A 72089-nucleotide genomic window follows, 5' to 3' on the forward strand; every position below is an offset into this window, starting at 1 on the left:
CACGCGCGCGCGCGCGCACACACACACACACACACACACACACACACACACACACACACACACACACACACACACACAATTGATTATACTGTAGACAGCTAGTCTCCTGCAGAGCCACGCTGTAAAAAATGTTCAATGACCCAGCTGGTGCCCCTGTAGCAAAGTAAAAAATACATACATAAATAAAAAATCACACCATTGTGAAGTGAGTGGTGCTCTCTTCACCCTGGAAAATACTGTTCCTGAAGAAACAGTGTGGGTTTGTTAGCACACTAAGTACGGTATGATGATGATGATGATGTATAGACCCACATGATGTCACAGGGGGCATATATTGTCCAATCAGAGAAGGAACATACGGATAGGGACGTACATACACACAAAGTCACATATTGGAGTGGCTAACACCGCTCAAAAAGACAACTTCAGTCACATGTAGCTTCCTGTGTTGCTCCTGTGGCAGTGTTAAAAAATAAACTAAATAACATTTAATTCACTAATACATTGATATCAATTAAACTATATATAAGACACTACAGCTTTGCAAAATACTAGCATATGATTCCCGATGAACCCAGGCGATGTGAAGTGTGTGCCACGAAAACTGGGAGTAGCGTACCAAACCTCTGTGGATATAATAAATAAATTATTACTAGTTAGACAGGAGACCTGTATGGGGAGTTGCCTAATTGTCCAAGGAATCCAGGGAAAAATAAATTGTAATTCTAAAACCCACGATTCAAGAGTTATAAGCCAAAATGTAAAATGGGCTGTTATAGCACCACCATGAGGTCATTTGGTGTTGATCCTTCCTGCATAGGCCATTGGACTGTGAGATTCTCTGCCTGAGTGTGATAACTATAGCCCTTACGAGAGAACAATTCTTAAATCGGAACATGGATGTCTATGGGAAAACGTAATTCACTAATAAATTAATATCATACAAGTCTATGGGAAAATGTAATTCACTAATAAATGAATATACCATACAATATTATGTTAAAATACAAGCACACCATTCCTGATGAAGCTGGATGATTTTCCATAGGCCCTATGGTCTTGTGTGTGTGCCTATAAAGGAATAGCGTGTCAAGCCTTTAAGGTTACTATACTATACGCCAGTGGTTCTCAAAGTGGATTCCAGGGACTTTGTGGGTTCCTTTTGGGGGGGTGTCTAAATTGACCCTTACAAGTCTGTAACTTTGACAGTGTACAAATGGAACCAAATGAACCCTAAAGGGTCCATTTGGTTCCATTTGTACACTGCCAGAGTTAAGGGGAGACTTTGAAATGTGAAAGTTTGAGAAACACTGCTATAGGCATACATTTAAATAAGGCGACTTTGCTTCACCCAATAGTGTCCCTGTTGCAGCATTCACATCAATCTAATCTATCTTCCCACTTAAACTTGGCTTGACGCAGAGTCTGGAGTCCCTGTTGGTACACCAGTATCTGCTTCAGCTGGGCTTCACGCTGCACCTTTACTACACTCAGGCTTTCCACCTCCTTGGCGTGCTCCGTTTGTAATATGACTTGCCTCACTTTCTCGCATTCACCTAAAGCAATAGCTTCTTCACATTTCTCTTTCTGTGCTTTCAACCGCTCCACCAGGTCCTGCTTACGCTTTTCCAGCTCAGCGATCTTCTTCGCCTCTCCAGTCAGTTCAACCTCCTCTTCCTCCTCCTCCTCCTGAAAGTTCAGTTGGGAGGTCGGGTTCTTCGTGTCAGACTCTTGTTCATGCTGCTCTCCATCCTCCAGATCGGAGGTCCTGTTCTTCTCCTTGTCAGATTCATGTTGCTCATACTCCTCTTGATCCTCCGAATCAGAGATCATGTCCAAGTCATATGCATCCTCCTCAAGCTGCTTCTGGTCCTCACCTTCAGGAGGCTTAAGCCTTTCGCCAAAGCCCACGCTGCTCTCATACAGACACCGATAAATGTCTACGGTATAATGTAGATCATCTCTCACCGTCGAGAGTATCTCTCCCCTCTCAGCACATTCATAATGTACCTGATTGATGATGTCGTCAAAGGCTTCTGCAAAAATCTTGTTGCGGATAGTGCAGACGCCTAGATTCCTGCCATTTTGTTGCGTCATCCCTGTATCCAGCAGCTTCTGCACGCCCACCACATACTTCCGCCTTAGATTTGCACGTTGAGTTTTAACCGGTGCACGTTGTTTGAGCTCCGGTTGGAGGAGAAATAGGTGTGGCTTGTTTTCTGTTGTTTCCCCAATGCGATCGCTGGTCCTCTGGTCATCTGGTAGCAGTTGAAGGCCAGGACTAGGTCTCAGGCCAGGGGGTAGTCGATGTTTTAAGATCGGAAGAGATGGGTCGGGTTCCTGTTTAGGGAAATACTTGCGCTGCTGCTGCTTGGTTCGCGTTGGCGTCGGCGTCGTCCCCTCACTGTCAGGAACGGCACTCATTTTTGCCTTCTGCTCTTAGAGGGGTAGGTGGCTGTGAACTAAAGTCTCCACCGCAATTCAATACAATAACTACAATGGTGACCTTTAACGTTGTTCTCATTATATACCAAGCTGACAAGCTCGTTGCTGATGTCAGCCGTGCCCAAATATGGAATTGTGGTTGTAGCACCACTTGGTTGTTCTACCTTTCTCTAAGGCAGCAGTTCTTTAGTCCACATAACCCCATAACCCTGACCAAATTTGCAGGTCTGTAACTCTGACAGTGTACAAATGGAACCAATGGACCATTTGGTTCTATTTCTACACTGTCGGAGTTAAAGACATGAAGGGACCCTTTGGTTTGGACCCCCTGGAACCCCCTCAAGGACCACTGCTCTAGGGTCTGCACCTCTTACTGACTGTTAATCCCATACTAGGTCAATCTTCAATCTGATGGTGTTTTTTTCTACCAGAAGCAAATGAAGAGAAAATCCAAGAAGTAGAATTCTCTGCTAAAAGATGGGTGAGCATTCAAGTTAAAACACTTAATTCACGACACAGAATCACATGCACTACTGATAGGCGAATCTGCCAGGGTAAAATAATTTGCTCTTGCAGTTACACATTTGAGTTTTAGTCTGGCCATGCCAGTCACATGCACATCAATAATCTGTGTCTAATCTGTCTAGTCCCTATATTGTAAACATTCCACAATATCCACATACAGTGTTAACTCCCTCCTCCCCCAAACAAACCACCATTGACCCCATGGTTAACATCACAAATCCCTTGATACGGCCTGTAATCTAATCATTGTCTGCATGTGATGGGTCATGGGCGCACTTTACTGATGCTGTTGGATGGATGTATTTCCAATAATTAGACATCTAAATGGTATATAGCTGAATATATAGGCTCACATCTCAGACTGTTTCTGTCTGTCTGTCTCTCTCACTCTCTCTCTCTGTCACAAAGGTTTACACAATAAGGTTCCCACAAGGAGTGCCACTTGAATACAGCAAAGCTTTCGGAACTCTACACAAGTGCCTTGTTCCCGAGTGTGTAATATTGTTTAATTGTAGCCTTGATCTGTTTATAGTGTCTTTATCCGAAGGGCTTTACAATAATGTGAGTTACATTCGTTATATACACACGCACATTCACAAACTGACGGCAGAAGCAAACATGCAAGGCCCCAATCGGTTCATCAGGGGAAGTTGGGCGTTCAGTAACGTCCGTATCTTGCTCAAGGACACAATGCCTGGAGAAGTAGGGCCGGGGATTGAATCCGAAACTTTCAGTTTCCTAGAATATAGGAAACTTGAGGTGACCTACTGTAGATGACCGCTTTACCTCTCCTGCGCCACCTCCACCCCATATACGTACAGTAGGATACAGTTGCATGAAGCACATAAGAGACAATGTGAGGGTGTAGCCTAATGTCTGTGAACTGGAGGCATTATAACGGAAGATACCCAAACAGACAAAAAGACAACAGGAAAATAGAAAGAATAATCGGCAGAAGAAATTAATGAGAAAAAGCACACTGGGCTTGTTTCCATTGTGGTCCTGTGAATTCAATTAATCAAGACATACAATAGAGATCATCAATACTAGAGCAGTAAAAGTAGGCCTATATTTACAGAAAATCATTTGGCAAAATAGAAGACTTGACTAGGTCCAGTTGGAAATGGCAGACAAAAGGTGCTCTTTTACTGGTCCCGTGAGTATCTTGCAGACCAGGCCCATTGCACGTGACGTTGCTGTATCCTACTACTACTGAGCCATCCCACCCTAGCATAATGAACAGGGTTAGGTGTGTCTTACCTGTGAGCTTTAGTAATAATAATATGTTCAGTTTGTTTTGAAAGTTTTGAAGTTTTCCTTTTAGGTGCTATAGAGTACCATAGGTGCATGCAGTCAAAATGACATGGGTGCTCCAGTGTCCCCAGAGCATTCTACTGACCAATGAGGAGATCCTGACCAAAACTCTTGTTCTTTGGTTGACTTTATTGATTACTTTTGTTGTCGTTTTAAATGGTTCACTGTGTATGTGTAATTGTGTTTCTCCAAAACGTCTGGATGTAACGTTCAGGCCTGGAGACAGGGTTGGTACTGTATCCATTCCTGGTAAGGGTCGCTGTTGTAAAGTAGACCACCTCTCTATTACATTATAAGTAAAAGTAAAAATATGGTTGTAATACTGTTTACATCAAGACCTATTAGTATCAGTGGCATGACAAAGAGTGGGTTTGATTAAAAGAGCCAATTTGCCAGGATACTTGAACAAAAGTTGAACAGTGTTGTTTTTCTCCAGAATGGAATTTCTCCTGTGTGATTGTGCCCCCTAGTGGACTGCATTAATTCATGCATGGATACTCTTCACTGTTCCTTCTGCTCCCTGAAGTATTTATAGAAGTCAGGGATTTTGTCATATTGGTAGACATTTTCTTTTAGCATGAAGTAGGATATAGGCATATCTGTAATCTATACATAACTCATTTAGACAGACATTCTCTGCAGTAGGCTATATAGAATACAATATCAGTTCAGCAGGAACTCATTATGCAGAATGTCCCGTTTCACATGTTTACAATATACAATTCTTTTGAAAATACTGTAGCAGATCTACAAGCTTTCAATGCATCACATCGTGATAAGTAACTAGTAACTAAAGTTTTCAAATAATTGTAGTGGATTAAAAATATAATATTTTCCTCTGAGATGTAGTGGAGTAGAAGTAAAAATACAGAAAAGGGGAAATACTCCAGTAAAGTAATAACAAATACCTAAAAACTGTACTTAAGTACAGTATGAGTAAATGTACTTAGTTACTTTACACCTTTACACCACTGGTGTGCTACTATATTACTTTTCTTCCATGTCATTGGCCCAGACAGCCATGCTCCCATAAGAGTGAGTTTCTTTCCATATTTATTTTATAAAAAGATGTTACAGCAAATGTCTCACATAAGAATAATCCTAACAACTGTTATGAATGTGTGTTGATTTAAAATGAACGCTGAGCATTTGAGACTTGAATGGCCATAGGTAATTCTGAGTCATTCTGTAGATTATTTGCATAAAAATGCGGACATAACAAACCTTTTTCAACCCAACAACAAAAACCACAGCATCTGAAACTGTCTAGTGTGGGATTTTCTGCTTGCAGCATCACTTCCTGTTCTCTTTTGAGACACCTGGTTTTAGCTCCACTTAAAAAAATGGCAAAGTGCTGTATAAAGACCATGATTACGCCATGTTTTTGTGAGTGTAGCTGTAGGCCTACCTACAACAGGGGACACAGGGAGAACATGCAAACTCCACACAGAAAGGCAGTTGAAACATGCAGTGTCAAAATTATTTAAAAATGTTTTATTAAAATACTATTTACATCACGCAAGCACGCAGGCATGCACCACCAACCATCACATGCCATGTGCAGTGTGCACATGCCATGTTGAAGTCTGCAGATAAGGTACTGTACATTGTTCCAACCACACAAACGGATACGAATGAATGGTCAGAATAGCTTCCTTCTTTCTTTTCTCACACCTAAAGACTGATTATTAACAAAGTCAGCACGCCATATAGTCTCAATACATTTGCAGTCTTAGATGAAGCCCTGTCATTATTACATAACTTATAACATAAAACAATTACAGTAACTTGAACTCCCTATACGTCATCACCACCAACCTTGTAAGCAAACAACAACAAAGGCTTAATCTATTATGGTTATACAGTACAATCAGGCACTGGACAGGGATGTGTGTGATGGTCTGTCAAGGTGGTATATTTCCTGCAAGATGAGTTCCACGCACAAGGCAACCCATCATGTCACGCAGTGGACTGTGACAGGCAGTAGTGTGCTGATCCACACTTCTGTTCGGCTACATACTGTAGACCTCCATTATGGCTCTTCTCTGGCCATGTTTACTAGAGAGAGAGAGAGAGAGAGAGAGAGAGAGAACAGCTGTACTGATTGCTATACAGAGTCTGTTCATTAATTAAAGTAAAACGTTTTACTGCTCTGGAAACAAATGGGTTCTTAGCACAGTCCCTCAGCGCAATATTTCTATGTGGATACATGTTCTGTATATGTTCTGTATACTATTTAAAGGATTAGTTCACCTCCAAAATAACTTTTTTCCCCTATTGATTACTCACGCCATGGAGATGTGAGTTCAATAATATTTTTTTTGTAGCATTCCTAAGACAACAATGTGATTATAGTAAATTTCCCCCATTGATTCCGAATGGGTCCCCATCTGGAATTTATCGTTATCACATTTTTGTCTTAGGAATGCTACAAAAAACAAAACATATTATTGTCTCACATCAATGTGTGTGAGTGTGTGTGTGTGTGTGTGCGCGTGAGTGCGAGTGTGAGTGTGAGTGTGTGTGTGTGTGTGTGTGTGTGTGTGTTTCCTCACCTCCAGCACCGTCTCTGTGTATGAGTATTAGTCCGGGAAAAATGGGGGTGAACGTGGATTCGCCTGTAAAAGTTTTTTTCTCAACTGATTCTTGTAGCTTGGGGTCACCTCTTAAGGATTCAAGAGGATGACCAGTGATATCCATTGAGCATTTTTTATTATTAACCCCTTAATGCCTGAAACATGGGCTCCCATTGACTTTCTATACAGGAGGAAAATACCCAGAAAAAGATTATTTTTCTGGGTATTTAAGGAGGATCTGAGGGGTCTAACTAGGGGTTTGTCATGATGCTGAATCCATTGCAGGCATTTTTTTTGCACAAAAAATATTCCGTGGGCTAGAAATAGCCTCAGAAAACAATACACGTATGGGTGAGTATTCATGTTAGTCGGAGGCCTTAGGGTTTTTTTTCTCGTGCTAATCAGTCTAAAAGTGCAAAATTTTGCACAGATGTAGCTCAGGGCATGCTCTAATGATTTAGCTAGGTCGGCGGCCTTCGGGGTCACCACAACACCCACAAAACTCTGAAAAGTGATGACTCATCACTTTTCATCACTAAAGTCGATGGGAGCCCAACTTGATTTGGCCGCTGTGGCGACCCCGAATGTCGCAGACTCGGGCGCCCTAGCTAAATCATTAGAGCAAGCCCTGAGCTACATCTGTGCAAAATTTTGCACTTTTAGACTGATTAGCACGAGAAAAAAAACCCTAAGGCCTCCGACTAACATGAATACTCACCCATACGTGTATTGTTTTCTGAGGCTATTTCTAGCCCACGGAATGTTTTTTTGTGCAAAACAAATGCCTGCAATGGATTCAGCATCATGACAAACCCCTAGTTAGACCCCTCAGATCCTCCTTAAATACCCTGAAAAATAATCTTTTTCTGGGTATTTTCCCCCTGTATAGAAAGTCAATGGGAGCCCATGTTTCAGGCTTTAAGGGGTTAATAATAAAAAATGCTCAATGGATATCACTGGTCATCCTCTTGAATCCTTAAGAGGTGACCCCAAGCTACAAGAATCAGTTGAGAAAAAAACTTTTACCGACGAAACCACGTTCAGCCAAAAATCACCGTTTTTTTCCCGGACTATATCAGCAGGATGGTTGACACCACATAAGGAGTGACCACCACCAGCTGAACGATCAGTCTGGACAGAGACATGTGGGGGAGAGAATGGGAGGGGGAAGAGGCTGCAGGTGGCGAGGAAGATGAATCTGCAAAGAGAGGAATGCCAAAGCATACAAGCCAAACAGAAATGTAATTGTCAACGACAAAAACACAATTAAATAGTTAATCGCAATTATTTGAGTGACAATTAATTGTCATGTAAAATGTCAAAATCGTCAGCCCTAGATGTACCTCTCACATTCATCCAGCTCTCTGGTGACTCTCCGAGGTCAGAGATGCTGCACTTGTAGAATCCTTCATCAGACTGGTGAACACTGTGGATGGTCATCTGTCCTGTAGACTCCGTGCCGATGAGGGATCCGTCTTTGTAGAAATCAGCTGGGAGGTTGGAGGACGCCTTCCTCGCCTTTGTTTTCGACAAGCAGCGGAGTGTGACGTCACGTCCCTCCATCACAGGATGCACAGGGCTCTCCAGGATCACAGCGCCATCTAGAACGAACAGTGAACGAATGTTTGTAGATCCGCTGATCAAAGCTGGTAGATCTGCTTTTAAGGTTAAACTGAAAGTCTGTGGGTTTTTACAAATATTGAACCAATGACTACATTGGATCCATTGAAACACATACTCTTTAAGTTCCTGAAAAGTAACAGTTTTGGACATACAAGCCTCCCACCCGACAAGAGACAAAATACTAACTTTATTCTTTATCAATAGAACATGGACTGCACAACCCGATACTGTGCAGTGCTAGGCATAGCCAAAATGTTATAGCTCTTGTATTGGAATGCACCCGTGTGATTTATGTTTGTCTAACCCCTACAATTTATTGGTTATATTTACATGTATATAATTATATTGACTGTACCAGAGACAGTAATGTCGATGGACCGGCTGAGTTCTCCTGACTCGGACTGGCAGCAATAAGCTCCACTGTCCCAAAGAAACTGGACTTGCATGAAACAGGACACTCCTAGAATCACAATGAAAAGGAGGGAATTTAGTTCAAAGTCTGTCTGTCCGTCTGTCCGTCCGTCCATCTATCCATACATACCATTGATGACTCCCCATTCAGAGTTGCAGGTTCCATTTTCTTTCTCAGTGGTTCTTTTCACAGACCACCCCAGTGTAGAGTTCTCCTCTTCCTCACAGCTCAAGGAGATGAACTCATGTTTAAAGAACTGACACCTGTCAGGACTGACCCTCAGAGACACTGGAAAAGGGGGGCAGAGGGGGAAGAAGGAAGGAAGGAAAGAAGGAAAGAAGGAAAGAAAGAAAGAAAGAAAAGGTATATCAAAGCAGATTCTTGTTACAATGTTATTTATCCATATAGCTTATCTGCTCTATGCACAGCAGCCATATTGGAATGAAATTGAGCCTCTTCCTTATGTAACAAAGTGTAATAGACAACGCCACCCTTTAGTTGGCTGAGTTAAAGGGAACTAAATATAACCAGTAAACTCTTAGGTTTCCCCACAGGGTGTCAAATGAATGACCAAGAAACAGTGTATAAAATAATAGTACAATGGTACTGATCTTTATTTAATACAAAGGGTTTTTTTAAGAGAGCATTAGAAAAGGTAGCTGAGTAATCTTAAAATAGCACATAGTATGAACAATATCTTGACTGTGGGAACCTGGGCGGTCCAGAGGACCCATAAGCATTGGACAAACTCAGTAGCCTACAGCAAGTGGAACAGGCTAGTAGATGTACTTCAGTATAACGTTTGTCAACAGTCACTCAGTTGGAAAGCAGCCAATAAACAAAATACAATAAACAATTAAATCAAAAACAACAAATCATAATACTAAACAAAGGGACAGTTAACAATGAGGGCAGCGGCTGACACAACGCCTTGGCAATCTGTAAGTTAAATATAAAATGTCAGTTTCCATACTATATCATAATGTTCCTTAAATCTATATGATTACTACTTTGCCATGCGTTGCGCCTACCTGCTACTATGGTCCATTTAACATACCACCAGCAGCTCCCAGCTCACAGCCATTGCCAAGCCCTACAGTACAGAAAACGTCCCATTATTTGGATGCTATTTACAAACACGATATCAGGTTATTTAAAATGCCCAACTATAAAAGCTAAAGTTAAGAACTCAAATGTTTGCATACCCGATCTCCTTCCCCCAGCCGTGCGTGTACGTGACGGTAGGTGCAGCAAACAATCACCGTACCGTACAGCTGCTAGAACCCCCGTTTTAAACTAATCAATGTGATCGGCTGCAGCTGTGTACTGACGTTGGCTGTGAGGTGACGCTGGCTGGGAGGTCCCACAGGCTACACTTACTTCCTTCTCAGGTGCTACCAATGATGCTAATGTCCACGCTGATGCTGCTTAATATGCCCAGTCTACACAACCCATAATACTAGATGCAATGCCTTGAAGTTGACTCACCGTCAGTTTGAGCAGGTCCGCAGCAAAGGAGGAGCACTGTGTGGAGCGAGAGAGCGTGACACACGCACGCACGCACGCACGCACGCACGCACACACACACACACACACACACACACACACACACACACACACACACACACACACACACACACACACACACACACACACACACACACACACACACACACACACACACACACACACACACACAGAGAGAGAGAGAGAGAGAGAGAGAGACATCAGACAGACACACAGCAGAGACAACGGTCTTTGTTTATCTTGTGTAAGTTAGTAGGTCGGACTCGGAGTGGGTTGTTGTCAGTATCAGCAGAGAACGAGGATGTCTGCCCCTTCTTTGTATATACTGTTTATTTAGACTTACTGTTTTCTTTTTTGTTTTTCTTTACATATCTACTGCATAGTACTGTGTTCTATTTGTCTGTCATTCAATGTTATATGAGATACTTCAATGGTTTCCAGTGGAAATAAGCTTAGTCTTTTCATGGATCTCCTTTTAGTAGACCTTGTACCAGTGAACTGTACCGTCATGAAACTGTACCTTTTCCTATGCAAACTTCTAATAAAGTCTTCAATCAATCAATCAATATCTCCTTTTCAATGTGCTAGACCCCTGGGAGATGGATTGCTGAGGTGGAGCGCAACACAGCTTACAGTATTTCCTGTATGTCTTGTCATCCAAGCCGTGCTACTCATAGGCAAGAGTTAGCGGTGCCCGGTGCTTTGGACCTTGTGGTCCAAATATGACTCTACCGACTGATCTGCCTGAACTAAATATCTTATCTTATCTTACCTTAGCTTATCTTATCTTATCTTATCTTATCTTTTCTGAAAATTCAGGGCTAATCAATCTTTCACTTTGCAAAGTACTATGGGAATGGAATCATATAGTTCAATATCCACATGCATACACTTAACAACAGAGAACAAATTGAAATGTGAGTAGTCCTAATCAAAAGAGCAATGTACACTTTATGGATTATCCTCCACTGTGACAGAAAACCAAACTAAGGAGCGTATCGATCACACCATAAAATGCTTTAAAGGGACAATGGATATGTCATAAGTACCAGTTTCACAGGGGAACAGAAACAGTCACGTGCAGGCCTGCAGGGTCAGAAACAAATTAGGCTACAATGGCAGAATGTGTGTCCTATGAATTTAGTGGACCTTTATTCTATTACAGCTGGAATTATTTCAGCAGAATTTCTGCCTGTCCTGATGTCTCTGTCCCAGGCCTATTTAGTAGCCTGGACAGTAGGTTATTCTTAGCCTAGCTGGAGCTAGACATCATCCCCACACATGTTAAACCTATATGGTTAAAACATGGAGGGGATACTGCAGTTACTAGTTAGCTGCATTAGGCTGGGTTATTATAACTAGTCCTTACCCGTTCAAAGATATGAGCTCCGAAACGATGTGCAGTGTGTGGGTTATGGGATGTGCACTGTGCACACGGTATATGAGGGATGGAAAGTAACTTTAACTGGTACTTGCATGATAATATGTAGGAGCATCAATGTAAGAAATACCCGTTTCGTTTAATGGCTATGTGTGTGTGTGTGTGTGTGTGTGTGTGTGTGTGTGTGTGTGTGTGTGTGTGTGTGTGTGTGTGTGTGCAGCGGTTTGGACCGTGAGACCATCCGCAGAGTGGTCTGTGTTTCTTTTTGAGAGGGTCGGTCCGCCTGAAAAACGCGTTTTGGAACAAAACGGTTACGTTTTGCGCGTTTGTGACGCCCTCTACGGGTCGAATTGGAAATGCTTCTGGGGATTCGTTGAGTAAGCCACCCGCAACCTGTGGCAGAAATTCAGTGTTGACTCGACGTTTTGTTTGTGATTTATGGCTATTGTTTGCAAAACAGGCCCCTCCCGCTAACTTTGGAGGCCCGTTACGAACGAACGGTATGGACTATCAAAATATCCCTTGACTATGTTCATTGCATGGGTTCAGAGATCATGTGTACCCATTTTCGTGACATTTGAAGAAAATATGTAGGAAAAGGAGCAAAAAGTGTGTTTTGGAGAAAATTCAAAATGGCGGAAAATCTATCCTGACGCAAATGGGCGGGGCCTATATCGGGAGATGCGTATTGACCCAAGGAATCCAGGGTAAAAAGAATTTTAATGTTCCGACCTACGGTTCAAGAGTTACAGGCCGAAACGTAAAGTGGACTGTTATAGCGCCACCATGAGGCCAATTTGTGAAAGTGACAAACGGGCTTCACAGTTATGTCAGGTGTGTTCATATGCTAATGGTGATGCGATTTCAGATCAATTGCTCCAGCCACTGAGGAGAAACGCTGTTTCAGACACTCACTCAGACACTCACTCAGACATTTGGTGAATTATATGTTAGATGAGCTCTGTAATAAACACTGACAATATTTTGGCATAAATATAAAGCAGGGCTCTCGAGTCTTTACAGATTATACTATGGTATAGTGTAGTAACTCTCCCGATGAATTATATCTTGCTTAACCAATTAATATATCACTGCTGCAAGTGAGAAAATGACAATAGAATTTGCCCTTCTTCAACTATGCCTCCTAACTTTGTTAACCCACAATTAACCCTCTCACTGGCAGAATGTTTGTTCTCACCATAGCAGGGCTGAACTGTGAGAATATTATGATACGGGTAGACCTGCGACTTTAACCACATTTAGTAGCTGGAGTGCTACTGAAAATATCTGGTTGATTCAGATTAATAAACCTCACAACTAATTGGTGTTTTATCCATTTTCAGGCTGGGCTTCCATTTACCCTAAGTTATTAACCCTGCAACATTGTTGTTTTTAATTTAATTTCAATCTTAATTCTCTGAGAATTACACACTGAGGGCTGGGACCCTGTTTTTCAGCGGTGCCGAGATTACAACAAAAACACAAAACACAACAATATACAAAAAATAAAAAATAAATAAAAAAGAAAATAGAGAATAAAATAAAATAAAAGAATAAAAGAGACAGTAAACGTAAGTGAATAAAATAGCATAATCAATAGAAAAACCCATAGCATGATTTATGAACATCAATTAAAACAGGTACAATTTAGATTGTCCAAAGTTGATTATAGTTACAACAAGAGAGCTTAAGTGAAGCCTGTAAAGTGTTCCAGGTATGTGACACAGTTAAAATAGAATTAAAGTAAAATAAAAGCTGCCTAAAAGAGCAAAGATTCTCTGTTACTCTGCCTCAGCTAAATTAAGTTAAATGGTGAAAGTCAACTGAAACGAGCTAAAAAAAAAGTACTCACATGATATTATATAGCTTGATACAGATGTCATCGTGACAAACTGATTGAAACTGACTGATTCGTTGAGTGACAGCTACATTGTTTGACCTCTGCATCATTTTTGCTGAAACACCCATTTCCTGTAATACACTCAGCCAAACACCCACCTATAGGCTACTGCAGGACATGAGAATAATTTGACAGATGCACCTAATGAAGGAAGTATGGAAGAGGCTGTGCGTAGAGCAGATATATATAATGTAACATTGTAACAACATTGCTTTGATATACCATAATTGAAGTTATAAAATTGAAACATTTTAAAGGGCTGCACTGGTAGATGACAATGGTCATGCTAATGGTGCCTGTTTATGATGGATGACTAAGATGTGCATCAACCACATATGCTGGTGCTGCAGGTGACATGGCCTCAATCAGTTTTCTGTTCCTCTCTGCATATTATGTAGTAGTAGGCTACTGGAGTTACCCAATAGGTGGTACTGTAACATTGTTTTGAATAGGCCACATCTGCTACAAGTCTACACTCTACAGTCCAGTACAAACAACAATAACTGGAAAATAAAGTGTTATGTTTCAAATGGTAAAATGGTAACGCACTGCAAGTTTATTTGTATAGAGAACTGATAGTAAAATATGTTATTGTTGTTTAACATGGTATAGATACCATTTTCAGTGTCAATGTCATGATGTTTTCGAACAACTAACTAACGCAGGAGAATGACCACTGAGAGATGCCAATCAGGTCATTATGTACAGGACACGGGATAATGAAAAGCCAAAACATTCTACATCCTTGGCTTCTGAGTCCACGAGACTCAGTCACAAGTTCACAACAACATCCCATCAAATCCATGTTATGTTTAATTGTCCAATCAGAATGTGACTAATGTATTCTGTAAACTCCATATATCTGTGAATCATTATGCTTTGTACTCAGAGAGCTACGATGGGTGATTTTGCTCTACTGTACTTGTACAGTCCAATTTGAACTCTGACTAAACTTCAACACAAAAACGCATATTCCCTGGTGTGGACATTGATCATTTCTTGTGTGTGGAGTACTTTATTATGGTTGGGGAAAACTGTTTATCCATATGGAATATGATTCATAATTCCATCAAATGGCCCATTCGATTGCCGGATTAGCTCCGAGGAGATATTGGGGACTCAACGTTGTTGGACTCATTTTGTCTTCTCCGCTGCTAGAACCAGTTACGGATTTCTACTGATTTGACGTTTATGGATTCGATACAGCTGGACAGTTTGTTTTGGAATCCCACTTCGTTCATCTCTGCTAGTAACAACCAGCCGAGGATATTATCAGACGTTTCCCCTACAAGCAAACTAGCTTTTATCTCATCCTCCACCTACCCGACCAGCAGCAAAATGGGAAATGCACAGGGAGGCAGAAAACACCTGCCGAAATCTAAACAACCTTTTTACAAACGGAACAACACCTTTGAGTTTGAAGCGTCTCTTCAAAGCTTGGAGAATGAACTGATAACAGCTTTAATGGCTAAGATAGACAATGAGGAAATGAAACAGGTTGTTTCTAGGTGCCCCACAATTGCACCATTTTTGCCCATATGGAGAAAGGAATTCGGATATGATGACTCTCTCCCACATGTTTTTTTTTCTCCTGCGCGCGGAGAAATGACCATGGGACTTGAGAAGTGTGTATAAAGCACACAGTGTAAGTTTTGATTTTATTCATGCCTTTTTGGACTGAAAATCACAGATGGGTCAAGTACTTAAAGATTTGTACCGGCTAAGTTAGAGAATTGCTACCTCTAGCCCAAGCTGCGTTTTTATTGTTTAATGTTTTGTAGTCTATTGTTTTATCGCTTTTCGTTGCACGTTTGAGTAACAGAATAGGGACTGCGGTTTCCTGTTCTGAGGACATAGCAGACTGTTGGTCACAGATTCATGCTTGTCCATATTATTAGTTGGTGTTATTTAGCACGAGACTCCAGTTTAGTGTTGCCAGGACGAAAGTTATTTCTGTCCTGAAGGAAATCTTTACAAGATTTCGTTTAGTGTACCCAGAACAAAAGCAATTGTTCTGAAGGGAGAATCTCTTGGCCAGTGCATAACCCAGCCACTTAATCACATAACAAATCGCGTGGTTATTTTATTAATAATAGCTGTTTCCAGCTACTTAATCACATAAGAAATAGCGTGGTTATTTTAATTGGTAGATTTCCTTTATGTTCCAGAACAGAACGTTCTGACGGAAATCTTCATGCTTTACGCTTACATGTCTTCGTTTTCGTCTCAGTCTTATTTTATTTTATTTTTTAATTTCCGTCTCAGGCCAGCTGAGATGTTGAAAAAAAAAAAAGGGAGCTTTTTATCTCAGAGACTCCCTATCCACCCCATAACTCTGTGAGCGAGCTTTTTATCTCAGCGCTCCCAAGAACATTTTTTTAAGAAACATGACCATTCAAGCTAAAGAAGCCCCCTGCTCCGAGAAGCAGTGTTTTTATCGTGTAAAACCTGGACCCACACAGATGAGATGTTACAATCTAAACCCAGAACCTCCTTTTAACCTGGAGTCATTCTGGAAGATCAGCGGGGACTTCCATTTACCAACAATACCTGAAACCTTTCCTGGAACATTTCAATGGATATGTGCGAAACAGCGGAGAAATTGGACATTATTGCCACTGGATGCCTTTCACTCACAACGCGATGGGACGCGTTGTGAGCTTGTAGATCTGCAAACCTCATCAGGAAGGAACAGCTGACGGGCCTGACAAGCCCCCCCCAGCCGAACCTGGCTGGCACTGCCTTCCAAATGACATTATGATTATGTTATGTATTTTATTATTATTATTTTACCTATTTTTATTATTATTATTTTACTTCTTTAAAGTCTCTCTCTCTGGGACACTTTCAGTAGAGAGGCTTTCAGCAGGCCTCGCTAACTATTGTTTTGGGAAAACCTTATCTTGTTATGATACACTTCCCCCCTCACAGGCCTGGAAGCTCACTCTAACTCTGACAGTGAGCAGAGTCATTGTCCTTTACTGTACCTCAGTACCCTACTGTACCTCGGTACCATCTGTTTCTCATTTAACCATATTTTAACAAATTATCCTCCAAACAAAACAATTTTTGTCACACCCAATATTTTTGGCTGTGGCAAACGGGAGGGAATGTGTTTGGAGAATTTCATTTTCTGAATTCATATTTCATTTTCTGAATTCATATTTTATTTTCTGAATTCATATTTCATTTTCTGATTTCATATTTACATATTTCATTTTGTTTTCATCTCATTTTATTTCAGAATATATATATATTTCACTTTGCTTAACCATGTTTAAATCTGTTTACCCCTAACAGAACAAACTTAATACAATTTGACACAAATGGTGTCCCTTGGTGATGTATATCTAAAACAAATCAAACATGTCTATACCTAAATACACACAATGGTCTTAACTTCCATGTAATTCTGATGTTTATTCTATTTTTCAGACTTATCTATTTGATAGACGGTCCATATCTCTTCCCATGATCTGTGAGGAAGGATCATTTTTCGTGAGTACGAGGATTCAAGTCACCTGAGTTCCTATATCATTTTTGTTAATATTTACAGTTGTCTTGTCCCAAAATGCAACTCTCTTCTTTTGATAAGATCTCATAGCCTCGTCCTGGAAATGTTAAATACTGTCATATTAAGTGTATAAAACCTTACTGAAATGATGAGGACAGAGGTCCTATACCTTACTGTTGTGGAGTCAAAAAAGGTCCACCCTGGCTGGGACATATCGCGAAGGTCATAGGTCAAGCAAGGGAATGGACCATGACGCTCCACCACACTAATCAAATTTTCAAAATTCTACATTCGTCAATCTCAGGTGATGACTTCACCAAATAAAAAAAACAAAACAAAAAATAAATAAATATATATATATATATATATATATTATATATTCTCTTTCATTAAATGCACTCTCTGTAGTGAACCCCACCATCAACCCAGGTGAGGCTGTGAAGAAACTTTGGAAAGATTCTAAATTTAGTGATAAAGTTTGTCATGGTGCGACAGGACAATGTTTGTTATTGATGGATCAAAGGTTTCCTTTTCCTATCAATATATTTTAAGGAACGTGTGATTTTCTCCTCTCTCTCATAAAAATATTCTAACTCATGTTAAAGTTGTACTATGTAACTTTTTTTATAAAACAAATCTTAAAATTCTCCTAACTATTAAATCACAAAAGTTTTAGAAGATCCGCGCCGTGAATTTCAGCCTGTAAAGCCTTCTCTGTATGTAAACTGAGATCCTTGCCGTGGACCGGATCTCGCGCCAAAATTGCGTCATCACACTACCGGCCAATCACAGTGAGGGTTATACAACTGCCGGCCAATCACAGCGCATCTTGAAGTGGGGTCGCTATGGCAGCCATATTTGTTGTCGCCCGTTTGTACCATCCCTTCTCTAGGTAATTTCGCCTACCAGGCAGGGTGAAGGAGTCCGTATCTCTGGAATTACTGAACGCACAGGAACAAGGGACCCCTTAAAAGATAGATCTCAGCGAGGTGGAGGCAGACGCGGGGGTCTGAAGGTACGAAAAACGTCCGAAAGACGCGGACGCGACCGCGGTTTGCTATAGGGCTAATGACCACTAGTTGGGCATCTTACACAGTATGGCTTTAACTAAACGTTACAGGCCCCAAATTATAAGAGAAAATATCCTTGGTTTAATCTCAGACTGCCCTTTGACGCACTCCCCCTAATGATTCCAAATTATACAGTCCTTTATCTTTCATTATCAAAATATTTTCACCTTTGGTTGTATTCTGATTTAAATACCTTTAAAAGACTTAAATAACTTTGGAAATATACAGTTCTTTTGACTCTCCTCTTTAAAAAACTTAAAGCTATCGAAATGTTTTGACTTAAATTGTTCAATTATTATGTTCTGTTTCAAATACCTTTAAAAAAGTTTAACCCATGTTTTCTTCCCTTGTTGTTTATGCTGCCTTGACATTTAACACTTCAAATGCTATCTCAGGAGGGAATTGATAGTAAAATATGTTATTGTTGTTTAACATGGTATAGATACCATTTTCAGTGTCAATGTCATGATGTTTTCGAACAACTAACTAACGCAGGAGAATGACCACTGAGAGATGCCAATCAGGTCATTATGTACAGGACACGGGATAATGAAAAGCCAAAACATTCTACATCCTTGGCTTCTGAGTCCACGAGACTCAGTCACAACAACATCCCATCAAATCCATGTTATGTTTAATTGTCCAATCAGAATGTGACTAATGTATTCTGTAAACTCCATATATCTGTGAATCATTATGCTTTGTACTCAGAGAGCTACGATGGGTGATTTTGCTCTACTGTACTTGTACAGTCCAATTTGAACTCTGACTAAACTTCAACACAAAAACGCATATTCCCTGGTGTGGACATTGATCATTTCTTGTGTGTGGAGTACTTTATTATGGTTGGGGAAAACTGTTTATCCATATGGAATATGATTCATAATTCCATCAAGAACATTTCAACAACCAGCTAATTCAAAGTACTTTACACAAAATGTTACAGAGTAGTAAACACAAGCACATTAAAAGGATATTTTGATACAATTCAATTCAGTTCATAAGATTATTATTGTGGCTGTGACACGTTGTGAGCTAATACTACATATCAGTATGATATACTGTATAACAGAGGAAACAGAAACAATTATACTATATATGTAAGTTGCATGCAACGTAAGTTCAGTAGTGGAGACCACCCTTCGCTCATCCTAGCCACTCACGTTCCTTACCTAATCATACACACCTGATGGCTCTCAGCCAAACCACACGTAATCACCACAGTATAAATACGCCCCCATTTCGATTCTCTCACCTGTTTGCTTCCTCTACATGGAAGCCAAAATCCCTCCCCCCTCACCAATCACCTCATACCTCAATACTAATAATAACGTTTCATTTTCCATTCCGTGTTCTCTACTAACGTTTATTTTTCTCCATCCTCCAGTCCCGAGGTGGGGCAGCGTTTGGAGCCGAAGCGACCTGCCGCTCCCGAGCTGAGCAACCGTGGTCGTCAGCTCCTAAGACTGCTTCCCCACCCTGAGTCTCGCCCTGCCTCGGGCTCCTCATCAACACACACACATACATCTCACTTTATATAATAAAGTCCGTTTAACTCGAGCAGAAGGTGTGGTTTCTTTCTAGTGAAAGGCCTATTTAAAAAGGCAATTATGATTACAGATTTTTCTCCCAATTTAGTCATTTTACCAATGAATTCCTCCCTACACACATTTATGTGTATTGTCACCTCCCAGTGAGTAGTCCCTACTGGGAAGATACAGCATTGCAGCATCTCCTTCCCACCACTCCATGCTGACAGGTACCGCCCCAGCCCGTAGGAGTATGTGCGGGGGAAGATATCGATCCCCACCCGGGGAGGATGCTTCATTGATTGGCAATGGAACGCAAATAATCACAGAGCCTTTTTCTTTTTCAAGTATTAGTGCTTCTTCAGATGCATTATGTCATTGCTCTCTGTCATCAGCAGTTCCCTCTCTCTCTGTCCAGATCCTCTGTTTGAGCTCCATGTTGTCTCTGTGAACGCCAAGCAAGCTGCTGTTAAATATCATTGTTGTCGGGTGGAAACCTTGTATGTCCAAAACCCTTCGTTTTGTATTTATCATTTAAAAAAGTATTTCCAGTAAACTAGTGAACGCTGATCTACAAGCACAAGATGCCTAGCACTGCGAGGTGGTGTGTGTTGTAGATCTGCTATTTTCACTAGTCTTGTGCGACAGTCTTGGTGAAGCAGGGCGTTACCATACGAAAGAACATAAAAATTTTAAACTTGGATATATGAGGTTTCTGCCCGACAGTGACGATATCTGTGTTTGTAGTGTTTGTAGGGAAAATGTCAGTAGAAAGAAAGAACCACTTTGGAAGTGTGATGATTTATTAACCATGAAATAGATGAGAGGACTGTTTATGTTCATTATCAAATGAGAGAATATACTGTATGAAAGTGAGTTGAGGAGGCTAAAAGTCATGCAACATCAGCATTTCAAGGTCTCTGCAGCATAGACTGTAAACTAGAAAAGAAAATTTCTAAGAAATTTTAAGTGTGCCTGCAGCTCGCTAAGTCTGTGCAACCTTGTGTAGCGGTTGATGTTAGTGTTTCGTTTTGAGAGAGTCGTTCCCCCTGAAAAACACGTTTTGGCATGAAACGGTTACGTTTTGCGCGTTTTTGGTGCCCCCTATGGGTCGAAGTGGAAATGCTTTTGGGTATATGTTCAGTATAGCGCCCCCCACTTGTGGTTAAAATTTGGTGTTGACTGGATGTTTCGTTTGCGATTTATGGCTACTTCTTACAAAACGGGCTCCTCCCGCTAACTTTGGAATCCTGTTACGGAAGAACGGTATGGACTATCAAAATATCGTTTAAATATGTTTATCGCATGAGTCCATAGATCGTGTGTATAGATTTTTGTGACATTTGGAGAAAATATGTAGGAAAAGGAGCAAAAGGTGTGTTTTGAAGAAAATTCAAAATGGCGGAAAATCTATCCTGACGCAAATGGGCGTGGCCTATATGAGGAGATGCGTCATGACCCAAGGAATCCAGGGAAAAAGGAATTTTAATTTTCCGACCCACGGTTCAAGAGTTACAGGCCGAAAGGTAAAGTGGACTGTTATAGCGCCACCATGAGGCCAACTGACGAAATATTTTTTTATTTAATCCTTGATATCATTATAAATCTCCTCTCCAAGTTTTGAAACTGTAGCCCCTATGGTTTGCGAGAAAAAAAATATTGAATGTGAGTTTTTGCGATTCCCATATAAGTCCAATGGGTAAAATTAATTCACTAATAAATTAATATCAATTAAACGATACAACTTTTCTCTTAGAAAAGTAATAGAACCCCATTCCCGGCCGAGCCGCACGTTTTGATGTATATATTGCGGCGGTGGCGTAAATCGTGCGGCAGTTATTACGTGCCGAAATTTTGTGAAGTGATTATTATTATTATTATTATATAAGTATGGCGGATTACAATAAGTGTTTTGCCATTGCATGGCAGGCACACTTAATTACAGAGGCTTGTTAAGTTCAAGTAGTTTACAGCCAGAGACTTGTAATTAAGTGTGCCTGCCATGCAACGCAATGGCAAAACACTTATTGTAATCTGCCATACTTAAGTCATTACGTCATTGATTATTTCGCCACGAATTTCTGCACGTAATAACTGCCGCACAATTTACGCCACCCACGCAATATATACATCAAAACGTGCGGCTCGGCCGGGAATAGGTTGCTATTACTTTTCTTTCCGATCCGCGTTACCATGGCAACGTAATTCGTAAAAAACTACGCTCAAAAACCCCCATTGACTTTGAATGGGGGACTCCGAAAAAAAACCAGAAACTTTGGCGCCACATAACTCTGCCATACTTTTGCCTAGCAACGTGATTTAAACTTTAAAATGCACACACAACTTTGGTCTTTTTCCGGCCAATAGGGATGAGCTGTAATTGATTAAGCCCCGCCCCCTCTGTAACAGGAAGTGCCCTTCGCCAAACAGGAAGTGCCTCTACATCTCATGAACCGTTTGTCGTACAGATGCGTGGATGGTTTCATATGACTTGATTAAGAGTCCTTGACCTTAATTGGGGCCTATTTCGCCAAACAGGAAGTGCCCCTCACCAAACAGGAAGTGACCCTTTACCTCATGAACCGTTTGTCGTACAGACGCGTGGATGGCATCAAATTACTTGATTAAGAGTCCTTAACCTTAATTGGGGCCTATTTCGCCAAACAGGAAGTGCCCCTCACCAAACAGGAAGTGACCCTTGATCTCGTGAACCGTTTGTCGTACGGACGCGCGGGTTGCGTCAAATGACAAGATTAAGAGTCCTTAACCTTAATTGGGGCCTATTTCGCCAAACAGGAAGTGCCCCTCACCAAACAGGAAGTGACCCTTGATCTCGTGAACCGTTTGTCGTACGGACGCGCGGGTTGCGTCAAATGACAAGATTAAGAGTCCTTAACCTTAATTGGGGCCTATTTCGCCAAACAGGAAGTGACCCTTTATCTCGTGAACCGTTTGTCGTGCAGACGCGTGGGTGGTGTGAAATGACTTGATTAAGAGTCCTTAACCTTAATTGGGGCCTATTTCGCCAAACAGGAAGTGCCCCTCACCAAACAGGAAGTGACCCTTTTTCTCGTGAACCGTTTGTCGTACATACGCGTGGGTGGCGTCAAATGACTTGATTAAGAGTCCTTAACCTTAATTGGGGCCTATTTCGCCAAACAGGAAGTGCCCCTCACCAAACAGGAAGTGACCCTTTATCTCGTGAACCGTTTGTCGTACAGACGCGTGGGTGGAGCCATATGACTTGATTAAGAGTCCTTAACCTTAATTGTGGCCTATTTCGTCAAACAGGAACTGCCCCTCTCCAAACAGGAAGTGACCGTTTATCTCGTGAACCGTTTGTCGTACAGACATGTGGGTGGTGTCATATGAAGAACCATAATGTTAAAGCTTATGCAAAAAATGCTAATGTTAAAAAATGTAACGCTAATGCTAACACCAACCGCTACACAAGGTTGCACAGACTTAGCGAGCTGCAGGCACACTTAAAATTTCTTAGAAATTTTCTTTTCTAGTATTAACAACTTCATCCACATTGTGGTAGCGTGTACAATGGAATTACCGGTATGTCATCAACAAGACAAGTGTGCTCTCATGCGCTTAAGAAGTAATTTAAAAGAGAACATTGAATTTCATGGCCTGATGTCCTCAGGCAGGTCACTCTTTAGTACTGTATGTTCATTCTTTCACGTATATGAAATAGTTTAGAAACATCATTCATTTTTGAATGGCATGCAAATCACGTTGCTCTGAAATAGTGTGTTAGCATCTCACACACACGCACACGCACACGCGCACACGCGCACACACACACACACACACACACACACACACACACACACACACACACACAGGGGTGTTATTCAATATGTATTGGATTCAAACTTATAATGAATAACACGAACGCACACACGCACGCGCCAAACCTGAGTGGCGTAAGTACACAGCAGTCTACTTACGCAGGCTTATGGTCCTGCCGAGTAGACTTTCTGTACAACACAGTAACAGCATTATTACGGTACACACATCAAACATATCATTTTCCGAATGTCTGTCTGTCTGTCTGTCTGAGTGAGTGTCTGTCACAGCGTTTCTCCTCAGTGACTGGAGCAATTGATCTGAAATAGCATCACCATTAGCAAATGAACACACCTGACAAAACTGTGAAGCCCGTTTGTCACTTTCACAAATCATATGCTGTATATTAGCATTTGTATGGTGTATCTACTATCTATTCTGCATCTAGCATGAGGCATATCTATTCTGCATCTAGCATGAGGCAACATGTTTAACCAGCTATGTGTGTGTGTGTGTGTGTGTGTGTGTGTGTGTGTGTGTGTGTGTGCGTGTGTGTGTGTGTGTGTGTGTGTGCGTGTGTGCGTGTGTGTGTGTGTGTGTGGGCGGGGGGGGGGGGGGGGTACACAGTATCTCTGTAGCCATTAAATGAAACGGGTATTTCTTACATTGATGCTCCTACATATTATCATGCAAGCACCAGTTAAAGTTACTTTCCATCCCTCATATACTGTGTGCACAGTGCACATCCCATAACCCACACACTGCACATCATTTCGGAGCTCATATCTTTGAACGGGTAAGGGCTAGTAAAACCTTATTTATTGAAAGGTAGTTAATTTACTAAAAGAATTGCAGATGACAGAGAAGCACTAAGAAGTAGGCTACTATAGCTACCTGATAATAGTTGCCCGTTTATACAATTAGTCTATATAATACCAAAGTCTGATATGCATATCTGGTCCACGTTACACTGATAAGAATCTAGATGCGCGTGCAGGTCGGTATCAAATGAGCCAATGAAACCAGGGCTCCCCAAAACAACAGGTTTGGGGATTGTTGGGAGAGAGAGAGAGAGAGAGATAGAGAGAGAGAGAGAGAGAGAGAGAGAGAGAGAGAGAGAGAGAGAGAGAGAGAGAGAGAGAGAGGAAGATCTGCTCTGACTGCCTACATACTGTACCAGTCATTCACTCCTCCATCTGGTCTGACAACCTCCTCTCCTCTCTCTTCCTTGTCACCTTAAACGGTCTACTGTTAGGTTACGTTATGCTGTCTGTATAACCAGACATATTTTATGCTTCGGCTTTGAAAATAGCAGACCTACAAGCTCACAGTGTGTTGGATGGTGAGGCGTGAACTCGGAAAATCTTGAAAAATATTTTGATATATATATATTTTTTTTTACTTTGTTTAATGACCCTAAGGATGATACTAAATAATAAATGCTCCCTGATGGTTGCAATAACTACCTTAATTCAAGGCAAATAGCTAAACGTGTGTTTAATCCTTTGGAGAAACCTATTTTTTTAAGACAATGGATTCATATGGTGTGGTCAGACAATGAAACAACTAAAGTCTAAAGTCAGTGAGAAATGATGCAGGAAAGGATCAAAAACAGAACTGTTCAGAAAGATATACTGTATTTGTTATAAAGCAAAGGAGGGCAGAACTGGACAAGTAAAGCTTGCTGAAAAAGATTTTCACAGCTGAGAGAGAGTGTCCAAAAATAAAAATATATAACTATAATAATACTCCACAATCATAATCAGTGGAAACCCTTGATCCACAGCCTAGGGTCCACAATCACCATCAGACCTCCAGCTAAGGGAGTTTCAAAGGAAAGTGAACCGGATTGTGTGTTTTACGGATCGTTCACGTGAGGTTAGTGACAGTGAGGGCTTGAGGCCTGTCCCATTTGAAATGGGTATAAGTCAGCTCTTGCACCCTTTCTGTAAGTCAGTATCGATTGAGACTTTGGCAAAGGAATTACCACAGTTCATAGTGTTACCAGGGGAATCCTCCAAATATCATTTATTTAAGTAAGCAAATTAGGCATGAACCGCTTCAGTAGTGATGTCCCAGCTGCTCAGGCTGTGTCCCAGCTGCCTTCAAGGCAGCCAGAGTATCACCACTCCTCAAAAAACCAACTCTTGACCCCTCGGACGTCAAGAACTACAGACCGGTATCCCTCCTCTCATTTCTTTCAAAAACCCTTGAACGTGTGGTCTCTAACCAGCTTTCTCTCCATCTCTCACAGAACAACCTGCTGGATCCCAACCAGTCAGGTTTTAAACCAGCCCATTCTACAGAAACTGCACTCCTAGCAGTCACGGAAGCACTCCATGTTGCCCAGGCTGCCTCCCACTCTGCAGTCCTGATTCTTCTGGATCTATCAGCGGCATTCGACACAGTGAATCACCAGCTGCTCCTGGACACCCTTGCTGACCTAGGCATCACCGGGACGGCACTAAAGTGGTTCTCCTCCTACCTGTCGGACCGGACCTATCAGGTCTCATGGAAAGGTTTGCTTTCATCCCCCCGAACCCTCCAAACGGGAGTCCCCCAGGGATCCGTACTTGGCCCTCTGCTTTTCTCCCTGTACACCAAATCCCTTGGTGCTGTTATCTCTGCTCACAATCTATCCTATCACTGCTATGCTGATGACACTCAACTGTTTTTGTCCTTCCCCCCTTCTGCCACCCAGGTGGAAGAACGCATTGCTGCATGTCTGGCCGACATCTCACAGTGGATGTCAGCCCACCACCTTAAGCTGAACCCGGACAAGACGGAGCTACTCTTCTTCCCAGCTAAGTCTTGCCCCATGCAAGATCTCACTATTTCCATAGATAATGCATTTGTGACTTCAGTTCCTACTGCTAGAAACCTTGGTGTGGTCCTGGACAGCCAGCTATCATTCAAGGCACACATTGCATCAGTCACCCGGTCATGTAGGTTCACACTCTATAACATCCGTAAAATCAGACCCTTCCTCACCCAGGAGGCAGCCCAGCTCCTCATTCAGACATCTGTCATATCAAAGCTTGACTATTGTAACTCTCTCCTCACTGGTCTCCCGGCATGTGCACTTAAACCTCTCCAACTGATCCAAAATGCCGCGGCACGACTGGTCTTCAACCAGCCTAAGTTCTCACATGTCTCTCCCCTTCTCCGCAGCCTCCACTGGCTCCCGGTTGCGGCCCGCACTGAATACAAAACACTGATGCTGACCTTCAAAGCAGCCAAAGGTATGGCTCCTCCATACCTCCAGAAGCTGATCAACCCCTACACCCCCACCCGGTCACTTAGATCAGCCAACACAGGGATGCTGACAGAACCCTCGCTCAAAACTCCAGGGCAAAAATCCACTCGTCCGAGACAGTTTGCCCTCCTGGCCCCCAAGTTGTGGAATAAACTCCCTGTCGCACTTAGAACAACGGACTCACTCGCTAGCTTTCGCCGTGGACTGAAGACTCACCTTTTCAGACTCCACCTAAACCCTTAGCACTACAGAAAAAGAATCAATGAATACATGAAGCTAGTTAGCATTTGTTTTTGTTTTTTAGGTTTTTTCAGAACTTTGATTATATTGTGTTTTTTTCTAGATAGATATCCATTTGCATTTGTTATATTGTTGATGATGTACTGACATATTATCTTGTTTATTATTGTGATGTTATCTGCTTATTGTAAGTCGCTTTGGATTAAAAGCGTCTGCTAAATGCCTAAACTGTAAACTGTAAACTGTCTCACTGTTCTCAAAGGGTGGCGGAATGGAATATATATATCCATTTATATTTGTATACTTGATTTCTTTCTCTGATTCTTTTTTTTATATACATTTTTAATCATGTTTATTTGAATATTAGTTTGCTAATGTAAAACTAAAAAATGCTGATTGCAATGGGACAGTTAAGAGTTTTAAATGTGATAAAGTGTCATGATGTTCCATTACTTCTATACCATTTTGGAGCCCTTGCGGCCTTACAACCTCAGGGAGGGCGGACATTGGAATTGGGCCAATCAATCGCATGTGTCTGCTCACTCATATATAGTATGTTGCAATGAATCAGTTAACATGAGTTTAATATGGACAGTTAAGAGAACAGAATAAGGGCAACCATATGGTTTTAGCTCTGGGCCACTATCACAGTTAAATAATGACTGTTCTTGATAATCCACATCGAATAAGCCCTTACAAAACATTATTTAATTTCAAGCATTCCCTCCCACACTATTCCCATACCCCCCTGCTTTGCCCTGGGTTTGGGTCCCATATGAAGCCAATTTGCTTGTCTTTAGTTCTCCACTTTCTAGCCAACACAATTCCCAAAGAAAAACCACCAGTGGGCAATGCAAAACAGACAAAAAACTAAACTGTTGAAGTACAATAATCAGATTTAATGTAGAGACCAGGGCAGGAATTTCATGGAGGCTATGAAGGCCATGGCCGTCCGTCATTGCCCTTCAATTTGGCCTTGTGCCCCTCAAACCAATGGCATAACCTGAGGCCACAGTGGCCTTAATGCCCCAGCTGACTGTATCACTTTCTCCTCTTTCTCTTTCTTGTCGACAGTAGACAGTAGACACCAGTGTCTCTTTCTTGTCATGTAGACACAAGTGTCTTTTGTTGAGTCAAGCTCACAGCGTGTCACTTGGAGATCGTCTATTTTCACTACTTCTTCAACGTGTTTTCTAATTTATGGAATTTCTTAAAACTTTCTTTGATTCTAAATTAAATTACAGAAATAATAATTAAAAACAAAAAGTAGGAAACCAAAAAATTAAGGGACCCATAAAAATGTGTCCATGATACACAAATGGGTCCCGCCCCAGTGTTTGGGAAACAGGGGGCAGTCAGAAGTCAAGCAATTGGAAATGTGCCCAGTATTGTCTAGTCAGCGTATTCCACAGAAGAGGGAGTGTTGGCTGGGTGAAGTCACCAGGAAATGTTCTCATTTAATTGCACAATTTGCACATATCTGCTCACTTATACATGAGATATCAGCATATCAGTTAACATGTATTTACGCGTTTCCTAACCTTTTCTTTCTGCCAAGGCAAACTTTTCATAGCCAAAATATCCCAGGGCACACCTAGATATATGGAGTGTGTGGCTACTGGCTATTTTCAAAATGTTTGCCTCTTCCTTATGTTATTTTACAATTTGGCCCATGTTTTACCTTTTTTCTTTTTTTCTTTTTTTTTAACAGTTGATTTCTTTCTTGAGGTATTAAAAGGGTTTTAAAAGTCCTTACATTGTGACTTCACTGTCAAATTTCAAAGGGCACACCAAAGCATCTCAAAGGGCACACCAAAGGTCCGCGGCACAGTGGTTGAGAAACCGTGGTATAGTGTATGTTCCACAGAAAAGGGATTAGTGTGACTTTGATTGGTAAAGAGCTGAGCATGGGTCAGATTGTAATTACCATTATTTATCTATTTCACTGCATCCATAACCCTTAAATTCTTTTTTTTAAAACTTAAATCTTTATTTGCAGTTTTCACACATACATCCAAGTACAGGGTTCACAATATTCATTTCAAATGTCTGTTTTCAGTCCTTTTCAATGTTCAGTGATGGTGTCATCCTGATGTGTGTTATACACAGTCCATTTTTCCCACTTCTCCAGGAATAGATCTTCTTGCAACATAACCCTTAAATTCAACACATTTTTTCAATGGACTAAAATCTTTTTTATTTGATGGCCTTCCAGCCCTGGCATCTGGCCTTTTTGCCCTAAAAAAATGACAAAATTCCAGGCCTGGTAGAGACACACTCGATGGCACTGAAAGGGCGGGCTTTTCTTCCTTGATGATGGCACCATGCAGGCTTTATAAAGAGGGTGTGGAGAGCAGCCTGACTGTCGGACTCCTCACCTCTTCTCTTGCAGAGAGAACAAGGTAAGTCATTAAGGACTTCTTATGATCAATCGATATCGAGAGAAAACTATCTTCTCTATTGAGAAGTACTTTGACAATATTGTACATCCAAAGTAGTCATAACGGTAGCAAATAAAAATGGCACTGTTTATTTAATGGACAACTTCAATAAGATTGATGTGTTATTTTAGATAATTAGTTAAATCTACCCCAGGTGACAACAATACATTTATACAACCCAATTTAATATATTATTATTATTATTATTATTATTATTTATGAAAGATTATTATATTCAATTTGACACTCCTTGGGCTAAAAATGGCCCAACGGCACAACAACAATGGTTTGTGATGACCTTGAAAAGTGTCTATGGAAGTTTTTTTCCCCCCCAATGAGTGTTTTTAGTGCAAACAAATGCTTGCATGGATTCAGAATCATGAAAATCAAATCATCAAATTGATATTTCTGCCTATAACTCTCCTAACACTGCTGCTTCATTGTGCCTTATGCGCCTATGTCCTCAGCCTATCAGAACACTAGTTACATTCCAAAATGACTTGAAGTGAAATGAAATGAAATGAAATGAAATTAGATTCGATATTTGAATGTGCCAAGCATTCCGATGCTGTGGACATATTAGGCAATAATGCTGGATGAATCAGCAGTCTTAATAGAGTAGAGTTAGGCACATAAATAAAGGTAGATAAACATGACTTGGGCAAAATTATTTTCTTTCTTTTTTCTTTGCCATTGATTGCCTACGTCACCTTTAGATGACTTGGGCAGATTTAAATCTTTCCTTAAAACCTTATAGTACTATAAGGTTATATAGTACTATTGATTCCGGATTCCGCATTCAGAATCAAAAATGTATTGTAATCAAATTATTGTCTCAGGAATGCAACAAATACAAATACAATATATATATGTATATATATATATATATATATCAGGGCTGGGATGCGATTAATCTTTTTTATCACATTTTAATCGCATATTAATATTTGACCCGAGAAGCATTTTTTTTTCAAGTAAAACACATTTTGTTGTATGAGTGAATCAACGAGTGAGTTTTTTAAATCTAAATTTCGCATCCTCTGGGCCAAGCAAAGCGCTCTGATCGGCTACTTCTTTGCGTTTGTTGTCTCTTCTTGGTTAGTGCATCGCTATGATCGGTATGCCTGAAACTGAAGGTTCTGTGGTGCAAAAACTAAATGCGATTAAAATGCGTTAACTTTTTTTAATCACGTTAATTTTCTGTAATTAATTAATTGCAATTAATCAGTTAAAGTCCCAGCCCTAATATATATATTATTGTCTCCATGAAGTGAGTAATCAATAGACAAAAAGTAATTTTGGGGGTGAACTATTCCTTTAAGTAAAAGTATCAATACCACAATATGAGTAAAAGTAAAAGTCTGGAATTAAAAATTACTTGTGTAAGGGTGCCCTCACACCAAAACACCTAGGAGAGTGGAATCCACGTTCCGCCAATGCATTTCAATGAGAAGGGAGCGTTTTTTGCAGAAATCCTCTGCTGGCATGAAACAGCTTCACTCTCATTGAAATGTATTGGCGGAACGCGGATTCCACTCTCATAGGTACTTTGGTGTGAGGGCACCCTTAAAGTACAAAAGTATTGGCATCAAAATGTACTTAAAGTACCAAAAGTAAAAGTACTCATTGTGCAGAATGTCCCATTGCAAGTTAGTCACACTGAATCTGGAGACATTTTAGCTATGTGGCTGATCTGTAACCAACAGTGTACCAGTGCTGCACCCCCGTTTTATGCTATAGTTTCTGTTTCTAATGACAGAAAGAAAAGAAGACAGGGTCCATGAGAAAGATGGCTCCATGTATGACACAGTGGAGTTTATGTGAGTGTATCTCAATCGTTATCTTGCTCAAGGCTATTTCAACACTAACCCAGTACAGGGGGAACCGTGGATCCAACCGACAACCTTTTGATTCCCAAGTAGACTCATTTTTAAAGTTTCACGATTACTTCTGCTTTTCTCTTTTAGTCATTATACTGTGCAGTTGTTTGTCCAAAAAGATCAATTACATCAATGGATCCAAATGCAAAAACAGTTTTCAAAACAATGTTTCAAAACATTGTTAAATGTTAGAGAACACTGTTATGTTATAATCACGGTTAATGTTAAAGAACACATTCAACACATAGGCCTACATGTTATAAAACAAATGTTAAATATTAAGGATCACTTATAATTTACAAAACAATTATATATGGTATAACATAATAATAATTGATACTAAATGCATGTTGTATCGTTCTTTGTACATCAGTTCTTCTGGCTGTGCTAGTGTTCACATCCAACCAGTGCAACGCAGTCTCCAAACTAAAACAGGCGCTCGCTGACTGTCTTCAAGACAAAGACTATTATGAGCTGCTGCAGATAGCAGAGACAGGTCTGCCCCTCACCACCACACCTCGACATGTTGTCATCGTTGGTGCTGGAATGGCCGGACTGACAGCTGCTAAACTACTGGAGGATGCTGGGCACACAGTGATTATAACATTTTAAACATATCAACATGCTCAGAACGCGTTGCAACGCACACGTTGTGAGCATGTCGATCTGCTATTTTCTGCGAAAGCTTTCCCCACAATACTGATGCTGGGGTTTAAGTGGTTAATTAACATTCTGTCAAATAAGCTCGGACTACAAGCAATAATATCGGACTAAAAGCTCAAAATGCGAGGTGTTGAGAACTTGTAGATCAGTTATATTTGGCAATGGCATAATGGTAGGGACAGGACCAAGTATACCGGTACGTCCCTGGGTTTAACTTTTATGTGGTTAAACATTCAGACCATAACAGTCGCCGATATTATTACCTGGTATTTCCTTGGAAGCAAATAGTAATCAAATATACTTAAAAGCAAAGTACTACACAATCATCTATATATAAATGCGAGAAGTCTCTGTGAGTCTGTGTGTATGTAAGCCGCGTATCTCGAGAACCGTTCGTCCCACCGGCTTCAGATTCGGCACACGCGTTCCCCGCCGCGGCGCGGAGTGCAGTGCCGGGCCTCGACCCGACCCGACACGCGGTTTTCCGAAACCGGCGCAAAACGTTCGGAATCTCCTTACGCAGAGCTGATTGTTGACATCAGGCTGTTCCGGAGGAAATCAGCGCAAGCGCTGACTCATTGTGACATCACTTCATAAAAGGCTCTGACATCATTGTGACATCACTTCATAAAAGGCTCTGACATCACGTACCGTTCTTCCCACCGGCTTCAAATTCGGCATGCGCGTTCCCTGCCGCAGCAGGGAGTGCAGTGCCCGGCCTCGACCCCATCCAATACGCGATTTTCCGGAACCGGCGCGAAAGGTTTGGATTCTCCGTATGCGCTGATGTCCGCTAGGCAATAACCGAACAACGGGTATGATGGGTATTGCCTAACAACCGGAGGGGCATCATTCCCCACGGGTGGCAAAGCAAGCAGGCTGCGTATTATTGCAGGGTCCTTAGACAGACAGATACAGAGATATCCATATATAGGCATAAAATGGACGCAGACAGAAATATATCTCGATATATGGGCATAAATGGACCCAGGCAAACAGATGAATGGGGTTTGCGTTAAAGAGCGGGGCATTTATTTCTATTTACATCGTTCCCGAGTAGGCCGGTCCCCGACTAGACGATTGGCTGCCCGAAGGGCAGAGATCTCCACATATGGCCATAAAATGGACGCAGACAGACATATATCTCCATATATGGGCATGATATGACCATATTAATTACTACTAAATAAGGAGCTGTTATTCAAAGGTTGGAACTAGGACACGCCACAGTGGTGTCCGACCGGACTTAAACCAGGATATCTAACGACATGGTCAAGGTAGTCGAAGGTTTGTGTTGTACAAAGATATCTGGGTTGTAAGGCCAGATATCTTGGGAACTGAATATAAGTTGGAGTGTCCTTGAAGATCCGTGGATGTCTTGAAGGTAGAATCATGGATAGGTCTGTGTCCATTGTCCATTGTCCGATGTCCTATTGTCCAGTGTGCGATGTCCTGTGTCCTATTGTCCAGTGTCCGACGTCCTGTGTCCTGTTGACCAGTGTGCGATGTCTTGAGTCCTATTGTCCAGTGTCCGACGTCGTGTGTCCTGTTGTCCAGTGTGCGACGTCTTGAGTCCTATTGTCCAATGTCCGACGTCCTGTGTCCTGTTGTCCAGTGTGCGACGTCTTGAGTCCTATTGTCCAGTGTCCGACGTCCTGTGTCCTGTTGTCCAGTGTGCGATGTCTTGAGTCCTATTGTCCAGTGTCCGACGTCCTGTGTCCTGTTGTCCACTGTGCGATGTCCTGAGTCCTATTGTCCAGTGTCCGACGTCCTGTGTCCTGTGGTCCAGTGTGCGATGTCTTGAGTCCTATTGTCCAGTGTCCGACGTCCTGTGTCCTGTTGTCCAGTGTGCGATGTCTTGAGTCCTATTGTCCAGTGTCCAACGTCCTGTGTCCTGTTGTCCACTGTGCGATGTCTTGAGTCCTATTGTCCAGTGTCCGACGTCCTGTGTCCTGTTGTCCACTGTGCGATGTCCTGAGTCCTATTGTCCAGTGTCCGACGTCCTGTGTCCTGTTGTCCAGTGTGCGATGTCTTGAGTCCTATTGTCCAGTGTCCGACGTCCTGTGTCCTGTTGTCCAGTGCACCAGTGTCCGGTGTCTTGTTGTCCTGTTTTCCGGTAGTGTCCGGTGCTGAGAGGAGTCCTGTTGGGAGATCCTGGGGAGCGCTGTTGGATCTCCCAACAGGACTCCTATAATGGGGTTTGCATTAAAGGGTGGGGCATTCATTCCCTATTTACATCATTCCCTAGTAGGCCGGCACCGTACTAGACGCTTGGACGTCCGAAGGGCAGAGATCTCCATATATGGGCATAAAAGGGACACAGACGACAGATACAGAGATCTCCATATATGGGCATAACATGGACGCAGACAGACAGATATCTCCATATATGGGCATAAATGGACACAAGCAAACAGATGGTCAAAACAGGTCGTATGACAACAGGTATAATGGGGTTTGCATTAAAGGGTGGGGCATTCATTCCCTATTTACATCGCTCCCGAGTTGGCCAGGTTGCCGACTAGACGAGCTTCTAGTACTTTAAAAAATAGATTTCTGATGGAGACATGTACTGTACTGATGATATTTATGTTTCATGATATTACAAAATCTATGTTAATTGCATGCTGTTACCTATTTTTGGCATGTTCTTTTTCAAACCTGTTGTATATATAGACAGTGTACCCGCGGAAACGGGTAGATATTTGTTATGCCAAATTTACTGGCCGCAACGCGGCCGCAAACCTCCCGTGTAATATGCGTTAGCGACACTTCAGTCTACTCTGCCTCTTGACGCAGATCAGCTGAGAGAACATCATGGTCAAGCTAGCATTCGTTTTAACACTTTGAGAGAGAGAGAGTGTGGTACGCTTTCTCTCCCTCTCAGCATAAACCAAGGTAACTATCCAAAAGAGAGAGAGAGAGAGAGAGAAATGGTCAAGCTAGCATCAGTTTGCATTGAGAGAGCGACGTGCGTTTTCCCTCTCTCTCAGCATTAAATCAAGGTAACTGTCAAACATAAAGAGAGTGAGAGAAATGGTCGAGTGAGCTTCACTTTGTAGGCTATTGTGAGTAAGACGGGACCGTTGTCAGCAGTGCAGCAGAGGACAGACCGTTGCATTGCCGATTAAAATATAATCTCTATAGGCCTAAGCCTATTTATTGCGACCGTAGGTCGCACTTACTACAGAAAGCTGCTCGAGGTGTCCGTCTGTCCGTCCGTCCGTCCGTCCGTCACACACGTCACACTTTTGCCCTGCTCATATCTCCGCAACCGTTGCCCCGATCCATGCCAGATTTTGCACACACACTCCTTACCTGCCAAACTACAACCTCCAAGGACCCCCGGAGCTCCAGGGACCCCCAGCTCCCTCGGGGACCCCCAAGTGTAAAAAATGAGCACATGTGCAAAAATTACCAAATGACCACCCCAACGGGGCTGCTCACGGGGCATTCCCGGGGACCACCCACTCCTGGTGCTCCAGAACGGATGCAAAAGTGGTGGCGCCCCCAGTGGAGGACCCCCTGCCACTGCAGCTCACATAAAATGCCGTAACTCGGGCTAGGAGCGACCGGGAGAGCCGGGGCCGGTACCTATTCGTCCGCCTTGGCGGCGCGGAGACCCCACCCCTCATTTCTCACATGGCCCTCTAGCGCCACCATGAGGCCGATTCAGATTTTGCCCTAAAATCACGAAAATCACTACACAGTATGTCTACACTCATGTCATCAACATGCTCAGGAAGATTTAGGAAAAACACATTTTTGCTCTATTTGTGGAGATAAGTGACCTACGGTCGCTTAACTCCCGATTAGGGAGTCTTACTGGTTAAACCACAATCGAATGTTGTTTACTTGCATAATGAGGACACTTTTTAAAAATTTTATTTAGTCCCTGGAAAATGTTTATTTGATATCAACATCTAATCTCTCAGTACTGTTGCGTCAAGTTCGAAATGAGAACACATTAATGCTTCAGTAAACTTGTTAAAGCACTGACAATGCAGCACTGTCCCACCTATTACTAAATTAGAGTGACAGACAGACAAGTTAGAGATAGAGATGGAAGATAATGTACACAGACTACACACCACCTCACCGACAAGAAGCAACTACAGACAGACTTTTTTTTTTACTTGTCAAACTGGTCACCCTCAGCAAGTGGGCGGAGTTAACGCCAAATCGGCACGTGAAACGTCATATGCACACTGTCTATACCTTTTTTAACTTATAGAAATATTGAAAATAGCAGATTTACATGCTAGGTCAGCTATTTTTTGCTATTTATTGTACCAAGAAGTATAATTCATGTATAGAGCTAAAGTGGTTGAGGTGATGAAAAAGGAACTCAATATATGTTTACAAATTGGACACTGAAGGTGACCATAGTGGAGGCCAGTGACCGGGTTGGAGGAAGAGTGCACACCTACAGGAATGAAGAGGAAGGCTGGTACACAGAACTGGGGGCCATGAGGATCCCCAGCTTCCAAGAGTGAGTACAGCATGAAGAATATAGAACCCAAACCATAATAGTTTGGACAATATATTTGAGTGCAAAGAAAACAATTACTGAAAGTGGTACAAAGCAAGCAGATAGACATTAAACTGTCTAAGTAGCATACTTATTAAAGTTATACCATGTAACCTTTTTTATAAAACAAATCTTAAAACTGTTAAATCGCTAAAGTTTTAGAACACCCACTCCGTTATTTTCAGCTTCTAAAGCCTTCTCTTTATATGTTTTCTATGAGCCGTGAGGGGGGTAGAATTTCGCTGCAAAATTACGTCATCTGCATCATCTGTATACGTTGTGTATACGTTGGCCTATCACATCGCGGATCATACACACATGAAACACTACCGGCCAATCACAGCGTGTCTGCCGTCTCTTCAGGAAGTAGCCTCCCTCAGCAACAAGTGTTTACGATGGTGAAGGATTCTTATGCCTCATTCACACTACAGATATATAGTTGAACGTTTTGCTTGGTAATTCAATGTAATCTCAATGGAAACCAGCTTTAAATGCTGGATTCCAAGGACAGCCGACACGCCCAGCCTTTAAAGCTGGTTTCCATTGAGATTACATTGAATTACCAAGCAAAACGTTCAACTATATATCTGTAGTGTGAATGAGGCATTAACCTCTTACTCCCCAAATCCTGGTCAGAAAATTACGTTCTACCCCTCTACGGATTCCTATCGGTCGCGGTGGTTTGCGGCCCCGCTCCGGTGGTCCGCGGCGACTCGGGCGGAAAACGGCCGAAAAAAGCAATACCGCTACTGACCACTAGTTTAGCAACTTACACAGTATAGCTTAAACCCATTATGGTCGGGAACACATTTTTGTGCTTTTACCCCACAGGCCGGGAACACATTTTTGTATATTACATGTAGTACAGTTATTAAATATATATATATTTGACGTTTTTCTGAACATTTTCCATGAAGGCCAAAGGTGTAAGCTATTAAATCGTTTTGGAATTAAATCTTTTCCAGAAAAACAGTGGGTAATTTTCAAATCGGACATAAGTCTTTTTAAGGCTTTTTTTAAACCGGACTTAGGCCTAAGCAATCATCATACAGGAATGTTGTATCTAAATACAACTCTATAGAACTGAGTACACTTGCCCTAATGTGTCAGTTGACAATGTGATATTCTTTGACTCATCTCACCTTATATCCTTTTTTCCCTTGTTTTTAAACACTCAGAATTGTTCTCTTCTACATAAGAAAACTGAAAGTCAAGCTGAACGAATTCATCATGTACAATGGAAAGACGTTTTACCTGATCAACGGGATTAGGGAGAGAACGCATGCTGTGAAAGATAACCCTGATGTCCTTAAATATAGCGTGATGCCAGAGGAGAAAGGGAAGTCTGCTGATGAACTGCTACAGCAAGCTTTGCAGAAGGTGTGTGTGTGTGTGTGTGTGTGTGTGTGTGTGTGTGTGTGTGTGTGTGTGTGTGTGTGTGTGTGTGTGTGTGTGTGTGTGTGCGTGCATGCGCATGTGTGTTCTTGCGGAAGTGCGGACATGTAGACCGACGGATTAAATCAATTCACATTTTTTTTCTACAGGTGAAAGACGAAGTGTTAGCACACGGCTGCAAAGCAGCACTGAAGAAATACGATCGCTATTCTGTCCAGGTAATGAAACGTATTGTCGTATAATATGAATAGCGCGTCTACTAATCTCTTTCCTGGAAGGCCTACCATATTCAAACAGCTATCAACTTCATTCATTGACCAGCAACCGGAAGTCCATTCACTTTCTACAGAGCTGAATAGAACGTACATGTCTCTTTTGTTTGTTACACACAAATGTCAACTGGTCATATGATGCATATGATCAGGTCATATGATGCATATGATCAGGTCATATGATGCATATGACCAGTTGTAGCATGCTCGGCTCTTGCTGGCTAAAATACTAAAATATCTAAAAACACAGATTGAACACAAAAAATATATATATTTTTTAAAAATAATTTTTAGTTTGAACCCCCAAATGCTCATTTCTGGGCATTAACCAAGGGCATTCATGCTCAGCGAGCCTATTCCCGGCCTAGAGATAAATAAACCTTAAAAGAAAAGACAACTGGCCATGATCATTAAGAAATTGTTTGGATAGAGTGAAACTGAATTTACCGTTTAATAAAATTCAACAGAATTCAGAATTTATATATACTGATTTTATCTGAGATTTACCCTGGACGAGGCATAAAGCATCTCCATGTTGAACGTGGAAAACATTGGATTGTCTGCTTTTCCCCTCAAGGGGTACCTGAGAGAGGAAGGTGGACTGAGTGATGAAGCAGTGAGGATGATTGGAGACCTGCTGAACGAGAACAGCCTCATGTACACAGCCCTGTCTGAAATGATCTACGATCAATCGGACATCAGTGACAATGTGAAGTAAGAACTGTACGGTATGTGTGAGTGGGAGTGTCAGTTTATGCATTGTGTTGTCTGACCTGGCTTGACAAAAGTGACAACAATAACAGAAAATGTGTCATGGCAGAGAGTGCTGCCTTCATAAAAGTTTCATGCTCTGGTTTGGAAGTCTAAGTAAACTCAGTTTCTTCTATGTTTACATTTTGAGGCGACGCTGTTGGCAAGTCGCTCGAAACTCTGAATGTCATGAGGCGTGTAGTGACCACCGATATGACCTTTTTGGCCATATCGGTATGCACCGATATGCACCGATATACAACCGATATGACTGATATGACCGATATAACCGATATGCGACCGATAGAACCGATATAACTTTTTTTAAGGGCAAGTATGGTTTGTGAGATATTAAATGTGAGCTTACCATATACCATATAATGACCACAGTAATCATATTCTATTCATATTCAAGGGATTTTGGAGAGAAATTAGACTCCAATCCGTTAGAGCACTGCAGATTGGAGGACTGTGGCTCTTTAATAAAGACATGAATCTATAGTATGACTGTCAGTGTACCTTTTCATAATCATATTGGTGCAAAATCTTTACACAATTCACATATTAAGAGTAAAAGGCCTGTTTTATATATATATGTATCGGTATCGTATCGGTATCGGTGATGGCCCCCCTCTCTAGAATCGATATCGTATCGGATAACAAAAAAGTCTATCGGTTGGTCACTAGAGGCGTGTAGCCTCATTTGACACGTGTCACTCAAAGCCTTTGCCTTAAAATACGGTACACTGAAATGAATGCGTTTTAACTTTAACGACAACAATGAATGTTGAACGCTTTGCAGCGTTATCAAAACACAATCTTGTTAATGAATTGACTTTGGTATTTAAGGTACTATGAAGTGACTGGTGGAACGGAGCACCTCCCCCAGGCCTTTCTCCAGGGCCTCAATTCCAAGGTCTACCTTAACGCCGTGGTCAAACACATCAGTCGATCAGATACTGGTGTCAACGTGTCATATCAGGAAAGCGGTCGGTCGTCTTTGACCGACGTGTCTGCCGACTTTGTCCTGGTAACGACCACAGCGAAAGCGGCCCTGTTCATGGACTTCCAGCCTCCTCTCTCTGCCTCCAAGATGGATGCCCTGCGTTCTGTGCATTACGACAGTTCCACCAAGATCGTCCTCACCTTCAGCAGGAAGTTCTGGGAGGACGATGGCATCCATGGAGGGAAGAGCATCACGGACGGCCCCTCCAGGTTAGGGATGCACCATTAATCATTCATCATATCTGTTTCGGACAATATTTCAAGAACATTTTCCTGCATTTATTCTGGAAATACTTGTTTTCCCAATTAAGGTTATCTTCACTGTTTAGCCTTGTACTGTTTAGCCTTGTATTGCTAATTCTGTGTCACTTTTCGACCATTCTTTTAATTGTAAAAAAAATCTGAAATAGCCTTTACATATAACAACACCTTTGCAAGTACAAACACACTGTCAATATTCTGTCTTCCACTGTCTTGCTGATGGCATGTACGTGTGATGTTTTCAAATGGCACATCTTGGTCAAATCCGTATCGACTGAATAATCCAGATTACTTTTTATTTCATTAGTTGTTTGAATGTGAAACTGAAAAGGTCTTCAATCATCTTGATCGAAGGCCGCAGTGTTTTCATCTTTACTACATTTACATTGTTTGAACTAGTGTGCATCAGTAAGCCTAATAAATCACGTAATAAGAATGCAAGCATGTTTTCTAGAAGTCAGTAGTCGTCGCAGTTATTTCAGGGTTAATAAGGTAAACCCTACTGGAAACCTGTATTGCAATATTGGTGTCGACGTCAATTGACTTGACTATGCAATTAATCTATCGACATGTCAATATCGTCCTACTCCAGGTACATCTACTACCCCAGTCACAGCTTCCCCACAAATGAGTCCATTGGCGTCCTCCTGGCATCTTACACCTGGTCTGACGACTCGACTCTCTTCCTGGGAGCGAGCGACGAAGCGCTGAAAGACCTGGTTCTCAACGACTTAGTGAAGATCCACGGGGAGCACGTCAGGTACTCTTCTTTTTCATTACTCTATTCCATACTGTTCCATTCTACTGTATGTTCTGTAACAGGGAGGGCGTTGAAATGCAATTTTCACACATTTTCATTTGATTTTAAAGGAAACCTTTTCTTAATAATTTTTTTTACGTTGAGTTTTTCCAATTTGCCCACATTTTCAGTTTTTCTCAATTTGCCCACAATAGTGATGCCAGGGTCGACTCCAGGTAGTGAAGACGCACAGTGGTTGAAACGTTGTCGTACCTTTTTGTTTACAAAACCTCCCTTCCTTCTTCTCCAACGTGCGTATTGTTGTTCAGCACCTGAAACGTTTTCTGTTGGGATGTGCATGCTTCATTTCGGACTCTATTCTTCTGCCTACACATACCGTACATCATGTATGAGCGAATAGGGGAAGGGGATCAATGTCACGTGATTCATTGTTTGACCGGCAAAAACTCAGATGTGTCTCAAAGAATATAACTATTGGCAGAATTGCGGAAAGTTTAGAACATTTGGCGGTCTCGTGTTCATTTTTCACAAGATTGGTGGTTGTTGCAACTCTCAGTTCACCAAGCCCCGAAATACCAGTACAAGTATGTGTATCAAAGAATTTCATGTGGTTACCATTGTTTTAATTAAATTCTGCAGTTATCAAAAACACAACAAAAGTGAATGTCCAGAGGGCGACATTAAAAGCAGAGAGATGGATTTTGACGCATCCTCCCCAGCTAATCGAACCCCTAATTCCATTCTCATTCTACTCTATGCGACCAGGTCCCTTTGTACCGGGGTGGTGGTGAAAAAGTGGAGCCTGGATCCTTACAGCCTGGGTGCGTTCGCTCTCTTCACCCCCTACCAGCACTTGGACTATGCCAAGGAGCTGTTTGCCAGCGAGGGCAGGGTGCACTTTGCAGGAGAACACACCGCTCTGCCTCACGCCTGGATTGAATCCTCTATGAAGTCAGCCATCAGGGCCGCCAAGAAAATCACCCATCAAGCTGCTCTGCTGGACACTGAAAGTCCAGTTCGAGTGGAGCTTTAATCTAAGGGTTTCTACTCTGTATATTTCAGTTCAACAAAATGAACAAAATGAATAAATGAAGAAGAATTTGACTAAATTTGACTAAAAAATTGACATTGGGCACGGTTGTGTCGAGACACAGGCTCCCTTGGACATGGGTGTGACAGTTACATTGTAAGCAGTGATATCATTATGCATTGATTGTTTGTTTTGCTGTAAGTGTCCTTGGGTGACGTGAAAGGCACTTTCAAATGAAATGTGTTATGATTATTATGATGAGAATGATGTTGATGATGATGAGGATGATAATGATGATTTAGACAGTTAGGGAAGGCATTATTTTCAGCATGGTTATCCCAAGATAGTTTTACTTAATGTTATATCTTTGAGCAGTAAATCTTTTATCAGCAAAGATTAATCACCTCAAATTATGTAGACTTCTTAATGTTGACAGGAAACACATGTATAGGACTGGTCCAATCATGTTGGTTATAGTTGTATTACTTTTCATAGACTGACCGATCAGCTAGTTGACGTGCTTTGGCTGCACGCTTTATTCTTTTTTATATCCATTTGGAGATATTTGTGGGGTTGCGTTGTCATTTAGATGATAGTCCTTCTACCTGTTGCCCTTTTCTGTTACAACCCTAAAGCCTAAACATCCTTTGGCACACTTCAAAAAGCCTGTCTGCAAACAACACTTCGCACACTGTTGGTTGTATTAATTGTCACCTCTAATCTACTTTGTGTATTCTTTTTGGTTTGAACCTAAAATAAAATCTCTCATGTACAGGACTTTCACGACTACTAATTTATACTAGTAGTCGACTAGTCAATGTTTACCTATTATTTAATAATAAAGATGCAGGGAGCAGAGTTGTAGGTAACAATGAAAATGAGAAAGACTAGTGTGAGGGATGCAAACTTGACGGCTGCCAAGTGCGAAACACAGATGAATTGGGCAGAAGGCAAGGCTAGTTTATTTTTTATAGTACATTTCAAAAACAAGGCTTTAAATAAAACATTATGAGCATGTTAAGTTATTTGAATATAATGAAGAAAAAAAAGGTATTAGAAGAAAATGAGCAAGAAATGAATCAAAAACCATGGGCATATGTCAAAGTCTTCTACTTTGATTCTCTATTGTTGAGTTCTGACTCTGGGCTCAGAAATCAGACCTGTTCCAGATGAGAGTTCAGTAATATATGTTGGTCCTAAATATGAACCATTCAGTGCTTTATGAACCAACCAGTAGTATTCTGAAATCAATTCTTTGACAAATGGAAAGCCAATGTAAAGATCTGAGAACTGAGTGTGTGGAGTGTGGACTCTGAGCAGCAGTCCTCATAATTGCCATGCACACTTTTACACACGCACACACGCACGCACACACGCAAGATTAAGGTATGTCAATGTCATAGACTCTTCCTCCTGAATGTGTGCTGAGAATGGGATGTGATCTATGGTGTGTGGACTTACTCAATGTTGGAGTGTTTGGTTGACTGAAACTACAAGCAAAATGCCTGCCTCTAGCTGGGTGGTATAAGTAAGGGTAGACAACTACGCCACCTAGGGGATTGTGCCCTCGGAAATTGTTACCATAAGGTTTGCTGTAAATAATAAAGGCAGATACATGGATCAATAATAGTAACCAGTAAGACTCCCTAATCGGGAGATAAGCGACCGTCAGGTCGCAGCGTGATTTTAGGGCAAAATGTGTAGGAGCAGTGTCCAAAAATGTGGTTGAAAAAAATCGGCCTGATGGTGGCGCTGAGTGTAGACATAGTGTGTACCGATTTGTGTGATTTTAGGGCAAAATCTGTAGGAGCAGTGTCCAAAAATGTGTTTTAAAAAGTCGGCCTGAAGGTGGCGCTATATGGGACAGATCCATGTTGATGACATGAGTGTAGACATACTGTGTACCGATTTGAGTGATTTTAGGGCAAAAATTGTAGGAGCAGTGTCCAAAAATGTGTTTTGCAAGAATCCGCCACATGGTGGCGCTAGAAGAGGGGCATGTGAGAAATGAGGGGTGGGCTCTCTGCGCCGCCGAGGCGGACGAATAGGTACTGGCCCCGGCTCTCCCGGTCGCTCCTAGCCCGAGTTACGGCATTGTATGTGCGCTGCAGTGGCAGGGGGTCCTCCACTGGGGGCGCCACCACTTTTGCATCCGTTCTGGAGCACCAGGAGTCGGTGGTCCCCGGGAATTCCCCGTGAGCAGCCCCGTTGGGGTGGTCATTTGGTCATTTTTGCACATTTGGTCATTTTTTACATCTGGGGGTCCCCCAGGGACCTGGGGGTCCCTGTAGCTCCGGGGGTCCTTGGAGGTTGTAGTTTGGCAGGTAAGGAGTGTGTGTGCAAAGGGAATTCCCCGTGAGCAGCCCCGTTGGGGTGGTCATTTGGTCATTTTTGCACATTTGGTCATGTTTTACATCTGGGGGTCCCCCAGGGACCTGGGGATCCCTGGAGCTCCGGGGGGCAACGGTTGCGGAGATATGAGCAGGGCAAGAGTGTGACGTGTGAGGTGTGACAGACAGACTGACGGACTGACGGACTGACTGACGGACTGACGGACTGTGCAGGTTTTGATAGTAAGTGCGACCGTCAGGTCGCACTTACTACCTGTGTGGGTCTGCAGGGGCGTCACAAGGGGGGGGGGGGGGGGGGGGGAGTGGGACTTATTTACGAGGGCCCAAGGTGGAGGGGCCTTAATTATTTTATACTTTAGCTATTGAAAAATAGCAGATATACAAGCTCACAGTGCGGCACCGAGTGCTGTGCTGCAAGCTTGTAGATCCGGGTCTGATCGGGGTCCGAAAACACGGATGACTTGTCCGACAAGGCTGACAGCGGTCAAAGTTCACCAATGTTGAACCCCAAACCTTTTTCACCAACGTTGAACTCCAAATCATTTGTGCATTTTTACATCAAAAATCCCTAAAAGTCCAATCTTAATTACTTCCTCTCAAGCAAAAAACATAATGAGTCATCACATCAGCAGGTGCTATGATATTTTCCACCACATGTTCGTTATGACAAGGCCATAGAATAATGACATGATTTTGGTTAAACATTTAGTTTCATTATCCCTACTGTAACAAATCATTGTGGCTGGCATTAATGAACTGAATCCAGCTTGTTGCTTAACCAAGGAAAACCTTTCTTCTGATTTGAGTTGATCACAAGGCAATTGACACCAGAACGTGGCTCGAATGAATTTCCATTTTCTATTGATATGTGACATGCACGCACACACTTGGCTTGGACATTCCTGCAATCTGCAGGTCTCTCACAACTGATTTATGGACATTACCGAGGCTTCCAAATATGAACACAAGCGGTTTACATTTGTAACATTTGTATAATTGCAGGAATGCCTCTAAAATGTACATGCCAATTCCAAAATGGTCACTTCTCTACTGTGCTCATCAACATCAACAACTGGTGTATTGGCTTTGACTTAACTAGTAGGTCAACAGTTCTGTTGTGTCAACGTACATTCCCTTATATACATAGCAGCCATTCCGAATATGTGACAGAGTTTCAGTAACTGGATTGTGGTCATGGTGCAGACAATGAGGAGGAAACGTAGCATCTCACTTTGACGAGGAATTTACATTTACCATCCCTTGTGACTGAGGTGGCATCATGTGAACTGTCCACAGAGGGTTTATAAAGGACTTTCATGTCAAATGTCCTCAAAGATCCTCATCCTCAACGCAAAGAGTAAGAAACTTTTCCATGTTTGATATCATGATTGTGTCTATAACTAAGTAATACTTATGCAAACAAATACACAATGACACACACACACACACACACACACACACACACACACACACACACACACACACACACACACACACGCACACACACACACATGCGCACACACACACACACACACACACACACACACACACACACACACACACACACACACACACACACACACACACACACACACACACACATAACCCTGACCAAATTTGCAGGTCTGTAACTCTGACAGTGTACAAATGGAACCAAATGGACCATTTGGTTCTATTTCTACTGTTTGTATGTAATTCTGTTTACATCAGGACCTAGTGGCATGAAGAAGAGTGGTTTTGATTAAAAGAGTCAACTTGCTCCAAGACTACCTGGCTGCAGCCACTAGGGTCCTGTTGAGGTCCACGGGAGACAGGAACCTCAACAAGTGGCAGGAAGTGACCTCACACCTCTTTCTTGCTCTACCCCATGGAGGTTAAGTTTAGGGTTAGGGGTAGAGTTGGGTTGTCTAAAAGATAACATGTACACATAGCGACAATGCGGCTCAAAGGGACTGTAGTGCCTTGGACTGCAAGGCAGAGACGTCACGTGACCTCCAAAAGCGGCATGAAGTCTAGTCTCGCGTAGCCAGACAACTATTCCACAATCTCTGAATGCTATATAGAGTCTGGAACAGCAGCTCCCTAACGGCGAGTATCGGAAACGGGCATTACCGTTCAATAAAATATATTTTAAAATGTAATTTCTGCTAAGCAGCAAGCTAAACATGCTTATATGATTTTTATTTATATAATGATAAATATGTGTGATGTGAGACTGAAACGGAAGTGACGTGGGGGCTTCACATCCGCTTTCATCTCGCACTCATTTTTATCTTTCTGCTTTGCCAGACTGTATGCTTGGAGCATTGCACCAAATCGCGGAGGCAACCGTCTGGCCACGCGAGACTACATGAAGTCACTTGCGCACTGTGAGGTCACTTCCTGCCACTTGTTGAGGTTCCTGTCTCCTGTGGACCTCAACAGGACCCTAGTCCAGGAGGGCGATAGCAAGAGGGTGCAAAAGACCTGTACTTGCCCTAGTGTCTGCAGCCAGGTGCTGCTCACTTTCCAGGACAGCCGAATGGAAGCTTCATTCAGCAATCTGTGTTCTGTTTTCTCCAGAATGGAATTTCTCCTGTGTGATTGTGCCCCCTAGTGGACTGCATTAATTCCTGCATGGATACTCTTCACTGTTCCTTCTGCTCCCTGAAGTATTTATAGAAGTCATAGAAGTTTGTCATATTGGTAGACATTTTATTTTATGAAGTAGGCTACAGTATAGGCATATCTGTCATCTATAAATAACTAATTTAGACAGACATTCACTGCATTATATAGTAACCTATACAATATCAGTTCAGCAGGAACTCATTATGCATATTGCAGAATGTCTCGTTTCACAAGTTTACAAATGTATAAAAATCTTTTGAAAATACAATGCATCACATCGTGATAAGTAACTAGTAACTAACTAGTTTTCAAATAATTGTAGTGGATTAATCACTTCCTGTTCTCTTTTGAGACACAGATGAATCTGCAAAGAGAGGAATGGCTTTCAGTATCCATAACACACTGGCTTATCAGTCTCATGTTGATAATGGTCAAATCATCTCACAAAGGCTCAAGACCTATCTAGGCCTGTCACAATGATTACATAATCGTCTAATATTTTGTCATAATTGTCATAATCGTTTCGATGTTGAAAAACTTTCATATTTTCAAGCATTTTCAGAAATAGTGGAAATAGCAGATCTACAAGCTCACAAAGCATCGCGATGCGACGCGTTCGGAGCTTAAGATCGGCTATTTCAACTATCAATGTTTTTTTTTAAGTATAAAGTTGTCAAATATGTCTGTAATTTCTTAGTATATTTAGGTTATGTGTCATAGGCCTATCTGCCATGTGCAACTACAAAGCCTACATACTGTAACAAGTCAAACAGAAAAGTAATTGTCAACGACAAAAACACGATTAAATTGTTAATCGCAATTATTTGAGTGACAATTAATTGTCATGTAAAATGTCATAATCGTGACAGCCCTAGTAGATGTACCTCTCACATTCATCCAGCTCTCTGGTGACTCTCCGAATTCAGAGATGCTGCACTTGTAGAATCCTTCATCAGACTGGTAAACACTGTGGATGGTCATCTGTCCTGCAGACTCCGGGAGGGGGTACCGCCAGCCACCTGTGTGGGTCTGCGACCAAAAACACATAGGTGACTTTGTCCGACAAGGCTGACAGAGGTCAAAGTTCACCACTATTGAACCCCAAACCTTTTTCACCAACTTTGAACTCCAAATCATTTGTGAATGTTTACATCAAAAGTCCCTAAAAATCCAATCTTAATTACTTCCGGTCAAGCAAAAACATAATGAGTCATCATGTCAGCAGGTGCTATATTTTCCACCACGTTCACCTGTTATGACCAGGCCAGAATAAGGACATGACGTTGGTTAAAAACTGTGTATTTCGTTTCATTATTCTCATGCTTCCCCTACTGTAACAAATCATTGTGTCTGGCATCATTGAAGTGAATCCAGTTTGTTGCTTAACCAAGGAAAACCTTTCTTCTGCTTTGATAGTATGAGTCACCAGAAAAAAAAGACAGGTGTTTTTGATGAATCTATCATGGTTAAAATGGAGTTTGAAGTTAGAATGGATTTGTATAGGAATGGACCCCGGGTAAAATGATAAAATTAATATCAAATATCTAAATATTGAATCAAGCAAATTAAAAACTGTCCAGGGTGTTCACAAAAGCCTGATGACCAAACGTTTTTTTTTTTTTTTTTTTTTTTTTTTTTTAAGTGGAATATCCCTTTCACTAGTAGGTCATCTATTCTGTACATTCCCTTACAGCAGCCATATGTGACAGAGTTCCAGTAACTGGATTGTGGTCATGGTGCAGACAATGAGGAGGAAACGTAGGCTACTATCTCCATTTGACAGGAATTTACATTTACCATCCCTTGTGACTGAGGTTGCATCAATGCATCATGTGAACTGTCCACTGAAGGTTTATAAAGAGTCTGCTGTCATGTCAAATCTCCAAGATCCTCATCCTCAACGCCTAAGAAAGAGTAAGAAACCTTTCCATGCTTGATATCATGATTGTATCTATAACTATGTATAGGCCTATTATGCAAACACACACGCACGCACGCCACACACACACACACACACACACACACACACACACACACACACACACACACACACACACACACACACACACAGTATGTGCAATTATATGGTTGATGCTCTAGCCCGTCACCTACGAGTTTATATGTTATATTTTATGTTTCTCATGACATCAGGGAAGAAAAGAAGACAGGATCCATTCTATGGGAATGATGGCTCCATGTGTGACACTGTGGAGTTTATGTGAGTGTTTTGCAGGTCTATTTTATCTGTCTGTCTGTCTGTCAAAATGAATAATGGATGGAGTATGGTGGAACTGGTTGTACTGTAGTGTCAGTATGACTGGAATAATGATAATCTAAAGCATTATATTCATATATTTGTCATAATAATATAAAGTATAATTTCTCGTCCATGTTTGACAATGATGTCAAACAATGAGTGGAACTAAACTAAAAAACAAACACTGTTAGCATAATAGTTTCGATTTATACGCAAGAAATGCTAAAAGTATAAGCTTGACGGCTTGTTTCCATTGTGGTCCCATCACCCATGTATTAATTTCCTCAAGGTTGTATCGTTCTTTATCCATCAGTTCCTCTGGCTGTGCTAGTGTTCACATCCAACCAGTGCAACGCAGTCTCCAATCTAAAAGAGCACCTGGCAGAATGCCTCAAAGACAGAGACTACAGCCAGCTGCTGAAGACAGCAAAGGAGGGTCTCCCTCGAGCCACCACACCTCGACATGTTGTCATCGTAGGTGCTGGAATGGCCGGGCTGACAGCTGCTAGCCTACTGGAGGATGCAGGGCACAAGGTGACGTATTTACATTTTTACCATCCATACAGCGCATCCCTATTCTGGGGTGAACATTTAGCAAATAGAGCAGATCACAATGTGTTGCATTGCTAATGTGTTGTGAGCTTATAGACGTGCTCTTTTAAGCAAAGATTTGGGGTATATCACTGGGAGATCCCATCCGACTGAAGTATATAGGTTTAAACATTCTGAAAATACAACACCTTTTACAGGTCTCTAATTTCCTGGTATTTAAGGTGGAAAGCAAATTGTAATGAAATATAGTTACTAGGAAAGTACTGTTCCCGTAAGAATGGATATTTAGTACTACATATTGCCTAGAAACACAAGATAGAGAAACACGAAGTTCATGTAAACATATGAAACTACATCTGATAACATATATATACTGTATTTTAGGCGCACTCTTAATAAATGAACAGTAACTACTATGTTATTATCAAATACATGTATAATACACCAAAACCTACTAGGAAACGAAATATCCAAATGAATGGTGTGAAGTATCTAATTATTTCACTGTTACCAAGCCTTATGGATACTTGGTAGTAGGTTAACATTAATTTCTTATAGGTAGCCTACTTTCCAAATATAGACACTAGTCTTCCAAAGCTTGTAGATCTGCTATTTTTGAAAAACAATGAAAATGTGTGCAAATCTTTGAATATATCTTTTTTAAAGCGAGCATTTGAAACATTTGCTTCTGGGGATCCCTGAAACATAATATTTGAGACGGCTGCCAAATGCATATAATTCTAGAGGTCCTTGACATCAAAAACTTTGAGAACCACTGACATAGAAACCACTGACGTAGAAAGCGCGGCACTCAGTGCTTGTATATCTGCTATTTCTTTTATAACTAAAGCATAAACTAATGGTTAAAGTAATAATGCGTAATAATGTGTTCCCGGTCTTAATGTGATTAAGGTGACCATAGTGGAGGCCAGTGACCGGGTTGGAGGAAGAGTGCACACCTACAGGAATGTAGAGGAAGGCTGGTACACAGAACTGGGCGCCATGAGGATCCCCAGCTTCCACGAGTGAGTACAGCGTGAAAACCTGCAGTAGATGATGCAAATAAAGAAGAAAATAAAACAATTAAACTGCATGAAGTCACCCATTTTCAATCTGTCTTCATATAATTGGTCCCGGCTCCTCACTAATGGTCATTATACTGTAATATGGTACCATTTTCTTCTACTCATTCTGCGTCTCAGAGGAGGGTTGTGGACAGCTCTGAAACCCGTCTACCAATGACATCGGGTGGTGGGTTTGGTCATTTCAAACAAGAATTAATTAAATTAATTAATTTGACACTACCAAGAATTTACAGCACAATGAAGTGCAAAATTGAAAACACAATCATCGAAATGGAACACACCATATGAATGACCTATTTCTCCTTTTGTAAAATGACTCTGTGTAGGCCGACTTTTTTCATAGTCAAACGTAAAACAGCACACACATATGCATCCAAAAAGTTTTATTTGGGTAAATGATTTACAGTCGATTTAGGCATCATGCCTCCGTTCAGAGATGGGCTCAAAATACAAAGGTATTTTGAAAAAAAATCTTGGTCAGTACTTGGTCTAATACGGACCAGGATACTGTATTTGTATTTCAATATATTTTTTGTATTTTGTGCCTATCTCTGCCTCCTGTTCCTGTCTGTTCCTGTGTGTAGTGTTTAGACAACAAGGTGATGTGTAATTGACATCAGACGTGAAAGTGTAGAGATTTGAATATTTGTGTGTTGTGGATTGATGCTTTGAGATTTTGTGTGTGCAAACCTGAAAATTGTGTGTTGTGTTTTGACAACAAGGTGATGTGAAATTGACATCAGAGTGTAAAGAAGGAAAGTCAGAGTCTAATATGATGGAAATCTAAAGTAGTAACAAATTGAGTCAAGCGATTGGGGACAGAAGTGAAGGTTGTGAAAATTGTGCCTAATTTTTGCTTTTTGTGTTTTAGCAATCGAACAAAACTGTAACTGGTCAGCTAGATAGACAACTAGTTAACATACTCATCATCTATCCATAAGCAAACAACATATATCTATCTAAATATTCTATATACCGGTAGATGAGAGATTGAGATATGAGAAGTTCAGCTCATCTCACCTTTTTTTTATTAATTTTTTTGTTTTCTTGTTTTTAACCACTCAGAATTGTTCATTGGTACATCAAAAAACTGGAGCTCAAGATGAACAAATTCATCATGGACGATGAGAACACGTTTTACCTGGTCAACGGGACTCGGAAAAGAACGTATGCTGTGAAAGCCAACCCTGATGTCCTGAAATACAACGTGAGCAGAGAGGAGAGAGGGAAGTCTGCTGATGAACTGCTACAGCAAGCTTTGGAGAAGGTATGGAGGACAGGAGGATGAGGAGGGGGAGAGAAGAGAGGTGGATGGAGGGGATGAGATCAGGGGTGTCGCACCAAATTCTGGGCCCTGGGTACTTTAACTATTGAGAAATAGCAGATATACAGTACAAGCTTTGTGCAAGTCTTTGAATATTTCAAATATCGTTTTTTTTTTCTTTTTAGTTTTTTTAAACAAAACAAATCTATGTTTCTATGTTAGCGGTGCTCAAACCATTTTATGTGAAGGACCCCCAAAATGTTATGTATTTGGCCACGGACCCCCATCTCAAAATATTTAGTTCCAGGGACCCCCCATGAGCAAAATTTGAGTTACAAATGTTTGCAAATACGTATATTCACGACTTTTCAAAAATAGCAGATCCACAAGCTCACAGTGCAGCTTGTTTATCTGCTATTTTTCAATAGCTTAAGTATAAAATTATTAAGGCCCCTCCACCTTGGGCCCTAGTAACTCAGTCCCACATTTCCCCCCCTTGTGACGCCCCTGGATGAGATGAATAAATTGACAACAATGTTTTCTCTGCAGGTGAAAAAGGAAGTTGAAGTACATGGATGCAAAGCAGCACTGAAGAAATACGACCGCTATTCCCTCAAGGTAAAGACAGAAAAGCAAACATGTGTTTATTGCAGATTGAACATTTCGACGATGTGGATCTTCTTCAGAAATATCTATTCCTCAAGGAGGTCCAGGGGATTGAAATGTTGACTCTGCGACTGGAAGGATATATATTGCCATTCTGTTATTTATGTTGATCTTCTGTTTGTCCTGCACCAAGACACTCTTATCTAAGAAAACATTACGATACCTCAAACTTCTGCTTTTCCCATAAGGAGTACCTGATAGAGGAAGGTGCACTTAGCCGTGAAGCAGTGAGGATGATTGGAGACCTGCTGAACGAGAACGGCTTCATGTACACAGCGCTGTCTGAAATTATGTACATTGAAGCTGACATCAACGACAATATTACGTAAGACCTATGAGTGTGTGTGTGTGTGTGTGTGTGTGTGTGTGTGTGTGTGTGTGTGTCTGTGTGTGTGTGTGAGGGAGAGAGAGAGAGAGAGCATAGACCTTTGAGGTGAAAGATTGCTCTCCACCACCTTCACCTATAAATAAAACCAAATCCAAAACATTCAACAAGCCTGTCACTGCTCGACCATTCATCTGGAATTGTGATAATCATGTTTCGAACAATCAAAACTGGTCGTACTGTAATTGGGCTATAAATCAGACGGATTAATTGACCTTCAAATACAAAATAAATGGATTGAAAAGACTGTGCTTTACTTGAATGCCAACAATGATGTTGAACGCTTTGCAGCATTTTAAAAAGGTGTAAATCTTGTTATTAAATTGAATTTTGTATTTAAAGGTACTCTGAAGTGACTGGCGGAACGGAGCTCCTCCCCCAGGCCCTTCTCAGCACCCTCGATTCCACGCTCCGCCGTAACGCCAAGGTCAAACGCATCAGCCAATCAGCTACTGGCGTCAACGTGTCATATCAGGAAAGCGGACGGTCGTCTTTGACCAACGTGTCTGCCGACTTTGTCCTGGTAACGACCACAGCGAAAGCGGCCCTGTTCATGGACTTCCAGCCTCCTCTCTCTGCCTCCAAGATGGATGCCCTGCGTTCTGTGCATTACGACAGTTCCACCAAGATCGTCCTCATCTTCAGCAGGAAGTTCTGGGAGGACGATGGCATCCGGGGAGGGAAGAGCATCACGGACGGCCCCTCCAGGTTAGGGATGCACCATTAATCATTCATCATAGCGGTTTATATGACTTAATATATGAATTAATATCGCTCAAATCTTACCTGACTTTCGCCAGATGGTGGCAGCATTGCGTTGCATTGCTTTACCATCTGGGCTCGGTCCGCCAGAGTTGATAACACTCGTAAAGTCCCGGGCCGGACCAATCAGCGGCAGCTATGGGCGGGCTCTGAGCGGCTCTGAGCCAATAGAGTCTGATTGCAGACCACGTGGAAACCCAGGAGGCGGATTCTGGGTGCAACGTCATGCAGACAGGCCAATATGAGTGGTTGGAGTTGGCACTCCCAGACTGTGATAGAAACGGCCACATCCAATCACCTGCTACAGAAATTCAAAAAATGGCCCGCCCCTTACATCGAGTGTGTCCGAGAGAGCCCAGATGTAAGGCAGAGCGTTACGCACTGCTGCAACTATCTGGCGAAAGTCAGGTTAGCTCAAATCTGTATCAGCAAAAGAATCCTGATTATTGTTATCTGAAGCTGAAAGAAGGCTTAATTCATCACAACCGAAGGCTACAGATTTAGGGGAAAGGGGAAGCTTTCAAAGGGGTCTGTACCTGTAGATAAAAGCCAAAAAGTTGATAAGATTTTACATACTACATTTAAATAGTTTGAACTAATGTCAGTAGGCCTAATAAAACACGTAAAAAGAATACAAGCATACCTTTTGGAAGTCAACAGCTGCCCCCAAAATCAGTTCCTACTGGTAACTCATTATTACAATATCAGTGTCCGTATCAATCGACTTCACCGTGAAGTATTACTTCAACCTTCATCAAAGGTTCAATATTATGCATCCCTACTCCAGGTTCATCTACTACCCCAGTCACAGCTTCCCCACAAATGAGTCCATTGGCGTCCTCCTGGCATCTTACACCTGGTCTGACGACTCGACTGTCTTCCTGGGAGCGAGCGACGAAGCACTGAAAGACCTGCTTCTCAACGACTTAGTGAAGATCCATGGGGAGCACGTCAGGTACTGTTCTGCTTCACTCTAGGCCTACTCTATTCCATGCTGTTCTGTTCTTCTCTACTGTGTTCTATAACTTAGTTAACCTATACTTTGTTGCACAACAAATTGCAAAAAAGCTCATATACAAGTATTCTTTTATTTTTTTGTGTCAACAAGAATCACAGAGTAAAAGTGGTGCAATTCATTGTGTGCTGAAACTCACACAACAGCTACAGTCTCAAGAAGTTAGACATAAAATCTCAGTCTCTGCCTGGAAAATCAAACCTTGTACTGAATTCCTTTCTAATTCTACTATGCTCCCAGGTCCCTCTGTACTGGGGTGGTGGTGAAAAAGTGGATGCTGGACCCTTACAGCCTGGGTGCTTTCGCTTTCTTCACCCCCTACCAGCACTTGGACTATGCCAAGGAGCTGTTTGCCAGCGAGGGCAGGGTGCACTTTGCAGGAGAACACACCGCTCTGCCTCACGCCTGGATTGAATCCTCTATGAAGTCAGCCATCAGGGCCGCCAAGAACATCAACCATCAAGCTGCTCTGCTAGACACTGGGTCGGCTGAAAGGCCAGTTCGACTGGAGCTTTAGTGTAGTCCTCATAAATACATTTCAGTTCTAGAATAGATATAAAGGAAGAAGAATTACACAAAGTTGACAGGTATTCATTTTCTCAGTTTACTATTTTACTTTGATTATTTATTATTTTCTAAGGCCAAGACACAGCCTTATCCATGGCAATTGTTGATTTTCTGTACCATTATAATGTTCGTATTTTGATCATAAGATCCAATTACTGAGTGTAAGTCTCCAGGTTCTCCTCAAAATACTGATTTACTGTGATACTATGTACGGCACATTAGCAGTCCACTAGGACAGTGGTTCTCTAACCTTTTATTTGCAAGGACCTGTAATAGGGCTAGCTAGGGGGAGTGACTCGTGGGCATGCCAGGGTTAAATGATTGTCTGAATTGTGCTGTCCTCTTCATGGTAGCATGTTGTACTTGGGCTGAGGCTGCACTCACACAGTAAGAACTTTTGTTCTTTCAAAGTTGGATGCTCTTTCAAAGTTGGATCAAAGTCTCTTCGAAAGAAGAATGCATTTCCCACAATGCTTTGCGGGAAGTGGGCGGTTCCGCTTGAGGAGGAAGCAGATATGGTATTTGGCCATGTAGTTCTTTTGGAGTTGTTATCGGGTGAAGGCAGAGTACCTGCTGCCTTTTGGTGACACGTAAAATGGATCTACAAGCTCACAGCGTGCCGCCATGCGACACATTGTGAGCTTGTAGATCTGCTATTTAAAAAAGTTACTTTAGGCACTTGAAGTACATTCTGATGCCAACACTAATACTTTTTTTTACTCAATACATTTTGAATTCCAGGCTTTTACTTGTAACAAAGTATTTGTATGTTTCAGTATTGATACGTTTATTTAAGCAATGAATTTGAGTATTTTTTCCACCACTGTACATGACAAAAAGCTTACATTTTATTATGAATCACACATTTAATCAATTGCATCTGTGTAGGCATCACTGTCACTATGTATGACATGTAAAGAAATATTTGTAATATTCATTGTTATTGTCGAATGTTTATGTGACACACACTTAACTTTAATTTATTTATAATATTTTTCGTTCTGAAATGGAGGTTTCATGTCACTGCAGTGCTGTGGAGTAGACTACAAGTGAACACAGCTGTGTGGGATTGCATCATGGCCTTTCTGTCCTATTGGTTGGCAGTTGAACCCTGCCCTTCTGTCTCATCAAGTGCAGCTTGTCTGCCCCCTACTGCTCGCCTACAACTGTCTCTGTGCTTGTTCTAAGCAAGTTGGATGGTGTTCGATGCATGCTCTGTGCAACCACAGAACACCAAAGGACTCGCATCAGACTTCAAACCATGTGACTTCCATCGGGAATGAATTGTGCTGTCTCTGCCCCCCGCCTCCCCCCAGAACTCTGAAAGAACTTTGTGTTTTAATGTCTGTAGCTAGACACACACACACACACACACACACACACACACACACACACACACACACACACACACACACACACACACACACACACACACACACACACACACACACACAAAAGAGAATGCCGATATTGCTGACCTTTGATCTCTGACCTCTTCTAACTTGATTTAGTCACATCTTCACCATACCATCTGGTAGACTGTAGTGTAATGCACTTTACATTTAACAGTGGCACATTTCTTGTGAATGCTTTCAGTATGACAATGACCTTATGGCAGAGATATACAGTATAGCCCTATCTTGCTATCTTTTAAAATAGTGTAAATTTCCGACTGACATCGACACAAATCATCGTAAGTTTGTAGATGTCACAGTTCGCTCCTCTGTCCTTGGAATTTGTCAATATTTGGACTTATTTAGGCCTGTGTTTCTGTTGTTCATTATGTTCAGCATTAGTCTTGTTTTGTCGTTCTGTATCTTTTTTTGTAGTATTGCTCCTCTATAGTTTTTCCTGTTTGCCTAGTTACTGGCTGCCTTGTCTCACCTCCCTGTGATTATTAGTTATCTCCACCTGTGTCCTATTTGTCCCTCTGCCAATTGTCTCTTAATTGTGGGCTCGCCTGGAAGGCGAGCACACGTATGTTATCTTCATTATTGTGGGCTCGCCAGTACCTGGCGAGCACACTTTAGATATTGTCATTATTTATTTATTTATTTGTTTATCTAGTAAGTAGACGGGATTTTCGGTTCCTTTCTACTCCTACATACTTAGTGAGAAAATGAAAATAAAAACATCAATGTGTTCAGTTTACAGTGGCGAAGTGTGCTATCATTTTCTATAGCAATCGGCCAAATGGTGGCGCTGTAGGAAGCCTTCGAAAGTGCGATCTTTGAACAGGTATAGCTCATGCTGTGTTTTAGGTACAGCCATGAAACCTGTATACACGTATGCGTCTCCTCATGCCGAACAACTTTTACCCTCTAACTTTTGACCTCTGACCTTTAGGTCTCCCACAATTCGGAATTATATGAAAAACAGTAAAAATCTATCTCCTCCTGGGATTTTCGCGTCAAGTGCACGAAACTTTTTTTCACATGAACTTTGAACCTATATCTACACAGACTATGTGGTGAGAAGTTTCAAGCAGGGAATGTCATTTACAGAGATTTTAAGGGTAAACAAGCCCCAACGGCAACGAAATCCCTCCTTCTCTGTTTCGAAAACCATTGCTGGACGACCGTGCCAAGAAATTTTCTTCAGATCAGGTATCCCGTCTAAGTTTTGTGTCTTTTAGCAGAGACAGGACCACACAAATCTTTTCATCTTTGTACATGTAATATCATCCATGTTACAATTCAACTCACCTACGTATTATATGTCCCCGATTTTGATGTAATGATGTACTGGGCACTGCCATGTTAGATATGTTTGCTAGTTGTTATAGTTTAGAGGAGAAAAAAAAATAGAGAAATTATGAGTGAAATTGTGTGAGATTCAGAGATATTATGTATGAGAGAGAGAGTCCCCCCTTTGACCCCAAAAATATGTTTTTTATCTAAAAATCCACAGATGAACAAGACCATTTGCAAAATAAGTAACATACTAATGCCTGTGCAATAGTTGTAGAGCGTAATCTAGATGTCTCAGTGATGTCTCCGTTCCTTTTGTCGGCATGTCCTGGACATATTATGTAGCCCCTGTATGACCCTTATGATGTAAAGTTTTGTTTTGTGTGTTATGGTGTTAGTTGAAATTCTCAGTGCTGTTATGTTTGTCTGATTTGTGCTTGTTTAAATTTTCTTAGAGATGTTTGTGCAGTAATATTAGTTTTGTTTGTTTTTGTGTTAGTTGTGATTCTCTGTGATGTTATTTTTGCAATATTTGCTGTTTTTGTTTGGTTTTGTGTTAGTTCTAATTCTCAGTGACGTTTGCAATATTTGCTGTTTTTGTTTGGTTTTGTGCTCGTTGGAATTCTAAGTGATGTTATTTTTTAATATTAGCTGTTTTTGTTTGTTTTTGTGTTGGTTGTAATTCTCAGTGATGTTATTTTTGCAATATTTGCTGTTTTTGTTTGGTTTTGTGCTCGTTGGAAATCTCAGTGTTTTTTTTTTTTTTAATAATTCTTCTGTTATGTTGCAGAGTTTTCTGTTTTGTGCGTTTTAGTGATAGTCGCAATTCTTAGTGGTGTTATTTTTTAATATTTTTTCTGTTATGTGGCAAAGTGTTATGTTTTGTCCGTTTTAGTGGTAATTGAAATTCTTAGGGTTGTTATATATGTTCTGTTATGCTGCAAAGTTTCATGTGTTGTGCGTTTTAGTGATAGTCGCGATTCTTAGTGGTATTATTTTTTAATATTTTCTGTTATGTTGCAAAGTTCTATGTTTTGTGCGTTTTAGTTCTGGTTGTAAATTCTTAGTGGCTGTTATATAGTTTCTGTTATGTTTGCTTAGTTTTATATTTTGTGCGTTTTAGTGATAGTCGCAATTCTTAGTGGTGTTATTTTTTTTAAAATATTTTTCTGTTACATGGCAAAGGTTTTATGTTTTGGTTCTGGTTGAAAATTCTTAATGTTGTTATTTTTGTAATATGTTTTCTGTTATGCTGCAAAGTTTTGTTTTATGCGTTTTAGTAGTGATTGAAATTCTTTGGGTTGTTATTTTTGTAATATTTTCTGTTACATGGCTAAGGTTTTATGTTTTGGTTATGGTTGAAATTCTTAGTGTTGTTATTTTTGTAATATTTTGTTATGTGGAAAAGTGTTTAGTGGTAGTTGAAATTCTTAGTGGTATTATTTTTGTAATATTTGCTGTTATGTTGCAAAGTGTTATGTCTTGTGTGTTTTAGTGGTGATTGAAATTCTTAGTGATGTTATTTTATACTATTTGATGTTTTGTTTTGTGTTTTAGTGCTGGTTGAAATTTTTGTCATATTTTTTCGGTTATGCTGCAAAGTTTTATGATGTGCGTTTTAGTGGTGATTGAAATTCTTGGTGATGTTATTTTTGTAATATTTTTTTTTCTGTTATGCTGCAAAGTTGTATGTTTTTTGCGTTTTAGTGTTGAATGAAATTCTTAATGGTGTTATTTTTAAATAATGTTTGTTATGTGGCAAAGTTTAATGCTGTGTGCGTTTTAATGGTGGTTGAAATTCATAGTAGTTATTTTTTAAATATTTTCTGTTATGTTGCAAAGTTGTATGTTTTGTGTGTTTTAGTGGTGATTGAAATTCTTAGTGGTGTTATTTTTTTTTTAAATATTTTCGGTTATGTTGCAAAGTTGTATGTTTTGTGCATTTAGTGTTGAATGAAATTCCTTAGTGGTGTTATTTTTAAAATATTTTTGTTATGTGACAAAGTTTTATGTTTTGTGCGTTTTGGGTCTGGTTGAAATTCTTAGTGGTGTTATTTTTGTAATATTTTTGTTATGTGGCAAAGTTTTATGTTTTGTGTTTTAGTGTTGAATTAAATTCTTAGTTGTGTTATTTTTCTGTTATGTTGCTAAGTTGTATGTTTTGTGTTTTAGTGGTGGTTGAAATTCTTAGTGGTGTTATTTTTTGTAAAATGTTTGTTATGTTGCAAAGTTTTATATTTTGTGCGTTTTGGGTCTGGTTGAAATTCTTAGTGATGTTATTTTTGTAATATTTTTGTTATGTGGCAAAGTTTTATGTTTTGTGTTTTAGTGTTGAATTAAATTCTTAGTTGTGTTATTTTTCTGTTATGTTGCTAAGTTGTATGTTTTGTGTGTTTTAGTGGTGGTTGAAATTCTTAGTGGTGTTATTTTTTGTAAAATGTTTGTTATGTTGCAAAGTTTTATATTTTGTGCGTTTTAGTGGTGATTGAAATTCTTAGTGGTTATGTTTTAAATATTTTTGTTATGTGGCAAAGTTTTATGTTTGTGCGTTTTAGTGGTGGTTGAAATTCTTAGTGGTGTTATGTTTTAAATATTTTTGTTATGTGGCAATGTTTTATGTTTTTGAGCGTTTTAGTGGTGAATGAAATTTTTAGTGGTGTTATTTTTGTAAAATGTTTCTGTTATGTTGCAAAGTTTTATGTTTTTTGCGTTTTAGTGTTGAATGAAATTCTTAATGGTGTTATTTTTAAATAATGTTTGTTATGTGGCAAAGTTTAATGCTCTGTGCGTTTTAATGATGGTTGAAATTCATAGTAGTTATTTTTTAAATATTTTTTTGTTATGTGGCAAAGTTTTGTTTTGTGCGTTTTAGTGGTGATTGAAATTCTTAGTGGTGTTATGTTTTAAATATTTTTGTTATGTGGCAAAGTTTTATGTTTTGTGCGTTTTAGTGGTGGTTGAAATTCTTAGTGGTGTTATGTTTTAAATATTTTTGTTATGTGGCAAAGTTTTGTTTTGTGCGTTTTAGTGGTGATTGAAATTCTTAGTGGTTATGTTTTAAATATTTTTGTTATGTGGCAAAGTTTTATGTTTGTGCGTTTTAGTGGTGGTTGAAATTCTTAGTGGTGTTATGTTTTAAATATTTTTGTTATGTGGCAATGTTTTATGTTTTTGAGCGTTTTAGTGGTGAATGAAATTTTTAGTGGTGTTATTTTTGTAAAATGTTTCTGTTATGTTGCAAAGTTTTATGTTTTTTGCGTTTTAGTGTTGAATGAAATTCTTAATGGTGTTATTTTTAAATAATGTTTGTTATGTGGCAAAGTTTAATGCTCTGTGCGTTTTAATGATGGTTGAAATTCATAGTAGTTATTTTTTAAATATTTTCTGTTATGTTGCAAAGTTGTATGTTTTGTGCGTTTTAGTGGTGATTGAAATTCTTAGTGGTTATGTTTTAAATATTTTTGTTATGTGATAAAGTTTTATGTTTTGTGTGTTTTAGTGATGGTTGAAATTCTTAGTGGTGTTATGTTTTAAATATTTTTCTATTTTGTTTGCAAAGTTTTATGTTTTGTTGATGGTGTACGGGGTTGTTTAGTTATGTTGAAGTGTATGAGGGCCATGTTTTATTTAAATTGTGGGGAGAAACACTAGTTAGATGAAAATAGACAGGTGATATTGAATAGCGAATCCTTCATACCTCATATCTATGTCAGTTGTAATATTCAAAACTATAGCACATTATGTGTCCTGTGATAAAGTTTGGCTGATCAGCAAACTATGAGGAGCTTGGAGACACGTATGTGTTGATTCAAAGACTATAATACCTCACATTTCAGAATATTGTGGGCTATTTTACAAGTGAAATGAATAATTGTTTTAAAACACACTAAATAGTCATCTTAGACATACACTATACTGAAAATGTACCGTATCAAATGTGTATGATAGGTAAAATATTGGGGATGTATGGGACATTTGATGAAATTCATATGGATACTGCTTTTACATGTACTCAGATTCATTGTTTGTCACAAAATAATATGTGATCTCCCTATCCCCAGCAACTTACAACGAATACACATATCTTTGTTAGTGATTCAGCCTATCATATATAACTATACCCCCTACTACACCTGTCAACTTAGTGTTCCATGAGTACATCTGACACATAATTTCAGAAAAAGGCCTGTATGATGGGTTTGCAATTCCATCTGAAATAAGCATCATTACACATTACATGAATACACAGACAATCAGTCCTCATATCTATGCTGTTTGAGATTTGTTCACAAAAAGAGCAAAATAGGTTTCTCATAGCCACCTAATGTATCAGGTCTGTCACCTATAGCTAAGCTTTGTAGATAACCACCCTCTGGGCCCCATGCAATATGGATAACATTTACCATTTAGCTCCGGTGTCCTGATTAACCAAAGAGAAAAAAATCTGAAATCTGTACATTTAGACTATGCAGTATAGGTTGTATCCCAATGCATAGCATTATACATAAATTCTATCTACAGTAATTACATTACGTCCTATCACATCAGCCTACCATATAGCATATAATAGCGTACAATATGTGCTGTGGCAACATGCTATGGGTTATGATGCTGTATGTATAGTTAAATATTTAGATTATACGCAATATGTTGTACAATTTAAGGAATACCTAGTCTTTTAACCCATCTATAGATAATATACTATAACAAATAAATGTTTTCAGGGTATTGGACTAATGTCACAAAAACTTTAAAAATGTTAACATATTCATCTAATGGGATGTTTTAGTGAATATAATGTATATCGAATGAACATGGTTAGTCTCTTGCATATCATAAGGTTTAAACACAGTGATACCCCATATTTGGGGCTGTTGAGATTTGTTCACACAAAAAGAGTAAACTAGTTTTCTCACAGACCCCCTGTAACAGGTATCTTTTACCAATTTGGGATTCAAGTGGTTAAAACACTAATATAAGGTTATTTTCAATCTGTCATTGCCTTGTCGGTATAATTGTAACTTGTTTGTTATGGGATGGGTCGATAGTTGTAACTGAGACCATTGGGGGGTTAATATCAGATAAACATAATAGAACAGCCCCTCATTTACCAATACTTTGTGGAGATAGTCAGTAGCTTGGTAAGAAGTAATAGACCTATAGGGAATTGACATGTAACAAAATGATCTGACTGGTTGAATAAAACAGTAACTGGTTGATCATTTTCAATGTTAACATTATGGTGGCTTTAGTGCTTATGTTATCATTTGATTAGAGATTATACCAACCATACACATTTATGTTAAGAATATATCACAGAAACAGTTAAAATAGCAGATCTACAAAGCTGACACTCTATAATTCTTTGTAATATTAGGACATTGTCATGTGTATTACCAGTAGTAGAGTCAGTCATACTAGTGAAAATAGCCGATCTACAAGTTGGGTTCCTCTCTCATTTTGTAATGTTAATGAGAAATACATTTATTATTCTAGCGGTGTAGTACAACTACTGACCATACAAATAATCCCCCTAGTCACAACCCTACAAATCCATGAATAAATCACACCATATTCCAATATATTATTCAACAGGGACAACCCACGTACATCACCTCCCAGTGAAAATAATAGATGGGCTAGGTATTACCCCAAAATAACACATCTACAAGCTGTTAGCCTATGGGTTCAAAATAGCTCATCTACAAGCTGGTACTCAAAATAACAATCTACAAGCTACAAGCAAATGTAATTATTAATGGACAATACAAATAGTATTTTACCACTGCAGTACCACTAGTGATCACTAGTGTCCACACATGTTCCTATAACCATATCATGGACAATAACAAAAAATCATCATTTTGTAATATTAATACAATGTCATGTGTAGTACCAGTTCTGACCACTATGGCTGCGTTTAGTGATAAGGCAGACTATATTTCCAGTATATTATTCAACAGGGACATCCCTCAAGCCTATAATACTGTTACAGCACAGATGCAGTACCACTAGTGACCACTCACATAGACATGGGTGACTCTTGTCAGGGCAATCACTATGGCAGTTGGTCAACAGTTGCACACCTACAAGGAGTAGCATAAACAATGGCAGTTGGCCAGAAGTTGCACATTCTGCTTGCCTCACGTTGCATCAACTATACCATGACAACACACTTTCAGATCATTTAATTAATTTCATCTTAACCCCCAACCCTAAGCATTAAATCATTAGCACTGCAATGATCAATGGTAACAGACAAACCTTTATCATCTCTAGAAGCCATGATTCTTACAAATGCCTAAAATAGCAGATCTACAAGTACATATTGTGTCGCGCTGCAAGACGTTGTGAGCTTGTAGGTTGGTACCTTTTAATAGGTAATGTTCATATTAGATCAACAACTTCCTTTCAACTATTTAAAACAGCGCTGTCCTCTTACTTTGAAACTACCTGATCATGCTTTCATCAATTGCTAATTAACAGTATAACAGATCTTTAAGTGTTTTGCTAAGCAGAGTAGGGGGGACTTGGTACAACATATGTAGTTATTTCACCTACTTTTACACTTGATTTTATTTCTTTTACCCTATAAAACCATGGTATGGCCTATGATCACATTATATTTTATCGAATGGCTGATTAGTTATGAGAAGCTTTCAAATAACAGGTTACCTAATGTTAGTGTGATAAGAGATACAGTCAGTAGAGTACTGTAGATAAGAAGACTTGTGAAAAATGAGGACGTTTAGGATTAACTAACCAGAGATGGGGGCATTTGGTACAACATGTAGTTATTTCACCTACTTTTACACATGATTTAATTTTTGTTTACCCTTTTAAATATCTTATGTATAAACACATTGTTTTATCGAATGACTGATTGTCGTGTAACACTTTCAAATGACAGATCAGCTACTGCTAGTATGATCAGAGATAAAGATATAGAGTACCCTCTTGGTGTCATCTGTGGGGGGTCAGATAAGGGTAATTAGATACCTTGATAAGGAAATATATTTGTGCACCCTGTCATACAGTACCCAATATGACTATGCATGGGTGGAAGGGTTTTGAAATCACAGGTGTAGATGAAACTAAATTATAATGTAGGTTTAATATCAACTAAGGGCTTCAGAGTTAGTAAAGGGGGTCCTCAAAAGCTTCCAATCATTTTATATTAACACTGTAGAACTGTACACAAAAATAGCAGATCTACATGCATACAATGAGACGTTGTGAGCTTGCAGATTGGCTATTTTCGCAAAGAGGTTTGGTGTAGGGGGACAAAATAGCAGACCGAGTACAGAGTATAATACCAATTTATTAGGTAATGATGGCTCAAGTGGTTAAATATATGAAAAAAACACCCCATGATGTGTAGATCAGTCTTTTAGACAACAATGGTTACACCGATTATATGATGTAATCCAATGATACATGTTTGGTACATCTGATTATCATTTACTATGATACACTGCTTGCATCACGTTAGAATGGAAGACTTCAGCCCTGCACTACCATCTCCGCAATAATGTTGCAAGGAGTTGCACACACACACTGCTGCTATAAATGTTGCAGACAGATGCACAGACACAGTTGATCTAGAAGTTGTACAATAACTATTAACTAACCCCCCTCAGGCCCAGCTGTGTAGATCAGTCTTTTTGACAACCCCCTCAATAATGCTGTAAGGAGTTGCGCATCACCTGGCAGTTGGCCAGAAGTTGCACAGCAACGTTGCTCAACTATGCAGACAGGCACATGAAGCACTCACAAACCCACACTCTGCTCTCTCTCCTCCACTCTATCTCTCACCACAATATAAAACTATATAAAACTATACAATATAGTTATGAATACATTAATTAAATGAATTTAATTGAATCATTAATTTATGCAACAATTAAAATATTTTAATGTAATCATTAATTTATTCAATTAATTTAATTTAATCATTAATTTATGCATTAATTAAAAACAGCGCCACTTTTCCCCCTAGTGGTCACAAATGGTATAAATGCAGCCCTATAAGACTACTCTCCGCCCTTCGATTTTCCGCCATTTTGAGCAGTTTGTAAAACGCGTAAACCCGCTTTTATTCTGGAATTTTCGCGTCACGTGCACAAAACTTTTTTTACGTGAACTTTGGACCGATATCTAAAGATCTGTCAGATCGGATTTCTTTAACATTGAAACATGCTTTTTTAAATAATTCAAACAATATTGCAGTTTTATGCAAATTATTCTTCTGCCTCTAAAACATACATACAAAGTCACATTTTCATGACAAAATAGTGTAGAGGGTTAGTTCAAATATCACTGAAACCAATCTTACCCCAAATGGCCAAAGGGGGGCGCTATATAATTTTGAGCAGTTTGTAAAACGCTTAAACCCGTTTTTATTCTAGGATTTTTTTTGCAATTTGCATGAAACATTCTACACGCAATCTAAGGACCTTTATCTAACATGCCTATGAAGTGCACACAAAAAAAATATAAAATAATAATAATAAATCTAGCTGCAAGCAGCGATAAAGTGGCCAAAGCCAAAAACACCTCAAATCATGAACACAGCCTGCAATGTGCGTGAAATCTTGCAAGCACATTCCCAATAGGTCAAGGAACAGATACCACCCTTCTCACATTGGCCTGTTATAGCGCCACCAGCGGGTCAACTTTTGCATAACACATTTTTGGAACAAAATGGACCAATCTTTGACGTCAGTAACGTCAAAGTGAGCACTGCCTGCGATCTTGACATTTTGTACTTTTATAGCCATTGTTTTCTGGCTTGAAGCGAGCCCACAATTGTTTCGAAGGAACAATATTTTTCTAGTTTATATACTAGTCAGTATCTCCTCAAAACTTTGGCGCGCTTCATCTCTTAAACGCTTACACCTTTCAACACCATTCAAATTTTTATGTGTTCAGCTTACTGAGGACACGTGTGCTTGTATTTTTGGTTTTGAAATGTTTTGTAGTATAAATATAAAAAAATAAAATGTTTAACTTTAAGCACCCAATGCATTTCCAATGGGTTTAGTGAGTGGGGACAGAGTGGAGAGAAGGATAATAGACCCATGTTTATGTTAAGGCGCTGTGGCTGCAGTGTTCACACTTCAGATATGCTATCTATATCATTGCGTTCACACAGGTCTGCTCTCTGATTTGATCCAAATATCTAAGCTTTGTGATGTATATATTCTGAGTTAAAACTACAAATATCTATAAATGTCCCTCTCCACTCTACTGATTGAGACAGCTGTGATTAAAGGCCTGTCTGTCATTGGCTGTTCTGTGGTGCTGCAAAGTAACTAAGTACATTTACTCAAGTATATACAAGTACTTGTACCTACAGTACAATTTTGAGGTACTTTTACTCTACTTTCCATTTTTGTTACATATACTCTACTATAAATACAGCATTTGACAGCCTCAGTTACTTGTTACTTTGCAGATTTTATTATTAATAAAAAACATAGATGGACCACTTAATACTGCTATGAAGTTGATCTACAATGTGCACACGCACGCACGCACGCACGCACGCACGCACGCACACACACACACACACACACACACACACACACACACACACACACACACACACACACACAAACAACTGTTACTGTGTTACTGTGAAGACGTTTGCTTGTATTTGTCTTTGAGACATGTTTTGTAGTGTTTTAGAAATTGTTCTTAAAAAGAATAAGGTTTTAGGATCCCGGGCAATGGGATTTACAGTATATATCCTAGAACCCGCAGGGACAATCAGCCGTATTAGTGGTTGTTGTTGGTTTTCAGGGAGATATCACAACCGATGCATTTTCAAATCAGATCCACAAACACAATAAAAGTCATGCTCCACTCCTCAGTCTGGAGTGGCCACATAGAAGAACGCCTTGGTTATAGACATAGTGGAGGACAGATGTGATCTGGGATTGTTAACCTACAGTATATGCACTCAATATACACCTCTAGAACACATAGAATATGTACAGTAAGGTTCAGTAGAGTACAGTAAAAGTACAGTTAGGTTCAGTAGAGTACAGTAAAGTACAGTAAGGTACAGTAAAGTACAATAAAGTACAGTAAAGTACAATAAAGTACAGTAAGGTACAGTGGAGTACAGTAAAGTACAGTAGAGTAACGTAAATTACAGTAGAGTACAGTAAAGTACAGTATAGTAAGGTACAGTAGAGTACAGTACAGTAAGGTACAGTACGGTACAGTAGAGTACAGTATAGTATAGTACAGTAAGGTACAGTAGAGTACAGTAAAGTACAGTACAGTAAGGTACAGTACAGTAGGGTACAGTAGAGTAAAGTACAGTAAGGTACAGTACAGTAGAGTACAGTAAAGTACAGTAAGTTACAGTAGAGTACAGTAAAGTACAGTAAGGTACAGTAAAGTACAAAACAATACAGTAAGGTACAGTAGAGTACAGTAAAGTACAGTAGAGTACAGTAAAGTTCAATAAAGTACAGTAAAGTAGAATAAAGTACAGTAAGGTACAGTGGAGTACAGTAAAGTACAGTACAGTAGAGTACAGTAAAGTACAGTAGAGTACAGTAAAGTACAGTATAGTAAGGTACAGTAGAGTACAGTACAGTAAGGTACAGTACGGTACAGTAGAGTACAGTATAGTATAGTACAGTAAGGTAGAGTACAGTACAGTAAGGTACAGTAAAGTACAGTAAGGTACAGTACAGTAGAGTACAGTACAGTACAGTACAGTACAGTAAGGTACAGTACAATACTGTAGGGTACTGTACCTTACAGTACCTTAAAGTATCCTATTTGTTGGGTTGGAATCGAGCCCACACTGTTTCGAAGGAACAGTATTTCTAGTTGTCTGTTGAGTTCACATGTGTCCTGTTAATCCCTGTGTCTATTTAAGCCCTGTGTATGAGACGGTCTTTTTTGGTCAGTTCGGTTGAACATTTTACAGAAGTGCTTTAGCAGTTTGCTTTAGCAGTTTGCCATTCTGAAGTCCCAAACTTGCCAACCTGTGGCTTGGCCACTAATCCAGACGATCGCACCTGACCTACTCCCCTTCATAACCGCCATCATCAACAGTTCTGTAACTTCAGGCTGTGTCCCAGCTGCCTTCAAGACAGCCAGAGTATCACCACTCCTCAAGAAACCAACTCTTGACGCCTCGGACGTCAAGAACTACAGACCGGTATCCCTCCTCTCATTTCTTTCAAAAACCCTTGAACGTGTGGTCTCTAACCAGCTTTCTCTCCATCTCTCACAGAACAACCTGCTGGACCCCAACCAGTCAGGTTTTAAACCGGCCCATTCCACAGAAACGGCACTCCTAGCAGTCACAGAAGCACTCCATGCTGCCCAGGCTGCATCCCACTCTGCAGTCCTGATTCTTCTGGATCTATCAGCGGCATTCGACACAGTGAATCACCAGCTGCTCCTGGACACCCTTGCTGACCTAGGCATCACCGGGACGGCACTAAAGTGGTTCTCCTCCTACCTGTCGGACCGGACCTACCAGGTCTCATGGAAAGGTTTGCTTTCATCCCCCCGAACCCTCCAAACGGGAGTCCCCCAGGGATCCGTACTTGGCCCTCTGCTGTTCTCCCTGTACACCAAATCCCTTGGTGCTGTAATCTCTGCTCACAATCTATCATATCACTGCTACGCTGATGACACTCAACTGTTTTTGTCCTTCCCCCCTTCTGCCACCCAGGTGGAAGAGCGCATTGCTGCATGTCTGGCCGACATCTCACAGTGGATGTCAGCCCACCACCTCAAGCTGAACCCGGACAAGACGGAGCTACTCTTCTTCCCAGCTAAGTCTTGCCCCATGCAAGATCTCACTATTTCCATAGATAATGCATTGGTGACTTCAGTTCCGACTGCTAGAAACCTTGGTGTGGTCCTGGACACCCAGCTATCATTTAAGGCACATATTGCATCAGTCACCCGGTCCTGTAGGTTCACACTCTATAACATCCGTAAAATCAGACCGTTCCTCACCCAGGAGGCAGCGCAGCTCCTCATTCAGACATCTGTCATATCAAAACTCGACTATTGTAACTCTCTCCTCACTGGTCTCCCGGCATGTGCACTTAAACCTCTCCAACTGATCCAAAATGCCGCGGCACGACTGGTCTTCAACCAGCCTAAGTTCTCACATGTCTCTCCCCTTCTCCGCAGCCTCCACTGGCTCCCGGTTGCGGCCCGCATGGAATACAAAACACTGATGCTGACCTTCAAAGCAGCCAAAGGTATGGCTCCTCCATACCTCCAAAAGCTGATCAACCCCTACACCCCCACTCGTTCACTTAGATCAGCCAACACAGGGATGCTGACCGAACCCTCGCTAAAAACTCCAGGGCAAAAATCCACTTGTCCGAGACAGTTTTCCCTCTTGGCTCCCAAGTTGTGGAATAAACTCCCTGTCACACTTAGAACAACGGACTCACTCGCTACCTTTCGCCGTGGACTGAAAACTCACCTTTTCAGACTCCACCTAAACCCTTAGCACTACAGTAAAATCAATGACCATACATGAAGCTAGTTAACATTGTTTGTTAGGTTTCTTTAGAACTTGATTATATTGTGTTTTTCTCTAGATAGATATCCATTTACATTGTTAAATTGCTGTTAATGTACTGACCTATTATCTTGTTTATTATTGCGATGTTGTATCTGCTTATTGTAAGTCGCTTTGGATTAAAAGCGTCTGCTAAATGCCTAAACTGTAAACTGTAAACTGTAATAATAATAAAACATAATTCTCAAAATGATCTGAGGAGCCAGAAATAATTTCTGAGGGGCTAGTTTTGGCCGCCTATTGCCGACCCCTGATGTACATACAAATAAGTTACATTGATATTTGTTTACTTTTAATACATTCAACATGAACTTAAAACATCATGAAATATATTTGTCATTCTTACATTACTTGCATTCATCAAATGTGAGAATTATGTCAGACAGGAATGAAGGGAACCAGGCCCGGCGCTACGGGGGGGCCTGCTGGGGCATTGCACCCTCAGTTGCAAGTTGTGCCCCCTCAGTTTATATTCTATATAGAAAATATCAAAAACAACACAAATATTGGCTGAATATTATTATTGTCATAGTGATTACAACAGTAACAGTATTGAAACACAGTTGCCCCCTATAATAATTATCTGATTATTATTACTCCTGTCTAATCCGCAATTTAAAATCACCTAAACCACAGTGCAGTAGCAGCGGCTGTTATTTCAGCTCCCAAAAAACTGGCATCTGTTGTAGGAATTATAGATAATAAAAGAATGTTCATTATTACTATCCTATATAAAAAAAATCTTCCCCCTCACAATTTTAAACAGCCCCTTAGTCATTTCATCCTGCAGCCGGTCCTGAAGGGAACCAGGTTAGAGTTGGTTTATAGAACACTGGAGTTCATGGGATCACATTAACTACAGGATATAAAAAAAGAATCCAATATTGTTAGGACAGCAGTTGATTGTTTATTTACGATACAGTACACTAAAAGAAGGGAATATGCTGTTATCATATGGGCGTCAGTGGATCAGGGGTAGAGTGGCCGGTAGAGTGGCCGGATGGAAAACCTTAAGGTTCCCAGTTTAATCCTGGGCTCCCCCCAGAGTTAAGTGTCATTGAGCAAGACGCTGGACCCGAAATTGCTCCCGATGACATGTGCTAGCAGCTAGTTTATGCCTTGCATTGTTTCCTCTGTCATCGATGTATGAATGGGTAGCTTTTGCAATAAAGCGCTATATGCCCCATTTATCATAGAGAGAATACAAACA

General features: G+C 40.6%; 3 protein-coding genes across 3 annotated transcripts; 2 read left to right on the forward strand and 1 right to left on the reverse strand.

Annotated features, from left to right (window-relative positions):
• Positions 1-8159: 8159 nt before the first annotated feature.
• On the reverse strand, positions 8160-9052 carry LOC308298005 (Fc receptor-like B; the record flags this gene model as incomplete). Its single annotated transcript, XM_080741569.1, has 3 exons — positions 9025-9052; positions 8839-8943; positions 8160-8461 (listed from the first exon to the last, which is right to left on the reverse strand). The coding sequence occupies exons 2-3, from the start codon at positions 8927-8929 to the stop codon at positions 8160-8162; spliced, it is 393 nt and encodes a 130-aa protein (XP_080597695.1). The 5' UTR covers positions 8930-8943; positions 9025-9052.
• Positions 9053-29017: 19965 nt separating this feature from the next.
• LOC308298006 (L-amino-acid oxidase-like) lies at positions 29018-42101 on the forward strand (the record flags this gene model as incomplete). Its single annotated transcript, XM_080741570.1, has 9 exons — positions 29018-29021; positions 31805-32025; positions 36474-36586; positions 37804-38005; positions 38170-38238; positions 38870-39006; positions 39892-40257; positions 40901-41068; positions 41834-42101. The coding sequence occupies 9 exons, from the start codon at positions 29018-29020 to the stop codon at positions 42099-42101; spliced, it is 1548 nt and encodes a 515-aa protein (XP_080597696.1).
• Positions 42102-48032: 5931 nt separating this feature from the next.
• On the forward strand, positions 48033-55562 carry LOC308298007 (L-amino-acid oxidase-like; the record flags this gene model as incomplete). The annotated part of the gene is made up of 9 exons (XM_080741571.1): positions 48033-48108; positions 49630-49850; positions 50781-50893; positions 52019-52220; positions 52767-52835; positions 53072-53208; positions 53611-53976; positions 54818-54985; positions 55286-55562. 9 exons carry the CDS (start codon positions 48033-48035, stop codon positions 55560-55562), a joined length of 1629 nt encoding a protein of 542 aa, XP_080597697.1.
• Between the last annotated feature and the right edge of the window lie 16527 nt (positions 55563-72089).

The sequence above is a fragment of the Nannobrachium achirus genome (genome assembly GCF_963921795.1).
Source record: "Nannobrachium achirus genome assembly, chromosome: 14".
NCBI classification, from domain to species: domain Eukaryota; kingdom Metazoa; phylum Chordata; class Actinopteri; order Myctophiformes; family Myctophidae; genus Nannobrachium; species Nannobrachium achirus.